The sequence below is a fragment of the Apium graveolens genome, chromosome 11 (genome assembly GCF_009905375.1).
Source record: "Apium graveolens cultivar Ventura chromosome 11, ASM990537v1, whole genome shotgun sequence".
In the NCBI taxonomy this organism is placed as follows: Eukaryota; Viridiplantae; Streptophyta; class Magnoliopsida; order Apiales; family Apiaceae; genus Apium; species Apium graveolens.
Window position 1 is genome coordinate 63,575,719 of NC_133657.1, and position 72,089 is coordinate 63,647,807.

Below are 72,089 nucleotides of genomic sequence, written 5' to 3' on the forward strand. Positions count from 1 at the left end.
GGTGATCAGCCGCGAAGTAATCCCGAACCTCGCTGGGTTCTAAAACATTAACGGGAATCCCTAGGCAACTTTTAAGCCTAATATAAGTGTGGAAAGGACTCGCGTCTCAGTCCAGATCCACTATTCAAGAAAACATTTATCCCCCTTTGGGACTGAAAACCCACATTTTATTTATTTCACAAACTGATGCCGAATTATGACAAAATCTCTTTTTACAGTAAACATCTTTATCAAGGGATTATAGATCAACTCGAAACACGGGGAAATGGTGCTAACTCTCAGAGCCATGAATCATAAAACTAAACTCTATTAGGGTAACTGAATGGTTTTCATGTATCAAAGTTTGGACCAGGGAATTTAGTGAGGCTATTGGATATCATGAAAGGAAGTGCCAAATTGGGCTTAAAGCAATGGTTTCTCATCAAGGTTCAAGTGCTGGATCATCAAGAATGTAAGCTTCATGAATACTAAGGGTGTTAAGGTATGAAGAAATGATTTTTAGCTCAGGATATATCAGAATTGACAAGCTTTAGGATAAGAAAGAGGGGTATCAATCAATTAGAGACAACTTTGATAAATATTTGGCTTTCATGTATCAAGGTAAGGTTCTATAGGGATTCAAGTATCAGGATGAGATATCATTACTTAGGAATCATTAGCATGGTAATCAAGAGGATCAACCGAGTGCTATAACAACTCTTTATTTTATCATGGCATTCAAATTACTTTAATATATTGTCATGATAAGACTTTTGAACTACTTGCAATACGTACTCGAGAGTTCATGGCATCTCTAAGTAACTCAAAGATAAACAAAAGATACGCTTGATTTAAATATGTCAAAATGACTCAGGATAATTGCATCGATATATATGAACTGTTTATAGTAAATACGAAGGTCAAGTTGAATCACTTGCCTTGAGATAGGCTGGTCTGGTCTGACTAGTAGGAGCAACTGGAGCTTCACTCGACTTTTATGGAAAGTTTTCCCTCGTCTCGAGATCCTACATAAATAATAATAATCCTCATTATAATATATTCTTACCATCTTAACCTATTTACAACCCGAAATTAAACACAGATGGCACTTAGGCCTATATGCACTTAATTTATATTCACTTTTAAATTACAATTGCACACACATAGCCACATAATCACATATCATATATTGATACCAAATAACACCATATATACCATAATGCAACACTAGGCTTGGATGATCTCGACTCACAACTTAAGTCACTTGGTCGCTAAACTAGACAAGGTCTTCTAATTTTGGCTCCCTAACTCGACGTGCCTTTCCTAAATTATTCAAAACCTATTGACCCTCACTTGTGCCTTTTGCTCTACTGACCTTATACCATCTTACGACTATGGTGGTCGACCTAATACTCACTTCTAAGTGTTCTAAAACTATGTGATAAGTGATAGTGCTCACTGGTGCAAATTTCAGAATGACAACTATGGTTTCTTGAGTGTATTAGGCACTCTTAAACTACAAGTTTTCCTTCAAAACTTTTACACAGGACTCTCCTGACCTAAGGGCATCTCACAAACTTGATGTGGCTCAAGGGCCTGGCTTGGGCCTTCTTGGGCCTAAGCTAAAAGTCCAAGGTTCCCCTGCTTTTCTGGGCAGAAAACGCCCTGACTTGAATTAACTTGTGACACATGGTTCTAACTCATATCCTATGAACTATGGTTGGAAAAACTTCTCTGACACTCCCTCTAACTAAGGCCCAATTGGGCCTAATGAGGTCCTACCCATGACATGGTCAAATCTCCCTATTTCTAAGTTACAACAAAACTGTCCCCTGCTGGACAAATTTTGTTATTCTACTTGTGCACCTAACCAAAAGACATGCAAACCTCCAACCAACTCCTAAAACCTTTTGTATACTCCCAATACTAACTTCTGGTGGCTTGGGCCTCAAAGTGCACATCAATGTCATGGTCAAAACTCACTCTAAACCTCAGGGTACTAAACTGATTTTCTGCAGAAACTATAACTCTCATTTTCCAAGGTTTTGACTTGACAAACTCAACTAACAACAACTCAATACTTAAACCAAGACTTATACATGGTAATCTACTGAACTAACTCCCTTATTCTCAAAATAACCTTGGGTGAGATCATCCATGCCCAAAAACAACAACATGCAACTAAATATATAACATGCAACTCATGGAAAGCACATAACAAGATTTCGGCTAGGCATAAAGTTTTAAATGCTTGCAAAATCGACTTGCACCTAATACTCATCCTTAATAATCATGAAATATAACTTCTTTTAAGTATTAATAAGAAATTTATCATGGAAACAATCTATTTTAAGCACACCTATTTCGCATTTATAGATTTTTAATCATAACAACATGATTTCGAAAAGAATAGCATGCAAAACATGGTTGATCATCATTTTAATGTCTTAAAACTAGCATGCATGGCTAAACATAAATATATAATGAAATTTCAGTAGCATGCAAAGGATTTTAAAGCATGATATCTCCATAAAACACTTAGTTAGCACATATACATAATATATCTCATAGAGAGCTCTTGAATTCACAAGAATCAAGAGTTTCTCTTTGGAGATCACATAAGAACTACACATGCATCCATGGAACTTCAACTTCCAAGTCTCAAAACACTTGGAAAGGATATAAGATGAATGTAGGTAAAAGATTTACACTTGGGAAGATGAAGAATGAATTGAAAAATGGAAGGGGGTGGGGGATTTGGCCTTCGGTCGAGAGCAAGGTGGGAGGGGGAAAAGAGAGAAAATTTGTGATGTGTTGGAGTGTGGAATGAGTGGAATGATTTCTCCCACTTTGATTTTTTTGTTTTATGCTTTTTGGTTGACAAATAATGAGTGGAAGTGAGAACTTACAAAAATGTCCTTTAGCTAAAGTTAGGCCATTTTGCATACAAGGCTAATATAGTAATTTGGTAATAATCAAATGAGTTAGTGGGGTTGGAAAAGTCTTATTTGCCCTTTTAGAGAATAGAAGGGTGATTTGCATGCATGGTCTCTTATGTAATTTGATAAATATGACAACTAAAATTTATAATGATTTATTTTTATAAAAAAAATATACAAGTTCAAAAATTATAAAATTTATACCATAAAATAACTTGGATTTTTAGAGACTTTATAAAATCATTTTCAAAATTTGTGAACAAAATACCTTTTTAAAAGAAAATTTTTCCAAACCTTAGAATATTCCTTATAAATCAAAAATAAAGAAATTAAATAAACTCTTGCTTTGAAAAATCATATACTACACAAAGCAAATTTATAATGCAGAAATTTTCACTCACACTAGCATACAATCATTGAATATATTTTCATTTGATTTAATATTATACCAAATCCACAAATAATATTACATAAAATGCCGGTCGTAACATCCTCTCCCCCTTAAGGGATTCTGTCCCCAGAATCTAAGAGAAAAGATGAGGATGCCGGGAACGCATATCAGACTCTAACTCCCAAGTCGATTCTTCGACCTTAGGGTTCCTCCAAAGCACTTTTACTAACTTTACCGACTTATTCCTAAGACTCTTTACTTGCCAGTCGAGTATTTTAACCGGTTGCTCCACAAATGACAGGTCTTCCTGAATTTCTACAGGTTCATATTCTATCACATGGCTAGCGTCAGGATTGTACTTCTTAAGCAACGACACATGGAACACATTATGCACATGCCGATACTGAGGTGGTAAGGCCAACTCGTAGGCCACCTTTCCTACTTGACTCAAAATCTCAAAAGGATCTATGTATCTAGGTGCTAACTTCCCTTTCTTGCCAAATCTCATCAACCCTTTTCTAGGTGACATCTTCAGCAACACAGCTTCGCCAATTTGGAATTGAACGTCCTTACATGCTGGATCCGCATACTTCCTCTGTCTATCTTGAGTAGCAAGCAACCTTTTCTGAATTAACTTGACCGCGTCATGCAACTGTTGTACCAAATCCGAGCCGAGAATTCTTCCTTCTCCTACTTCATCCCAACTTGTTGGTGATCTACATTTTTGCCCGTACAAAGCTTCGTATGGTGGCATGCCGATACTGGAATGATAGCTGTTGTTGTAAGAGAATTCAATCAACGGCAAATGGTCATCCCAACTTCCTGCAAAATCGATTGCACAACTGCGCAACATGTCTTCAATTATTTGAATCGTCCTTTCACTCTAGCCATCAGTCTGTGGGTGGTACGCCGTGCTCATATTCAACTTCATGCCAAGACATTCCTTAAATTGCTTCCAGAATCTCGAGTTAAATCGGGGATCTCTATCTGAAACTATTGATACAGGTACTCCATGCCTTAGTACGATTTCGCGCACATACAGATGAACCAACTTGTCCAGTGATGACTTCTCATTTATTGGAAGGAAATGCACCGACTTCGTAAGACGATCAACTATAACCCATATTGCGTCATGTCCGGATTTCGTTCGCGGTAGTCCTACTATAAAGTCCATAGCGATATTTTCCCATTTCCATTCTGAAATCTTCAGGGGCTGAATTAATCCGCTTGGTCGTTGATGTTCTGCCTTTACTTTCTGACAAGTATAGCACTTCGCAACCCATTCTGCCACGTCTCGCTTCATATTTGGCCACCAAAAGTTCTTCTTTAAGTCTTGATACATCTTGGTGCTTCCCGGGTGGATTGAAAATTTCAAATTGTGGGCTTCATGGAGGATCTTATTCTTTAATTCAAGTACATGAGGAATCCATATTCTAGATGAAAACCTTAGTATCCCTTGCTCATCCCTTTGAGTATTAATCTCCTCTCCAGATAACTGATTCTTCTCTTTTTCCATTACTTCCTCTTGACACTTCTTTATCTTTTCCACTAGTGTTGGCTGAAAGGTCATTGCACGACAAACTTCCTCGACTTTTCCATAAGCACAAAGTTCCAATTCCAATTTTTTGATTTCTTCGGATAACTCTTTTGATGTTATCATCATATTCAATCTCTCCTTCCTACTCAGAGCATCGACCACTACGTTCGCCTTTCCAGGATGGTAATTTATCGAGCAGTCATAGTCCTTGATCAATTCCAGCCATCTCCTCTGCCTCATATTGAGCTCTTTCTGAGTAAAAATGTACTTTAAACTCTTATGATCCGTGTAGATTTCAAACTTCTCTCCATAGAGGTAGTGTCTCCAAATCTTGAGTGCGAACACTATGGCGGCTAGTTCCAAGTCATGCGTCGGGTACTTTAACTCATGCGGCTTCAACTGTCTTGATGCATATGCGATCACTTTACTGTGTTGCATCAACACACAACCCAAACCCTTATGTGAAGCATCGCTGAATATTACAAAATTCCCTTGATCATCTGGAAGTACCAACACCAGAGCTGTTACCAACTTTTGCTTTAACTCTTGAAAGCTATCTTCACATTCTGCACTCCATTCAAACTTTTGATTCTTTCTTGTTAACTTGGTCAATGGCGTGGCGATCTTCGAGAAATCCTTGATGAATCTTCTATAATATCCGGCCAATCCTAGAAAACTTCGCACTTCCGTAGGAGTCTTTGGCCTCTCCCAACTCATAACTTCCTCAATCTTTGCCGGATCCACTTTAACTACCTCATTTCCAATAACATGCCCCAAAAATTGGACTTCCTTTAACCAAAACTCACATTTGGTAAACTTGGCATACAACTTCTCTTGTCGGAGTATCTCCAATGCTATCCAGATGTGCTGCTTATGTTCTTCTTCCGACTTAGAATAAAAAGGATGCCATCAATGAATACCATGACAAATTTGTCCAAATACTTCTTAAATACTCGATTCATCAGATCAATAAATGCGGCTGGAGCGTTGGTCAATCCAAACGGCATTACTAGGAATTCATAATGCCCATATCTGGTCCTGAATGTTGTCTTAGGAATATCTTTTTCTTTGATCTTTAATTGATGGTACCTCGATCTCAAATCAATCTTCGAAAAGCATTTTGCTCCCTTCAACTGATCAAAAAGGTCATCTATCCTTGGTAGCGGGTAGCGGTTCTTGATCGTCACCTTATTCAACTCCCGGTAATCTATGCATAGACGCATACTCCCATCTTTCTTCTTTACAAACATAACAGGTGATCCCCATGGCGACGTACTTGGTCGTATCACTCCTTTATCCAATAATTCTTGTAGCTGGCTCGCCAACTCTTTCATTTCTGTTGGTGCCATCCTATACGGGGCCTTTGAAACTGGTTCCGTACCTGGAGCAAGGTTGATCTCGAACTCAATTTGTCGATCTGGTGGTAAGCCTGGTAGTTCGTCGGGAAACACATCGGGGAACTCGTTAACTACAGGAATATCTTCCATGCTGAGGCTGCCTCTCTCTGAATCCACTACATATGCCAGGAACGACTCACAACCTTTTCTAAGTAACTTCTTAGCCTTAACAATTGTAAGAAATAGTTGTTCTTGCCTCTGCCCCTTAAATACTACCTTCTCTCCACTCTTCGTCTTTAAATACACTCTCTTGGTCTTACAATTTATCTGAGCGCTATTCTCTCCTAACCAATCCATTCCTAAAATTATATCAAACTCTCCCAACTTGAAGAGTATCAAGTCGGCTGAGAACTTATACCCCGAAATATCAATCTCACACATTGGACAAAATTGATTCACAGGAATCTTCTCTTGGTTCGCAATTACCACATTTACTACCTCACTCATAACCATTTTATCACATTGGAGCTTATCAACAAAAGATTATAATATGAAAGATCTTGTTGCTCCCGAATCAATCAATACTTTAGCTTTGACATTATTGAGTAAAAGTGTACCTGCTATCACCTCCGAATTTTGTACAGCATCCTTCATCTTCAAATCAAATGTCCTTGCTGTTGCTTGTGGGGTTGGTGTAGGTGGTGGAGGTAATGCCAATACCTCAGCTGGCACGCTTGCACTGGTACTTGCCACGTTCATCAGAGCTTTGACTGGTCCTGTTGCCTTACACTCCCTAGCCATGTGTCCAGTCTTCTCACACTTGTAGCACGTAACTCCTGGCTTCAGCATCTTGCACTCATTTGCCAAATGTCCCTTCTGATTGCACCTATAACATGTCATGCTCATCTTATTGCATACTCCGGGGTGCCTTCTTCCACAGTGCTTGCATTCCGGTCTCTGGAACCTGTTTTCTCCAACTTGCCCTTGGCTTGCCTGGTTGTTCCCTTTTGATTCTTGCCTTTTGCCCAAATTTCCCTTCTTTTGAAAATTTCCGCCCTTCTGGAAACCAATCCTCTTTATATTCCGATCTTGCGAACTTCCGGCTTCAGACTTTTCTCCATAAAATGGAACCTTCCTCTTCTTGTTATCCCTCTCTTTCCTTGACGGCATCCCATTATTCTCAATCAGAGCAGCTTTCTGTACTACTCCTGCATAAGTTTCAAGCTCAAACATAGCCACCCTATCTCTGATCCAAGGCTCCAATCCTTGCTGAAATTTCTTTGCTTTTTCCTCCTCAGTGCTGGTATACTTTATCACAAACCTTGACAACTCATTGAACTTCTTCTCATACTCCAATACAGTCATGTTCCCTTGCTTCAACTCAAGAAATTTTAGCTCCATCTGATTCTGCATGTACTTAGGGTAATACTTGTCTAGAAATAACTTCTTAAATCTCTCCCAAGAAACCTGCTGAGTGACTTCCATAGCCTTTACTGATTCCCACCAATAGATGACTTCTCCCTTCAAGAAGTAAGTAGCATACGGCGTCTTCTGATCGTCTCCTAACTGTACCAACTCAAAAGCCCTTTCCATCTCCTTGATCCATGTGTTAGCTATCACTGGATCAGTGGTATCATGAAATACAGGTGGATTCACATTCTGAAAAGCCTTGAAAGTGACAATTTGTCTAGGTGGTACTGGTGGTTCAGGTGGTTGGTGTGGCTCACGGTTATCTTGGTTTTCAATTCGTTGTTGAAGAGTTAGTTGTTGTTGAGCTATAGCATTGGTTTACTGTTGCAAGGTTTCCAGTAGTCGAAGAATATTTGGGTCTGTGGTGGAGGTGGTTGTTGGGTTCTTCTTTTTGGGAGGCATGATCCTGAAATAAGAATTGTGTCAAAACAGATATGAATGATAAAATGATTCGAGGGTATCGCATGGCATTCTCATTTACATATGGGGTCAAGTTTCCAAATTAAGCAGATATGATGATAAAAACATAAAATAACAGTTGAGAGAAAATGGAACAATAGCACATAATTATTGAAATTTTAAAGGTCACAGTACATAGGATTGGGACATAGTCTGTTTCTAGGAATAACAGGCTTATTTAAAAGAAAAACAGAAACAACTGGGGATTCTATAGAGTCTGATAGTACAACAACATGAAAGGTAAATGGAAAGAACTAAGGTTCCACTCCATCTGAACGGGGCTTGGTAGTCTTTTCCTCTCGAAGCGTCTTCACAATGCTCTGGAGCTCATCCGCCACCATCTGAATGATATACTGGCTGGTACGGTCCCGGTGTGCTGGCATCTCCTTAAGCTTAGTGTTGACGTACTGAACCAAGGTCTCAAGTCTCGCAGTCATCTGCTCCTTGGGCTTCCCTTCGTAGTTTCGGCTGTCCGGATACACGTTCTTCAGTCGGTCTATCAGTCGGTCGTACTTGCCCTGAAGCATGTCGAACTCGCGCCTCAACTCAGCATACACGAAGAAAGCAATAGTGTCGTCCGACCCAGAGGATGACGAGGAATGCGCCCTTTGCTGACAACCAATAAGAGGAGTATTAATAATAATTTACTTAACCTACTCTCTCGCATAATATCTATAACCTACACACAAATCCTATAACCTATTTGGGCTGTCCAGGGACTCTAAACCGTAGCTCTGATACCAAAACCTGTCACACCCCCAACTTAAACAGCAAAATAAATATAGCTATTACATCATTTTAATGAAGAATACACAACCAAATCCAAGATCTTACAGTTTAGGGTTTGGAACAACCCAACACTACCAACTATTACATCTGATTACAAATACCGAGTCCTCACACAACTATTATTACTTATTCTACGTGAGCTCGAACATAAGCATCAACATCACAGGTCTTACGGGCAGTCTGCTTGAATCTAACCATAGCTGCTAGCTGTAATATCAGGGTAAAGCAAGGAGTGAGCCAAATGCTCAACAAGTGCTAACAGTACGACACAAAACATAAATTGAGATATACTTTTAAGAATGACAATGGAAAGACATAACCAAAGGTAACGAGAGATAAAACTATGTGAGATGGCATCATTTTGCTTGTATCAAATCAATTTTAAAATCATGTCTTAATCAAAATCATTTTATGACGCTACGGATTACAGCCGGTGATCAGCCGCGCAGTAATCCCGAACCTCGCTGGGTTCTAAAACATTAACGGGAATCCCTAGGCAACTTTTAAGCCTAATATAAGTGTGGAAAGGACTCGCGTCTCAGTCCAAATCCACTATTCAAGAAAACATTTATCCCCCTTTGGGACTGAAAACCAACATTTTATTAATTTCAAAAACTGATGCCGAATTATGACAAAATCTCTTTTTACAGTAAACATCTTTATCAAGGGATTATAGATCAACTCAAAACATGGGGAAATGGTGCTAACTCTCAGAGCCATGAATCACAAAACTAAACTCTATTAGGGTAACTGAATGGTTTTCATGTATCAAAGTTTGGACCAGGGAATTTAGTGAGGCTATTGGATATCATGAAAGGAAGTGCCAAATTGGGCTTAAAGCAATGGTTTCTCATCAAGGTTCAAGTGCTGGATCATCAAGAATGTAAGCTTCATGAATACTAAGGGTGTTAAGGTATAAAGAAATGATTTTTAGCTCAGGATATATCAGAATTGACAAGCTTTAGGATAAGAAAGAGGGGTATCAATCAATTAGAGACAACTTTGATAAATATTTGGCTTTCATGTATCAAGGTAAGGTTCTATAGGGATCCAAGTATCAGGATGAGATATCATTACTTAGGAATCATTAGCATGGTAATCAAGAGGATCAACCGAGTGCTATAACAACTCTTTATTTTATCATGGCATTCGAATTACTTTAATATATTGTCATGATAAGACTTTTGAACTACTTGCAATACGTACTCGAGGGTTCATGGCATCTCTAAGTAACTCAAAGATAAATAAAAGATACGCTTGATTTAAATATGTCAAAATGACTCACGATAATTGCATCGATATATATGAACTGTTTATAGTAAATACGAAGGTCAAGTTGAATCACTTGCCTTGAGATAGGCTGGTCTGGTCTGACTAGTAGGAGCAACTAGAGCTTCACTCGACTTTTATGGCAAGTTTTCCCTCGTCTCGAGATCCCACATAAATAATAATAATCCTCATTATAATATATTCTTACCATCTTAACATATTTACAACCCGAAATTAAACACGGATGGCACTTAGGCCTATATGCACTTAATTTATATTCACTTTTAAATTACAATTGCACACACATAGCCACATAATCACATATCATATATTAATACCAAATAACACCATATATACCATAATGCAACACTAGGCTTGGATGATCTCGACTCACAACTTAAGTCACTTGGTCGCTAAACTAGACAAGGTCTTCTAATTTTGGCTCCCTAACTCGATGTGCCTTTCCTAAATTATCCAAAACCTATTGACCCTCACTTGTGCCTTTTTCTCTACTGACCTTATACCATCTTACAACTATGGTGGTCGACCTAATACTCACTTCTAAGTGTTCTAAAACTATGTGATAAGTGATAGTGCTCACTGGTGCAAATTTCAGAATGACAACTATGGTTTCTTGAGTGCATTAGGCACTCTTAAACTACAAGTTTTCCTTCAAAACTTTTACACAGGACTTTCCTGACCTAAGGGCATCTCACAAACTTGATGTGGCTCAAGGGCCTGGCTTGGGCCTAAGCTAAAAGTCCAAGGTTCCCCTGCTTTTCTGGGCAGAAAACGCCCTGACTTCAATTAACTTGTGACACATGATTCTAACTCATATCCTATGAACTATGGTTGGAAAAACTTCTCTGACACTCCCTCTAACTAAGGCCCAATTGGGCCTAATGAGGGCCTACCCATGACATGGTCAAATCTCCCTATTTCTAAGTTGCAACAAAACTGTCCCCTGCTGAACATATTTTGTTATTCTACTTGTGCACCTAACCAAAAGACATGCAAACCTCCAACCAACTCCTAAAACCTTTTGTATACTCCCAATACTAACTTCTGGTGGCTTGGGCCTCAAAGTGCACATCAATGACATGGTCAAAACTCACTCTAAACCTCAGGGTACTAAACTGATTTTCTGCAGAAACTATAACTCTCATTTTCCAAGGTTTTGACTTGACAAACTCAACTAACAACAACTCAATACTTAAACCAAGACTTATACATGGTAATCTACTGAACTAACTCCATTATTCTCAAAATAACCTTGGGTGAGATCATCCATGTCCAAAAATAACAACATGTAACTAAATATATAACATGCAACTCATGGAAAGCACATAACAAGATTTCGGCTAGGCATAAAGTTTTAAATGCTTGCAAAATCGACTTGCACCTAATACTCATCCTTAATAATCATAAAATATAACTTCTTTTAAGTATTAATAAGAAATTTATCATGGAAACAATCTATTTTAAGCACACCTATTTCGCATTTATAGATTTTTAAACATAACAACATGATTTCGAAAAGAATAGCATGCAAAACATGGTTGATCATCATTTTAATGTTTTAAAACTAGCATGCATGGCTAAACATAAATATATAATGAAATTTCAGTAGCATGCAAAGGATTTTAAAGCATGATATCTCCATAAAATACTTAGTTAGCACATATACATAATATATCTCATAGAGAGCTCTTGAATTCACAAGAATCAAGAGTTTCTCTTTGGAGATCACATAAGAACTACACATGCATCCATGGAACTTCAACTTCCAAGTCTCAAAACACTTGGAAAGGATATAAGATGAATGTAGGTAAAAGATTTACACTTGGGAAGATGAAGAATGAATTGAAATATGGAAGGGGGTGGGGGATTTGGCCTTCGGCCGAGAGCAAGGTGGGAGGGGGAAAAGAGAGAAAATTTGTGATGTGTTGGAGTGTGGAATGAGTGGAATGATTTCTCCCACTTTGATTTTTTTGTTTTATGCTTTTTGGTTGACAAATAATGAGTGGAAGTGAGAACTTACAAAAATGTCCTTTAGCTAAATTTAGGCCATTTTGCATGCAAGGCTAATGTAGTAATTTGGTAATAATCAAATGAGTTAGTGGGGTTGGAAAAGTCTTATTTGCCCTTTGAGAGAATAGAAGGGTGATTTGTATGCATGGTCTCTTATGTAATTTGATAAATATGACAACTAAAATTTATAATGATTTATTTTTATAAAAAAAATATACAAGTTCAAAAATTATAAAATTTATACCATAAAATAACTTGGATTTTTAGAGACTTTATAAAATCATTTTCAAAATTTGTGAACAAAATACCTTTTTAAAAGAAAATTTTTCCAAAGCTTAGAATATTCCTTATAAATCAAAAATAAAAAAATTAAATAAACTCTTGCTTTGAAAAATCATATACTACACAAAGCAAATTTATAATGCAGAAATTTTCACTCACACTAGCGAACAATCATTGAATATATTTTCATTTGACTTTAATATTATACCAAATCCACAAATAATATTACATAAAATGTCGGTCGTAACATATATATGAACTAACAATAAGTCCTTACCATGTTACTTATAAAATAGAGTTTTATCAATTGTACCTCTTTTAAAATCACTTTCTAATAAAAATTGAGCAAGTGTTTCATACCATACCTTTGGAGCTTACTTTAGTCCATAGAGTGCCTTATCCAGCTTATAAACATGATCTGGATACTTTAGATCAATGAACCCTGGAGGTTGTTCAACATAAACTGACTCATCAAGTTTACCATTTGGAAATGCACTCTTCATATCCATTTGGAACACCTCGAACTTCATGTGAGCAACATAGGCTAGAAAAATTCTGATTGTCTCAAGCCTTACAACTGGAGCAAAAGTCACATCATAGTCAATGCCTTCTTGTTATGAATAACCCTTTGCAACCATCCTTGATTTATTCCTTGTCAAAATGCCCTTATTGTCAGTCTTATTTCCGAATACCCACCTTGTACCAGCTATTGATCTATTATTTGGTCTTGGTACCAATGTCCAGACATTGTTCCTTTCAAATTCATTTAAGTCCTATTGGTTGTGATCCAGGAAGCATCTTGAAGAGATTCTTCTATTTTCTTTGGTTCAGTTTGAGATAAAAAAGAATGGTAGAGACATTCATTTTGAGTGGTTTTTCTGGTCTTGATACTACTATCAGGATTTCCAATGATTAAGTTAGGTGTATGTGACTTAGTCCATTTTCTTGCAGAATGAAGTTAAGTTCTTAAAGTGGAGATTCCCCCTTGATCCATGAAGTCTCTATTTTCACTTTGCCTTGTACCATCATTATTTCCTGAAGCTCCCCGTGAATCAGTATTTCCAGTACTATCAGTATTTGCTTCATCAATATTTGAGGAATCAGAGTTTGATGGTGTATCTACTGATGTTTCTTGATTTAAATCACTTTACTCTTGATGTGAATCATGTTGCTCCCCCTTAACATGTGCTTCGATATTTGTAGAATTTCCACTGATATGTGGCTCATTAGAGTTTAGAGTGATATCAGGATTTGCAGTATCAGGGTTTGTCAGATCATCAGTATTTAACTGTCCAGCATATGGTACTTTATTTTCAAATATCAATTCTTAATGGTCATCTACATCTTCTAAACCTGTAATCTTTTTGTCATCAAATGACACATGAATAAATTCCTTGACCACCCTTGATCTCATATTATAAATCCTGAAATCTTTCCTTGATAATGGATATCCAACAAAAATGCCTTCATCAGCTTTAAGATCAAATATTGTAAGCTGTTCAGGATGAGTTTTGAGAATAAAACATATGCAACCAAATATGTGAAAGTACTTAAAAGTTGGCTTCTTTCCTTTCACCATTTCAAATGGTGTCTTTCCATGCTTATTTATCAGTGTTGCATTTTGTGTAAAGCTTGCAGTTTGCACAGTCTTAGCCCATAAGTCAGTTGGAAATTTTGATTCTTCAAGCATGGTCCTTGTGGCTTCTATGATTCTTGAATTCAGTTCCATTGTCAATTCTAATGATTTTTACCTTGTGAGTTGATCTTTTTTCTAGTTCCATTCAGATTTGACTCACACTAATTAGATTATGCTTGAGTCCTGCAACTAGAGATACATTTTCAATGATGACATTTCCAAGTTTGATTTTGCCATCTCCCAAAATCTTTCCTAATTTGCCATCTCAATAAGAAAAACTTGGATCAGCCTCCTCCTTAAACTCTGATAGCAGAGATTTATTTCCAGTCATGTGTCCGGAACATCCACGGTCCAAGACTAGAGAATTATTCATGTTACCCTCCAATCAAATAAATAAATAATTAATGCTTTAAGGACCCAGACTTGCTTGGATCCTTTGGCATTTTTAAGTTTGTTAACATTTGCAGCAGAAAACTTTGAATTCGAGTTTACGCTAACATTCTTAATATTAGAGTTTACACATGCAGAAACAAATTTTGATTTATTTAAAGAGGGGTTCAGTTCATTATAACTATAGTAGAAACTGTGATACTCTTTATATGTGTAAATTGAATGCCAAAGACTAACACAATGAAAATATGGATTTTGTGGTTTATATCTAACTGTTCTATTCCTAAACTCTGACATAGAAGGAATAATATTTATCCCTTTATTCTTCCTGCAAGCAACAAGAAGACGATTAGCACTACCACAGTTACATCATGCCTTTTGAGGTGCATTAAAATTGGGTTTGTATTTGTTTTCCTTATTGACACCTAATTTTTCCATTTCTGTTCTTTCTAGGCTGTTTTTCCTTGTTTTTCATTTTGACTTCCTTCAGCTTTTTCTTAAGTTATTTATGAGTCATTAAATTAACATTTATTGACTTGGTATGAACTAGTTCACACTTATCACTTTTTAAGTTTAACTTAGATGCTGATGTTGACCCTTTTTCATTAACACACTTAACAGCATCAACACTTATATTAAACTTAATAGGTCTTAACTAAGACTTGTTCAGTTTTACCTTATTATTAGTATTTATTGATTTAATTTTCTCAATTTCTTTTTCATTTAACTTATCAGAATTAGTTTTATCAAACAAACATTTTCTATTAAACCCTGAGTTGTTTTTCCTGAACTAGTCCAAATCTTAATTACTTCTCTTTCTTTAGCTAGTTATTTTTGTCGGTAAGCATGCTTTTTTAACAGTTTTTTTAACAAACAAGGCATCATGTCTTTCCTTTTGAGTTTCCAGCATGAAAATCAACTCAGATTCTAGGTGATCATTCATTTTCTTAAGGTCAGAATTTTGAGTTCTAATCTTAGCATTTTCAAGTATTTGATCCTTATAAATAACATGCAGAGATTTAGGAAATAGCCTTAATTCACAAATATCATCAGTATTAAAAGCAAGTGTAGTTTGAGGTACCTTCAACTCAGTAGTCTCAGCCTCACTATCAGCATTTACCATGAGAGCATAATTGAAACCATCATCTGATTCTGATGTATTATCCCAATTCTTTTTCTTGGTAATCAAGGCTTGTTTCTTCTCAGCCTTTGGCTTCCTGCAGTCAGCTGCAAAGTGTCCTACTCCATCATAATTGTAGCATTTTGCCTTTGACTTGTCATATTTTTCAGATTTTGACTCCTTTTCATCAGAGTTTCTTCTATAATTCCTCCTATTAGTGTTTGAGGAACTAGATCCCTTCCTGGAAAATCTTTTTCTTTTCTTAAAGTCCTTGCAGACCATCCACTTGAAGCTTTTAACCAACAGAACACCCATTTTTTAATTTTTTTTTCTGATCACTTTCAATGTATGATTCATTTTCAGAGTTTGAGTGATCATCAGAGTTTGATGACTCAGTATCAGACTTAGCAATCATAGCCTTGCCTTTGGAGTGGCTTTTTCTACCAGCTTTCTCTCTTAGTTTCTCTTCAACCTTGAGTGCAACCTGTCTTGCTCTAGGCCCTTTCCTCTTACTTCTTTGCTACATCTCTAGTTCATGAATCTTCAACATGCCATAAATCTCATCTAGAGATATTTCATCAAGATCATAATTATCTCTTATTGATGTAACTTTCAAGTCCCACTTTTCAGGGAGTGCAAGAAAAAAACTTCAAGTTATAATCTTCTAGATCATATTCTTTATCAACTAGTGACAAGTCATTCATCAGCTTTTGAAACCTATAATAGATTTCAGTCAAGGACTCATCAGACTTTGAGTCAAAGTGCTCATAATCCTGAGTTAGTATTTTCCTTCTGTTCTTCTTGATAGAAATGGTGCCTTGACACTTGACCTCCAAGTGCCTTGACACTTGACCTCCAAAGTACCCCAAATTTCTTTGGCAGTTTTGTATCCAATAACCTTAATGGACATGACACTGTCAAGACCTATATACAAGATATGTCTATCTTTTGCATCTTTTATAATAGATAAAAGATCCTCAGGAGAATAGTCATTCTTCTCTTTATCAACCATCATTTCCTCTTGACCAGCAAGAACAACAACTAGCTTCATTGGCCTGTGAGGACCATCATAAATTATGTTCAGATATTCAGGATCTGTTGCTTCTAGACACATGACCATCTTCACTTTCTAGATTGGATATTCATGAATCTTCAAAATTGGAACCTTGATAGCCTCATATCTGCTCATGTTGTGGCTGATGGAGATGAGGGATTATGTTGTGATTTTTTGTCTGCAATTAGTGATTTTTCTGTTGATATATAAAGTGTTTGTGTATCAACGGCAAGCTCTGATACCAAATTTTAGGCCTTTAATGAACAGTAGAGGGGGGTGAATACAGTTAAACAATCAAATCGATATAACAGACACAATTGAAACAACAGTTTTTATTATTAATGTATAAAAACTGATTACAATACTCTCTCAAATGATGAACAGATATCATTGAGAGCTTGTAATAACCCCAATTTTTGGTAATATGCAAAACCTTGATGAATAATAATCCTGATGAATAATAATCCTGATGAATAATAACTTGTTGATTGAATAATGTGAGCAAACCACCATATATAGGAGTCCATCTATTGTAATTATGAGTTCGTATTAGTGTTCTATAAAGAATATGACTGTATGTAAAAGTCGTCAGAATTCGAAACCAGACACTTTCATTTTTACCGAGATTCCAGCAGACACTGAAGAAAATTAGGCTGAAAGAATAAGAATTAAGGATTTAAACTCAAGGTTTACAAAAGGGGATTAAAGAAGGAATAAAGGATATTAAGAAGGATTTATAGGGCCCCTGACAATGAAACCATGGATGATTTCCCTTCGAAACAATCAACGAGAACGAATGATAAACGAGTCGTAAAATATTTAAATGACTAAGTAATGCAAGAGGCAAGGAGGAGGGTCAATTAATGCAAGATTAAGGCACTTAGTTAACATCTTAATATAAGGATTAAGCTTAAAAAGATGCTTCCACCATAAGGATGAGACAAGTGGCAAGGATTATGTAAGCTTGATGACATCACCACGCTTATGTCACTTTCCACTAACTTAAACCAAACAACTAGTCAACTAAATATCCTAAAATCATTTCATTTCCACCACAAGTTCAAGTCAACACAAGCTCTCATCTTCCTCTCCCATTTTTCTTCTCCATTTTCGGATTTTCAAGAACACCCAAGGAAAGAAAATTCATATCTCAAGTTCTAGAGATTCTAAATTCATGAAATTTTAAACACGGCCCCTCCATATCATGTTTAAGCTTCGTACCAAATTTCAGCCTCATCCATTGATTTTTCAAATTTATAAAAATGTTTGAAGATGCTGATGAATAGTGATTTCCAAAACTAACTTTCTTATTCTTGATTTCTTGAATGATTCAAGCTAGATTAAGGCCATGCAAGGACTCTACCAAGCTTAGTAGCCACTCTTACACTTCAAGGAAGGTATAATATCGTCTCCCTTTTGTTTTTAAGCCATACCATGAGTTTTAAACTTGATCTTTAAGAGTTCTTTGATGATGGTTTGATTTAGAGTAGTTTATGAACTTTAAATGGATATTTTGAGTTATTACGTAAAGGGATGATTGTGAGGAGCTTGTTTTGGTGTATGATGAAGTTAAAAGACTGTTTGGATGTTATAATGAAGTTTTTTGATTGTTGGTTTGGTTTGGTATGGAGGAGGTCTCGTAATAAAATTGGAAACGTTGAATTCATAGCCGTCGTACTGTCCATTTTCTAAAACCCATTCTTGTGTTAGACAGTATGTCCGAGGCCCTCACTTTTGAAACTTGATCACTTTACATGATTGGATAGGTTGTGTTTTAATCTTCATTTTGATATGTGGTTCGCCTAAATCGGACTTACGGTTTAGGAGAAACGACTGTTTTTGTAAACGGCATTTCGCGACAATACCACTATCAAACGCCGAACTTGTAAAATATTTTCAAAAATCGTAAAATGCTTCGTTGGTTCCGAAACTTTTTGATAACCTGTACGGGAGAGTATATAAGAGCCTCGAGTTGGAGTCACCTTAAAAATGTTATTTTCCATTTTAATAAAAATAGTGGAGCCGAGGGTGTGTAAGCTATGTCATTAGCGAGTAACCTATTAGTCGAGCGTTAGCGCTCCTAAGTGTCAAGAATTGAGTAGTCGTATGGAGACCGATATGTTAACCTTGTACATTGGTGACATTGTAGGTTACTAGAGCGATTTCAGACCCCCGACTACCTCCGCACTTTCAGGCAAGTTTTCAAAACCTATTATTGTTGTTGTGATGATATTATTTACAAAGCTAGTACGATGTATATGCATGTTTCGAAAATGATTACTCATATTCTTTTGAGTATATTGAAATGATAAAGTTATATGTTAAGAATGATTATGGTAAAATAAGCTAGTATTTGCAAACACCCTGAGTATAGGCGAAAACGATTTGAACATAGTACTTTGAACCGGGAGACGATATTCCCGAAAAAGCTATGAATAGTTTTCGAACTTTATATTCGAATAAGAGATATTCGAGAGGTGACTTAGGGAGTGAACCTTATTTCAAATATTCAAATACGATTATATTTGGAAGAAGTATCGTTACTTATTTGGTAAAGTATTATTTTAAACTCTCAAATGAAATACTTTACTTACAAATAAGTATTATTATTATTTAATGAATATTATTTCCAAATATTCATTTCAAAGGGAGAGTATCTCCAATTATTTTATTTAAATAAATAATCTTTATTTAGTCAATGTTTCAAAGGAGATTAAAAGTGAAATATATTATGCAAAGAATATTTTTCAAACCCTAATATGGGAATTTTTATAAGTGATGAAGAGGATCTCCAAAACCTATTTTCAACTTAAATCTTAAGAAGCAGATTTAAGTATTCGCTCAAAATAGGGAGTCCTACTCGGAAAAATTTTATGAACTCGCAACAGGGGTTGCTGAGGGATAAAGAGAAAAGATTTAATACTTACCCAATACTCGGGGAGTAAGTCATGGAACAAGTTTAATCCATTAACAAGCATCGCTTGGGAAATATTGGTTAGTTCCCTCTTCCAAACTGATAAGACTTCTGCGTGGAGTCCTATTAACGAGTTCTTACTCGGGGATTAGGGAGACGAACTTTACGTTTCAGAGTCATGGATTTTATTCAAACTAGGAGAGGGGTGAGAGGACGTAGTCACGCACGGTCCAATAATTTATATATTTGGCTCATGAGTGGCCTGGACATTCAGCGGCCGCTGTTCTATCCTGTTGGAGATTCAGCGATCGGTCGATAAATAAATCTGACTGTTCTCCACTACTAGTAGAAAAATGTTGGTTGTATTGAATACGACTGATCATCGAACGTCGTACAACCGGGCACGTGATTGCTTCAGAATTAGTTCATCATCCGGAATGGATATTTTCTGCGACATTATCGAGAACACCCGACAAGGCTGACTGATAAGGGTTGGCAGGGTCGAACGTTCAAAATAGATGTTTTGAAATGAAGTAACTCGTAATTTCAGTTTTAAAAGAATGTTTTGAGAACTTTGATTATAATGTGATAACAAAGGTTTCTCAGTGGTGTTACGAAAAAGGAAATATTTTAAATTATTATGTAACCATATTTTATATATTACAAAAGAAGAATTTGTACCATATTCTTATCAAAAGATTTCAGAAAAGTGTTAAACAAGGCTAGATATATGATATCACCTTGTGTTATTTATCTTACGAGTTATAAATTTAAACGCAGTTATAGTTATTTAACCGTAGTTTTCTATGATGATGAAAATATTATAATTTGAAGTCACTTGTAACTTCACCGTTTATATGATGTTGATACTTTGATCTATAGCATGCATAACAAAGTTTTTCAGAAATATTATGAAAATTCTTATATATTGATGATCAGTAAAATACATTATTTTGGTGGGCTATTTTGCTCACCCTTGCTTTATTTTTCCATCACACAATAATAGTTAGGCGAGATGGACATGACCAAGCTTCCAGTTTGCAATCGAGGAAGAAACGTTCTGCAGTTTCCCGCTAGGATTATTTCTGCTATTGCAGAGGTAGGAGCACCAATAGTCTAGGCCTTCAATATTTGGTGTAACAAGATTTTGTATAAATGCAATGCTATAGCTTAATGGCAAGGACTAATAAATTTATTTGGCAAACATTGGATTGTAATAATTGATGACTTGTACACCTAATGACTTTTGTTTATTTAAATTTCATCTCTGGGACTATAACTGTTTGTGTTGTGTATATTATTGTGGGGTCATGAGTATGAAATATTTAATTATGAGTTAAGTCAAGTGTTATAATGGGATTAAGGACCGTGACAACTCAGATCTCCGACCCCCGATCTGGGGGTGCTACAGAAATGGTATCAGAGCCTAAAGTTATAAACCCCAGAGATGATACGACGTTAAAATAGTAAATTCACCAAGATAGTAAGAACTCCTGAAAAGTTCATAGTCAGACTACGTAATGTAGTACTAAAAACTAGAACCCTTACAAGAACCCTTATAAATATGATAAGAGTAACATAAGACGTATCGTGAGGATAGCGAGTCACCCGACCTGGAGACTTATGAGTAGTAGAACGAAGATGCTTTACTACACGCTAGTGATCAGATTGTATATCCGATAGAGTGCCCTACCAAGGGACCAGATGATGTTCACGTTGAGGACGTCGTTCCAGAAGAGATGCTTGCTCAGAAGTATTTCGTGATGTTCCCTGACGGGGATGAACAGTTGACACTGAGGAGATGATAGCCGTAGTCGTGGTGACTACCCAAACTAGAATAACCGCAAGGGTGACGTCAAAGGATAGAGAGTTACCAAGGACTCAACCGAGCGTGAGGGCAGATGAAGTAGAGCCTTCCATGGCCCAAGCGGCACCGATACTAGATACTCTTCAGGAGATTCCTGTAGACACCCCTGAGGCTCTACCAGTTCATGCCCCCTCTTTGAACCATAGCCCAACACCTACTGAGGAGATGCTACCCTTACCTCCTTCACCGTTGACATCAAATACCGATCCTGACTATCGATTTGGATTTCCCGAACTAGCATTGCCTGCACCGCATGAATTCCATGGAGCGCTAAGAGCAGCTGTTCGGGCTCTTTTGCCGTTAATTATCATATAACCATGGGCAGGCTGACCGAAGCCCGTAGTATTAGATACGAGTTGATGGATCGACTTACGGCACCGAGGAGTGAGAGTGGAGTATTTCTGGCAAGACGCAGCTTATAGCATGGATAGGAATGAGGCTACCGCTCAACTTACAGCTAGGAGCCACCTCAAGAGTCGGGAATGACCTAGTCCTATTGAGACTGTTTTAGACCTTATCACCTCCTTGATGGAGCAATCTAAGAGTATCGTTCATGCCCGTATCCTTTGTTCCGGCCTAGCGTGCAGAGTCGACAATCATATTATTCGTATCGTCATCTATACTATTTACCGATAAGAACATCATTGGTATGCTGGTATAGTAGTCTATTGTGGTTCGACTTAGTGACAAAGAATATTGGGAATGGATGGCATGACCTTGATGAAGTTGCCTATAATTACAACGAGGAATAAGGTAATCTCAGAATGTACCGGAAGAAAGACAACTGAGTCTGGAAAATTGGATTAGACCGATGCGAAATTTCTTAGGGATTACAAATGTACTAATTAGAAAAACCCCATCTGAGTTGATATATCGATTCGACCATGAGGGTTGTAAACCTAGGATGACTACAGAGGAATTATGGATGTATATGGATGAACCTCCAACCATATAAGTGATTTAAGATGATTACAAGAAATACCCTAGTTGGTACCTTATATTGTGAAAATGAGAAGACATGATGATTCTCGTACCAGTAGTATTAGAACTTTTGATGACCACTGACTTAGTTTGATAACTACTTGCTGGTGCATTACTCAATCTAAAACTATTTTGTCTAAGTTACGTTGAATAATTCATGACAAGTAACCGTTCTAACTTATATATTCATTTTTATCCCTTTCTCCCTCCCTCCATTCCTTTCTTTGTTTCAACTATCCAAGGATGGTTCGATAAAAATTTCTTTAGTTGATAAATATTCTTCAAAGATTTTTTTTTAAAAATATTCGATCCTTTCCTTTATACATGAACTCCTTAGACGAGCTTATAAATGTCTAATCCACTTGTTTAAAAATAGACGATCTTTTGTTCAGAGATACCTCGTAGATCCTTTTTTTCTATTTAAGGCGAGGCTTGTACATCTAGCGTTGAAATCGTAACATGAATATCAATTTGATCTTGGTATTCCAAATTTGCGCTATTAAAGAATTTGATAAAGCATCCATATGGAGACACCTTGGGGTGGACCGTTTCACTGATGATAAATATATAATGAAAGGATATCGATTGTTCCAATATCAAGAACTTTAATTTGAAGTTATAGTCACCTTGTTCGTTCAAAACGTCATTACTGTTTTGTTTCAACTCCTTGATCAAGTAGCCAACGATTTTGGTTTTCTTCTATTCAAGTGGCTATAGTAATAAGATTTTGTACTAGCAGTTTGAAACTAGCTAATTGTATACGTCGTTAAGAGTGACTAGTTAATTGTTCTAACTAGTTAGAATTTTAGCCCCTTGATTAAAATCTAGCAAATTGTCCTAGCTAGATGTTATGTTTCTAACTAGTGGAGATAGCCAGACTTGTTCTGCTAATCACTAATATCTCTTGATTGGACTGATTTTTGCTTCACTATCTTAACTCACTTTCAAATTTATTATAAGTGAATTCACAATGCATTCTATATGCTGTGAAGTATGATGACAAAAGTTCCAAATAATAATGTAAATGAGGCCCAATAAGGTCACCCTCTCATCGAAAATGTAATAAAAAATTTCTAGAATATTCAGTCACTTGACACATTCCTTGTACCATGCAAGCTTTGTCTTTAGCATTGGGAAATAGAAAAAGATTGTATGAGTCTTAGAGTCAGACAAAGGCAAACTAGTAAGTCAAATTATGAATCCAAGATTGTAAAGTTGTCAAGGCTTGTTTCGGAGGACCCAAATTCGAAATGACAAGATGTTTAAAACGAATGGTTGGGCTAAGTTGATGCACGAAAAGATTGTAATAGAAATGGAAACAAATAGCAAAGAGGAAAAGGAATATAAAGGAAATAGAGTTGAAGAACGGTAAGGGAGTTAGGTATACGGAAACTCCAAGGAACCCTAGCGATAAAAGATGAAAAGAATGTAAGTACCAGAGTGATTGCTGACCGTGAGGTAAAGTCGATATTTGAAAGCATGAGTGGTAGATGAATGTAATTCCCTTTGAAGTTGGGGAGAATTTGAGGAAATAGGTGAGATAGGCCGATTGGTTAATAATGAGACGTGTTTGGATTGAGGAGATAAGAAGGCAAAAAAATTTGTATTATTGGATGGAGGAAGTTTGTCCTTCGAGGATGTAGAGTATATCTAGCACCTATGATTTTATTACCATTAGGAGATTCCAGGTATAAAGGATATCTCAATAAAGAGATAACCGTTGAGATAAATAGCTAGACAGAGTATGGATTAAGCGAAAGGAAAGTTATGTTAAACCCGACCAATATCTCTCGGAACATCCTTACTTCCATTACCAAATCAGGTCAGAAAAGCGTTCAGACATATATGGTCTTGTGTAGGCCCTGGAGGTTGACATAAGGTTTAACAAGAAAGTTTGGATGAAACATAGATTAGACTATCAAGGTGAGAATGATTTAAAAGATACCCTTATCAGGGATGGATGATTTGATTTACCTATTTAAGGAGGTAAGTACTTTTTTAAATAAAGTTGAGGAAAGAATATCGATAACCTAAGATAAACCCTGGGGGATGCATAAAGGATGACATTTCACCCCTGATAAGGATATTATGAGTTTGTACGATAAAAAGTGGATTCGTTAAGGTAGCAACAACCTTTAAAGATTAATGAAGGAATTTTTAGAAACTGGATAGACAGGAATTGATGAATGATATATTGATATGCCCTGTACCTAGGAAATACACGAGGAAGGATTAAGGACACCCTTAAAATATTTTACAAGAAGGAAGGTAATATTATTTGAGCTTTCGAATTAGAAATATTGATGCGAGATATATGACATAATAATGGCAATGCCAGGTGGGGCATCTGTTAAACCAAAAGAAAGTATAGACTGAACCAATGGAGATAGAGATGGTTTTTAAGCAAGAAGGACCTTGGATAAGAGAAGTCCTAGGCATGGTTAGGAATTAGACGTGATAATGTTCATATCTGTGGATTGAGGAAATAACTTATAGAAAAATGGTGATATTTTCTGCTTCTAGAAAATATTTTCGCATAGCAGTGATTAGAAATGAGGTAGAAAACTTCGTTGCAATCAGTTCAAAAGGCATCGATTATAAGAAATTATTATTATCAGGAAAGACCAGTGATGTGGCCAACACTTTAAGTAAAAGAGAGCAAGTATAAATGCTCGTACCAGAGGAAAATAGTAATGCTGGGTGAAACTTGGAAAGATATAATATGTGTGAAAGATTTTCTTTCCTTCTAATAATTGGGCGGTATTCAACCCTAGTAACAATTTGGTTAGGATTTAATTCCTTTCATCATTGTAATCAGACTACATACCTTAGGAGAATTATCTTAAGATAATCCAAGACCATGATACAAAAAAAAGACTAAGTGAACCTTTAAGCTTCAAGTCTCCTATCGAGGATATACGATTAATAATGGTGTTAACCTGCTACTGTTGCCTTGGTTGAGACCCTTCTACAATTTTTTCTGCTACATGACACATCTACACCAAGTTCAGGAAATGATCTTCATGGATCAGGAATAGTTATTAGAATGTCGTCTTAGAAGATATTGTTGTGTCGGAGATGGATTCTATATGCTTAACTATTTAAGAGTCAAAGGTAAACAAGTAACTGTAGTAAATTAGCAATGGACCTTATTAATGCAGCAATGCCGTTGTGAGTGATGAGTTGACGACAACCATGTGAGATATATTGTAATGGATGTGGGTTACGATTGCCAATGATCGGGTCATGACGATGAATAAGTTAAGAAGGATAGGCTATCAAGTCGGAAAATTGCTTATTATTTATTTAATCTTTCTTATCGATAAAGAGTTACAAGTATGTATACGAAAGATACTTGAGTACATCGTAGGATTTCAGTAGCGATGGTGCCGAGTAAGAGATTCTATATTCGCTTCTAGATATGGAGGAGTTTTCTAAAACTGATTGATGTTTAGAGTGAACGAGAGCATGAACCCATAGACTGTTGAGCTTGAGACGCTCTTTTGTTGAGTTCGATTCTTAGATACCACTGGATATATTTATGAGGTGGTTGATTCGAATCTGTGATAAGGCAGTACTTGGTACTGGCCTTCATATCCTTGTTTTCTATGATAAGCCTCTATTGTACAGAGGTAAGATTTTAGCATAAAATTTTGCAACCATGAATCTTTACATGAATTCCTTGAAATTATTTTATTTCCTCTCTTATTCATCTTCTTCATAGTTGAGAGGAACAACCCTTCAAGAAGGGGAGGTACTGCCGAACGATTACCTGTCTGTGTGATATAAATCTAGTAGGGTACTGCAAATTGTTAATTGCTTGTCAAGTACTAAAGGCTAGCCCCCTTCTGTACAAACTATGCAATATAACAAGTGTTCATTGATCATAGTGATCTCTCAATAAATTCTTCTACTTCTATATTTTGATCAAACTCGCAAGAGTGAAAGCGATTAGAAGAAAAAGTATGGTATAAGTAAAGTTACCTTCGAAATTGAAGCGTGTTCGTGACGCCAAAATCGAGAGAAGCGATTAGAAGGATGATAAGATATCAATGGGTAAAGGTATAACCAGAATAGCTTCGTATACCAAGAATAGTAGCGATTATTGACTGAGAAGAATGAGAATTGAGAAACAAAGATTATAGTGCTAGTGAGATGTGCTGAAAGAGGATTGGAATGATCAGGAATCGATTTAGGAATTTAAAATGCAATGTTAGAAAAGTATCTCCATTTATTTCTACCTGATTCCGGGACAGAATCCTTTTAAGGAGGGGAGGCTGTAATAACCCCAATTTTTTGTAATATTCGAAACCCTGATGAATAGTAATCCTGATGAATAGTAACTTGTTGATTGAATAATGTGAGCAAACCACCCTATATAGGAGTTCATCTATCGTAATTACGAGTTTGTATTAGTGTTCTATAATGAATATGAGAATATGTAAAAGTCGTCAGAATTCGAAACCGGACACTTTCATTTTTATCGAGATTCCACCAGACACTGAAGGAAATTAGGCTGAAGGAATAAGAATTAAGGATTTAAACTCAAGGTTTATAAAGGGGATTAAAGAAGAAATAAATGATATTAAGAAGGATTTATAGAGCCCCTGGCAATGAAACCACGGATAAGATCCCTTCGAAACGATCAACGAGAACGAACGATAAACGATTCGTAAAATAATTAAACGACTAAGTAATGCAAGAGGTAAGGATGAGGGTCAATTAGTGCAAGATTAAGGCACTTAATGAACATCTTAATATAAGGATTAAGCTTAAAAAGATGCTTTCAACATAAAGATAAGACAAGTGGCAAGGATTATGTAAGCTTGATGACAACACCATGCTTATGTCACTTTCCACTAACTTAACCCAAACAACTAGTCAAGTAAATATCCTAAAATCATTTCATTTCCACCACAAGTTCAAGTCAACACAAGCTCTCATCTTCCTCCCCTATTTTTCTTCTCCATTTTCGGATTTTCGAGAACAGCCAAGGAAATAAAATTCATATCTCGAGTTCTAAAGCTTATAAATTCATGAAATTTTAACCACGGCCCCTCCATATCATTGGTAACCTACGTACCAAATTTTATCCTCATCCATTGATTTTTCAATTTTATAAAATTATTTGAAGATGATGATGAATAGTGATTTCCAAAACTAACTTTCTTGTTCTTGATTTCTTGAATGATTCAAGCTAGATTAAGGCTATGCAAGGACTCTACCAAGCTTAGTAGCCACTCTTAAACTTCAAGGAAGGTATAATATCTTCTCCCTTTTGTGTTTAAGCCATACCATGAGTTTTAAACTTGATCTTTAAGAGTTCTTTGATGATGGTTTGATTTATAGTAGTTTATGAACTTTAAATGGATGTTATGAGTGATTATGTAAAGGGATGATTGTGAGGAGCTTGTTTTGGTGTATGATGAAGTTAAAAGGCTGTTTTGGATGTTATAATTAAGTGAGTTGATTGTTAATTTGTTTTAGTATGGAGGAGGTCTCGTAATAAAATTGAAAACGTTGAATTCATAGTCATCGTAATGTCCGTTTTTCTAAAACCCATGCTTGTGTTAGACAGTATGTCGAAGGCCCTCACTTTTCAAACTTGACCACTGCCATTATTGGATAGTTTGTGTTTTAAGCTTCGTTTTGATATGTGGTTCGCTTAAATCGGACTTACGGTTTAGGAGAAATGACCATTTTCGTAAACGGTGTTTCGCGACGATACCACTATCAAACGCCGAACTTGTAAAATATTTTCAAAAATCGTAAAAGGCTTCATTGGTCCCGAAACTTTTTAATAACCTGTACGGGACAGTAAATAAGAGCCTCGAGTTGGAGTCTCCTTAAAAATATTATTTTCCAATTTAATAAAAATAGTGGAGCCGAGGGTGCGTAAGCGATGTCATTAGCGAGTAACCTAGTAGTCGAGCGTTAGCGCTCCTAAGTGTCAAGAATTAAGTAGTCGCATGGAGACCGAAGCTTAACCTTGTACATTGGTGACATTGTAGGTTATCAGAGTGATTTCAGACCCCCGACTACCTCCGAACTTTCAGGCAAGTTTTCAAAACCTATTACTGCTGATGATATTGTTTACAAAGCTAGTACGATGTATATGCATGTATGTTTTGAAAATTATTACTCATATTGTTTTGAGTATATTGAAATTATAAAGTTATATGTTAAGAATGCTTATGGTAAAATAAGCTAGTTTTTGCAAACACCCTTATTATAGGGGAAAACGATTTGAACATAGTATTTTGAACCGGGAGACGATGTTTCTGAAAAAGCTATGAATAGTTTTCGAACTTTATATTCGAATAAGAGGTATTCGAGAGGTCACGTAGAGAGTGAACCTTATTTAAAATATTCTAATTCGATTATATTAAGAAGAAGTATCGTTACTTATTTAGTAAAGTATTATTTTAAACTCTCAAATGGAATACTTTACTTACAAATAAGTATTATTATTTAATGAATATTATTTCCAAATATTCATTTCAAAGGGAGAGTATCTCCAATTAGTTTATTTAAATAAATAATCTTTATTTAGTCAATGTTTCAAAGGTGATTAAAAGTTAAATATATTATGCAAAGAATATTTTTCAAACCCTAATATGGGAATTTTTATAAGTGAAGGAGAGGATCCCCAAAACCTATTTTCAACTTAAATTTTAAGAAGCAGATTTAAGTATTCGCTCAATATAGCGAGTCCTACTCAGAAAAAGTTTATGAACTTGCAACAAGGGTTGCTGAGGGATAAAGAGAAAAGATTTAATACTTACCCAATACTCGGGGAGTAAGTCATTGAACAAGTTTAATCTATTAACAAGCATCGCTTGGGAAATATTGGTTAGTTCCCTCTTCCAAATTGATACGATTTCTGCGTGGAGTCCTATTAATGAGTTCTTACTCGGGGATTAGGGAGACAAACTTTACGTTTCAGAGTCATGGATTTTATTCGAACTAGGAGAGGCGTGAGAGGCCATAGTCGCGCACGGTCCAACAATTTATATATTTGGCTCATGAGTGGCCTGGACGTTCAGTTGCCGCTGTTCTGTCCTGTTGGAGATTCAGCGATCGGTCGACAAATAAATCCGACTGTTCTCCACTACTAGTAGAAGAATGTTGGTTGTATTGAATACGACTGATCATCGTACGTCGTACAACTGGACGCGTGATTGCTCCAGAATTAGTTCATCATCCGGAATGGGTATTTTCTGTGACATTATCAAGAACACCCGACAAGGGTGACTGATAAGGGTTGGCAGGGTCGAACGTTCAAAATAGATGTTTTGAAATGAAGTAACTCGTAACTTCAGTTTTAAAAGAATGTTTTGAGAACTTTGATTATAATGAGATAACAAAGGTTTCTCAGTGGTGTTACGAAAAATGAAATATTTTGAATTATTATGTAACCATATTTTATTTGTTACAATAGAAGAATGTGTACCATATTCTTATCAAAAGATTTCAGAAAAGTGTTAAACAAGGTTAGATATATGATATCACCTTGTGTTATTTATCTTACGAGTTATAAATTTAAACGCGGTTATAGTTATTTAACCGTAGTTTTCTATGATGATGAAAATATTATAATTTAAAGTCACTTTTAACTTCACCGTTTATATGATGTTGATACTTTGATCTATAGCATGCATAACAAAGATTTTCAGAAATATTATGAAAATTCTTATATACTGATGATCAGTAAAATACATTATTTTGGTGGGCTATTTTGCTCACCTTTGCTTTATTTTTCCATCACACAACAATAGTTAGGCGAGATGGACATGACCAACCTTCCAGTTTGCAATCGAGGAAGAAACGTTCCGCAGTTTCCCGCTAGGATTGTTTTTCCTATTGCAGAGGTAGGAGCGCCAATAGGCTAGGCCTTCAACATTTGGTGTAAAAAGATTTTGTATAAATGCAACGCTGTAGCTTAATGGCAAGGACTAATAAATTCATTTGGCAAACATTGGGTTGTAATAATTGATGACTTGTAAACCTAATGCCTTTTTTTATTTAAATTTCATCTCTAGGACTATAACTGTTTTTGTTGTGTATATTATCGTGGGGTCACGAGTATAAAATATTTAATTATAAGTTAAGTCAAGTGTTATAATGGGATTAAGGACCGTGACAACTCAGATCTTCGACCCCGGATCTGGGGGTGCTACAGAGCTGCTAGGTTATGTGAATAATATAACAATATTTGAACCACATATAATGTAAACCTAATCTGTGCTTATATACTACACAGTTACACACTCAATAAAGAATCCTATTACAATACAATAAGTTATCCTATAACGTATCCATTTATTAATTGCTACAATAAGTAAAGTTCTACACCGATATAACTCTGCAAATATTTTCTCCTTTGATATCACCTAATTTCCAGCTCGACAGATACTGATGTAAGTAAATCCTGATGACAAAAGCTGATCAGCAAATACTGATGGTAAATTCTGATAACGTCACCACTGTCAAATGATGATATCAAATGCTGATAGAAAAACTCTGAAAGTTTAAATACTGATATCATCAATTTCTTCTAACAGAGGATACTTGGACCCTGTTTGAGTCAACTGACCAAAGAAAATCATAGACCTTATCAGAACCCGGCTAGTGGAAGCTCAAGACAAGTAATAGATATATGTGGACCAGACCCGTAAAGACAGAGAGTACGAAGTAAGAGACAGAAAATATGGCAGCCCGAAAATATAACCAAAAGATAACAACTGAGAAATATAAATTATTACAAATGGCTGTCAAGAACATAATCCAAGATCGCAGAGGTTCAGTGTTTGAACATTCCAACACTAAAAACTATTACAACTTTTACATAGCTACTGGTCCTCACATAAAATGCTAGCGATACTACCTGAGCTCTCACAAAAGCCTCATCATATCCACCGGTAGACTTACGAGCAGTCTGCTTGAATCTAACCATATTTGCTAGCTAAAAAACATGAATAAATACCAAGAAGTGAGCCAAATGCTCAACAAGATATATAATAAAACAAAAGTTGACGATATAGCAATTCATAATGTTAGGTAATGAATACAACACAAGGGGGTGAATGTGTTTATGACAATTTTAATGACTTTTTATTTTTCTTAAGCTTGGTGAATAAAGAAGATAAGAAATGTAACTTTTAAAGATAGTATGGTTTGAATGAAGTAATAAGACATGCACGAGAACACACTATCTTTTAAAACTTCACTTAATTTTATATTAAAATCAAGTATGTGTTTTGCTACAAATTTCTGAGTTCTTGTTATGTTAAGAAATCAGCTTCTCGCTTGAGAGTTACAAGAAATTTCAGATTTTTTTTTGTTACAACTAAAAACAAAGCAACCAGTGTTTACTTTATAGAACAGTAAACACTGGTTATTACACAGCATGCAATAGCATGTACTAAACCCTATTTTTGGATATTCAAATCTTTCTATTTATGGATTAGTGAATCTTTGCTAATCTTGCACGCCTGTGACTTTACTTTTCCTGTTAATCTTGGCCTTTGATCTTGTACTCTTCAAGCTGCTTTTTGTAGACATGTCAATCCAACTGATTGGATTGTTTGTTGATTGATAATCTTGGATATTGAATTGGTCTGCACTTTATACTTTGAGTTTTACCTCAAGACTTTCAGTTGGGTATATAGAGAACTTGACATCTCGATAAGTATAATGACTTATCGAGGTCTCTCATTACTCTATAGTTTTTTTTATTTGTAGAGGTCTATGTGTTCTCTATAAGAGAATTTAGCTTGTCAAGATCTATCATCTTCATGTCTTCACTTTGCCTTATCGATATCTCTGAGTAATCTAGTGGCAAATAGACTTATCGATATCTCAAAGATCTCTAGTGATATTTTTACTTATCGATATCTCAGAGATCTCTAGTAATATTTTGACTTGTCAATATCTTAGAGATGTCTAGTGATATTTAGACTTATCAATCTCTCAGAGTTCTCTAGTGATATTTTGACTTATCGATATCTCTAGAGTTCTCTAATGAAGAAATGACTTGTCGATATCTTCAATCTTCATGTCTTCAATTTGGCTTGTCGATATCTCTGAGTTCTCTAGTAGCTTTCCTGACTTCCTTATAAGTCATTTTGGAGTTCTCGAATGACTTATCTATAGCACTAAATCCGTGACTTGTAGAGATCTTGACTTAGAACATTTTTCTCAAAATAGATTTATTCAACTCCAAGTTTCTTCATAATTCTTCTGAGGCATGATCTTCTAGATCTTCTTCCAGATAGAATTCTTAGGCTTGATACTGTTTTACAGAAAAAGACCCCAGTCTGCCCTTAAAATTTTTTACAGACTTTAAATATTACAATACAAGACGAAAACTATGATTACAATACAACTTACTTAGGGTTGTCAATTTGACTTAGTCTTGTTATAGTGCAGGCTTGTCTTGCACAAAAATTCCCCCAATTTGTGAGAAGAATTCTTATCACAAATTCATGCCTGTTAACAAGACTAACCCCAAGCTACAATGGAAAATTAGATTAAACATAAAAATTGACACAAATACATCATTTATACATCATGTGATTTCTTGATTTTAAACAGTTACATACATCTGATAAAGACTGGAACTTTTGATTCTTCTCTAATGAGATCCTTTAGATATACAAGAATTTCAAGTTTCTCTATGATTGGAGCCCCTGTTAGAGCTTCCACAAGTTTGACTATATCTTCCTTTGGATAACCATCTAACATCTCAATCCTGAACTTTGAGAATCAACAGCTTTTATATTTAGAAATCTTCCATCCTTGGAAATTCTGCTCATCCTTTTTGCCATGAGTTCTTCAGGTATTTTAATATATATTTCAATCTCCTCATCATACTTCCTATTCTTCTCCTCATATTCAACTTTATTCCTTGCTTTTCTTTCCTCCCTTGCAATCAACCACGCATCTAAAAGAGATCTTCTCCTTCTCCTTTAGTAAGCTTATCACTCTTTTAATTTCTGTGGGAGAGAGAATGTCCATTAAGTTGCTTCCAAGAAATGTGAAGGACCCATCTTCAAAGTAGATTCTTACTTCTTTTAGAGTTACAACCCAGACTCTAACTATTTCCTCAGCTAGTTGTTGAAAATAATCTTCATCTGAGATGCACCAATTTAGAGGTAGAAATTTACTTTGCTTGAAACAGTTCTAGATGGCCCTTTCAGTAACTTGCACTTTTTTAGTATGCTTGGCTTTCTTAGGCTTCCTCCCAACAGACTTGTAGTTGGCTCTGAGTGATGGCTTTACAAAGGGTAGGTTTATGATTTTCTTGAGAGATGTTTGGCTAGAGGTGATTCGTATTTTTAGAAAGGTGTTAGCAGTTTATTTGTATAGGAATTTAGGCTTAGAGGTTTGAGGAGGTTTGATGTTTAAGTTTGTTGGCACAGAGGGTTGAGCTTGGTTAATTTGGATTTTTAGGGTTTGTTAGTGTGGTCTTGAGCCATCTTGCTTTTTCTTCCTTCTTCTCTCATCCCCTATCTTCTTTTCATCATCCTTCTTCTCTTCTTGCTTCTTATCCTTGCTGCTAGTTGCTTTTGGTGATTGACTTGGATTTGAGCCAGAAGGTTTTTGTATATCATCCTTCTGCTCATCAACATCCTTGTCATTTCTTAAGTTGTATTGAGTATTTGGCAATGTGGTGTCAGTATTTACAGGATATTTGTCTAAGATCTGTATCATCTCCTCATCCTCATGCTTCTTGCTCCTTTTGTACTTTTGATCAGACTTTAAAGTCATGATCAACCTCATATTTGATCTGACACAGTGTTTAGGAACAAGGAGATGTTTGCATTGTTTGGTTGTTGGACAGATATAGACCACCCCTTTGTGTAGATATAGATAGGCTTCAGGAAAAGCTGCTATCTGTGCAATTTTGAGCTCATGAAGAAGTCGGATGTCTTATTGAATAACTGGATTTACTTTGTCAATCATTACATCTAGTTCAAATACTCTTAAGGTTTTAAGATTTGGAAGAGACACCTGAAGACACCTGTTCACACCACCATCATTGATATTCATAACAATTCTCTTTTCCAAGAAGTTATCAATTCTCACAACCACTGCCTTGATGAAGTTGATGTTTTTGGCCAAAGCTTTCTTGTAGGTCATGTAATTGTTTTGAAGAGACATTCTTAGTACTGCAAGAAGTTCACTGAATTCCTGGTCTTGATTGGGTCCTTCTGCAGTATTTAGAAGTCTTTCTTTTCCAATATCAACTTGAGCACTTGAAGAGCTTTGACCAACTTGAATAGGCTCTTTAGACTTAGCTTTAGCATCCCTAGATTATTGAATCATAGCCTCAATCTCCCCCTTAGTCTTGGTGACAGGCATGTATAGGGGAGTTGGAATTTCAGACCGTATTTTTTTCAGGTAGTGAGGGAAGTGGAATGTTGAGTTTCCCTATGATGGCTCCCAAAGCAACATAATTATGCATTTGGAGATACTTGTGAGAGTCCACCAAGGTCTTGATATCTGATTATTGACTCTTGACTAGACAAGTCAAAACCTGGACTTAAGCATTTAAAGAGGCATTTGAGGTCTCTAGAGAAGCAACTTGTGTCTTGAGGTCTTGAATGTCTTAAGTAGATGATCCTAAAGTAGAGATATCAGTAGATGGTCTAAATTAATCTTGCACATGCTTCTGTATTTCATCAATAACCAAAGGGGAATGAGTGTATCTTGTAGTGTGAATTTGATCCAGCTTCCACCTTGTGTCATTGGAGTTTGTGATGTGATCTTGAACTACCTTGTGCAAAGCTACAAATGAGTCCTTTATTTGTGTAACACTCTTGTCAATCCCATTTAGATCATACCTTGACATTTATTCTGAAAAGGTTTTGAATTGCTTCTTGATCTCAGTCTGAGAGGGGATGATTTGATCCATCTTTTCCCTCACCATTTTCAGAATTTTGTCTTTATGTCCATTCAATGTGATTTGAAGTGCTTTTCCATATTTTTTGAAAGCCTTGATTTGAACATTGTAGACATTATTGATGGCATCATACACTTCCTGAGGAGTCAGGATTCGAGCATTGCTTCTTAAAATAGTGATGTACTCCTCCCTGAACTAAGCTAGCACATCATCCATTTCAATAATGAATTCCTTATCCAGCCAAGCATCACAATTTGTATCCTGACCAGCTTCATCAACAATTTTAGCTGGATTTTCTTCAACATCAGCCTGGTAGGTGAGCATAATAGCTTGGTAATCCTGGTTTGACATGTTGGATGTCAGTAGTTGTTGTGATACTTATGAAAGGCCTCCAAGCTGATTAATTCTAAGATCTTCAATGGTTGAAGGTTGATCTGCAGTTTCTTGGAGCCATTGGGAGATTAAGTGAGGTTGTTGAGGTTGAGAGGTTGAGGGTTGAGGGTCAGAACCACTTGTGACAGAAGTCAGAGTTAGACGCATAAATTTCTCTTTGTTTGTAACAGGGTGTTGTTCCTCACCAGTTGTGAGAACCTCTTTGGAATTGGAGGGGATTTGACTGTGCTACTATCATTTGTAATAGACTAAAACCCTTGTGTGTCTTACACCACACTGTCACTTGAATGTGCTATTCTTGCCTCCTCTATGATAGGATCATTGGCAATTATACTCCTAGCATCAACAGCTAATGTAATTTCTGCTAGGGTTTTGAGGGGAGTTGTTCCTGGAACAGGAACCTCTAATTGAATTAGAGAGGATTTAGATAGCTCCCCCTCATGAGTACTACCCTCAAACCTAATAGTCTTTGAAGACTTATTTGCACATGAAGGTGCATTTATGATCTCCATGGGGTCTTTAGTAAAAACTGATGAATCCCCCATGTTTGTGTTGGTGTCATCAAGGTCTACCCCAACATGTAGCCTATAACCAACTAATTGTGGTTTCTGGGTGGTGAGTAAGGTTTCTTGAACCAAGTCACTTGATTGGGAAAATAATTAAGGATTTGATTCAAGTGTTTCAGTATTGGAAGAAGAAATATTAGATATAAGATTCTGAAGCTCAGGATTGAGTGTTGGCAGCTTCCCCTGAATGGATGAGGTAGCTTCAAGGGATGTGCTCTCCTTATGTGTGCCATCGTTATTTCTCCTACCATACACTTGGATTTGTTCAAGTGTTGGCTCTAGAGAATCTTTACAGGGTGCATAATTACAAGCTTAGCTAGCGCCATACCTGTAGTTGGAGAGAATGCTCTTTTCAATAGAAACACCCTGTTGAGAGGATGTCTCTAGAATCTGTTTTGGCCCCATTTATACAACTGTATCCTTTTGGGAGGATACAGAGGTGGTTTGAGTGGTCAACTCAGGTTTCCTACTTTCTCTTCTTTTTGCTCGCTTCACCGTTTTGAGAGGATGAAGTGGTTGGTTTCCTAGCTACTATAGGTATAGAAGAAAGGGTCTCAATATTGGAAGATCCCTGTTGGTGTTCCTGTGTTTGTACTTCCAAAGGTTCATGGACCATTGCTGTACTAGATTGAACATTAGTCCTCATATCAGGCATGGGGTAAGTGTAAGTCCTAAAACTTTCCATCATGAATGGAGTGATGTTGAGACTTACAGGTACCTTGTTCTTTATAGCAAGTGATCCAAATAGAAATTTGGACACTTGCTTACAATTGCCTATTTATGATCTATTTACACCATTTATCAAATGTATGTCATTCACTTTATAGTTCAAAGCAGACATAATGAATCTAGGAAGAAAAATTTCCTTACCTCTTGACTCCAATGACATTGTTAGTCTAGTGCTCAGCTCCTCCAGTATGTAGTATCCTACATTAATTTGTTTGTTATGAGCCATTGAGTAGACCAGCTTTTGGACAACACTAGAGATATTGTCAAACCCTGACTTCTGGCAAGTGAAAGCCCTTATCACTGAATCAAAAAGAAAGGACCATTCTCTCCTCAGGTTCTTCTTGTTCATACTTGACAGGTTAATCTTCTCAGAATAGTTGATAAAGTCCATGAATTCATAAAGTTCATCCTCAGTTGGAGCCTTCACTACCTTGTCAGTAGAAATTCCTAGTGCCATGTTGACATCATCTTCAAAGATTTCCACTTGTTGCCCTTTGATTGTGCAATTTATTACAATTGATACATCCTAGTTCTCATGCACAATTGTCCTTGTTACTGTTGTGTTCCAGAAATCCCCTAACACATATAAGTAAAGCACAAGATTAACAGTAAGAGCCCCTACAAAGTATGTCTCAGAAAAGAACTTGACAAAACTTTTGAAAGTTTTAGGAGCTTGGTTTGCATCTAAAAATGCAAGAAAGTTAGTCTCCTTTGGGATGAAGGGTGCAATATTGTTTGCTGCCATTGTCATGAGTATGCAGTTTAGTGGGTAAGAAAAATTAGTGAAAGAAAGCTTGAAACGAAAGAGAAATCGGTTTTGGATTGAAAAAGCTAGGTCACTTAGAGTTCTCGAAGGCGTAAATATATATGTATCGAGATGTCTGGGTATTTATAGTAAAAGCAGATGACTCGTCGAGAACTCAAAAATAGATGTTTGGAATTAGTCTATCGAGAAGTCACTTTGAAATGTGAAAAACATATCGATAAGTCATTTTATTTATTCTTGTAGAGAAATAAAAATAAGTTTATCGAGATGTCCAATAATACACAGTTTGTCCAAAATGGACTGAATTTTATTCCAATTTTTATTTGAATAAATCAAATTAAAATCAGAATAATTTTGCCAAAAGTATTTTACCAAAATGATTTATTAAATTAAATTATTTTAGTTCTGATTTATTTATAAGTCTAGAAATTACACTTGTAGAGAACTCTGTAAGTTATCACTTGTAGAGAACTCTACAATGACTTATCGATAAGTCATAATAAAGCTTATCGAGAAGTCACTCGAGAAGTCAGTAAATTGACTTATCGAGAACTCACTCGAGAAGTCTTAAAATGACTTATCGATAAGTCAGTTAGACTTATTGAGAACTCAGTTCTCTATATACTTTTGATCACTTTAATTCTGCCTTGTGTTAATTTTACATATTAAAGATGTAAATTAGCATCTAGACAGTTTTCTTAGAATTTGAAAAATTCCAAGCTGAATTTTGAATATTGATAAATAAATATGTAGAGATTTTTCAAATATTTATAATTCATATTTCAGTTAATTTCTAATTAAATTAAATTAATTTTGATTTACTAGAAATTAATCTGCTGCAACACATTAGCCGAGTTCTTGCCTTAGGATGAAGAATTAAGCATTCCAATTTCACCTACAAGTCTAGTGAAAGTTGCTTCATCCAAAGGTTTAGTAAAAATGTCAGCTAATTGTTTTTCTGTTGGAACAAAAATGAGCTCAATGGTACCATTTATAGCATGTTCTCTAATAAAATGGTACCTTACATCAATGTGCTTTGTTCTAGAATGATTAACTAGATTAGCCACTATAGATATAGCACTAGTATTGTTAGGTCACACAACACTGTAGAAGGGGGTTGAATAGAGTGTAGAATACAATCTAATCGATTTCGAACACAAGTAACAGTAAACAGATATATTCGATATAATAAACTCTATTATAATGGAACTGTTCTCTCTCAGTGATGAACAAATATCACGAGAGCTGCTAGGTTACAATGTATGATCTTCTCGATAATGATAACACATATAGTATAAACATATGTCTGTGTTTATATAGTATACAGTTACAAGATAACTTCTAATTGATATGGAATATAATTCTGTCTCCTAAAATATATCAATCAGATATCTTATATAATTCTTTCAGTCCTCTAACTCTTTCCATGCATATCTTCTTTTTGTATTAGTCTCGATCTTCTTTCCTGTGAATCGGCTTCCTTCCTTAACTGTAAGTCCTCTCGTACTTAAGTTCTGATATTCATCTTCTGATATTTATCTTCTAATAATCTAAGTTCTGATATCCTTAAGCTCTGACTTCCAATAAGTACTGATTCCAGTAAGTACTGATATTTCTTGTTTGTTAAGATCTGAAAACTAAACATGAAACATATTAGATATGACATCTCAAATATATCTAACAAGTATTGTCACACATATTGGAATTTTGTGTAAACTAGGCCATAATCCATTAGCTGATATTTTATCCAAAGCACTAGAGCACAACAACTTCCTGCAGCTATATATTCAGCCTCTGCTGTAGAAGTTGACACATATTGTTGTTTCTTGCTATACGAGGATACAATTCTTTGTCCAGGAAATTGACAGCTTCCACTAGTACTCTTTCTGTGAACCCCGCATCCAGCAAAATCTGCATATGTGTAGCCAACAACTTTAAAACTAGTTCCCTTAGGATACCATAATCCCAAGTTTGGAGTCAAATATCTGAAAATCCTCTTCAAAACCATTAAATGTGATTCTTTTGGATTGGATTGAAATCTTGCACACAGATATGTAGCAAACATGATGTCTGGTCTACTTGCAGTTAAGTGAAGCTATGATCCAATCATCCCTCTATAGCTTGAAATATCTACACTTTTGCCCTTTTTATCTTCATCCAACTTTGTTGATGTAGACATAGATGTAGATGCAGGTTAACAATCAACCATGCCAAACTTTTTCAATAAATCTTTGACATACTTAGTTTGGATGATGAAGATTCCATAACTTCTTTGACTGACTTGAAGTCCAAGAAAGTAACTTAATTCCCCCATCATACTCATTTCATATTCACTCTGCATAAGCCTGAAGAATCTTTGGTACAAAGTTTCATTGGTTGAACCAAAGATAATATCATCAACATAAATCTGAACTAGGATCATATTATCACCATGCTTCTTGTAGAAGAGAGTCTTGTCTATGCTACCTCTAGTGAATCCACGTTTAATCAAAAATTCTGATAGTGTGTCATTCCAAGCTCTAGGTGCTTATTTGAGTCCATAGAGAGCCTTAAGTAGCTTGTATACAAAATTTGGAAATTCTGGATCTTCAAAACCAGGTGGCTGTTGCACATAAACCTCTTCTTCCAACTCACCATTAAGGAATGCAGTTTTCACATCCATTTGATATACCTTGAAATTTGAATGTGCAGCAAATGCTTGGAAAATCCTTATTGCTTCGATTGTAACTGGAGCAAAAGTTTTATTATAATCAATTCCTTCCTCATGTGAGTAGTCTTTTACAATCAACCTTGCTTTATTTCTGGTAACAATTCCATTTTCATCCATCTTGTTCCTGAACACCCATTTTGTTCCAATAACACTTATGTTCTTTGGTGCAGGAACCAATTTCCAAACTTTTTTTTAAACTGATTTAGATCTTCTTTCATTGCAAATATCTAATAAGGATCAAGAAGGGCTTCTTCAGTTTTCTTTGGCTCAACTTGTGACAGAAAACATGCATGAAGACATTCATTTGCAGTTGCACTTCTAGTCCTCACTCCAACAGTTGGATCACCAATAATTGCTTCTCTTTTTTTATCATAGGTAACCCGCAGCCGCTACCCTTCGGGTGCGTACTAGGTAAACCCTACGGGTTCACGTAATAGCCTGCAAACCATGTGAACCAAGGTAAACCGTATTTAAGCAACAGGCTATGGCTCAGGATGCCCGTGGGATTCGAACCTGTGACCAAGAGGTTAGTTTTCCTCTCTTTAACCAACTGAGTCAACCCTTGCGGGCCAATAATTGCTTCTCTAGTATGACTTTTATCCCACTTCCTTGTGTGAGTTTGTTGACTTGTGTTTTCTGCTTCTTCTTCATCACTGGCATGACTTCCAGAATTTTCTTCTCTTTCTCCCCCTGAGTTTGTGCTGCCAAATTCAGGTGTTTGAGATGAGCTTCCATTCTCATGATTCACTTGATTATCTAACTCTTCTATAATTCTGTGATTTGTGTTGATTTCAGCTTCATCATCAGAGTCATTATCAATATTGTGATTTTTCAAACTTAAGGGCTTCAGCTTCAGCTTCATCAAGGCATTCCAAGACTGGGCACTTGTCATCATCAAAAGTAACATATGTGTTTTCCATAATTTTGTTCTGTTCAATCACATAGACTTTGTATACAGTTCTCTCCAATGAATATCCCAGAAAAATTGCCTCAAAAACTTAGAGTCAAAATTTCCCACATATTCGGAGTTATCCTTTGGCACATATCACTTGCTTCCAAACACATAAAGATATTTCATATTAGGATTTCTTTTACACAAGATTGAGTAAGGTCACTTTCCAAGATTCTTGTTAATGATATATCTATTTTGAGTATAGCATGCAGTATTCACAGCTTCTTCTAAAAAACTAGTTGGCAAGTTTGCATCTTGTAACATTGTTCTAGCAGTCTCTACTAGTGTTCTATGCTTCCTCTCAACTAACCCATTTTACTGAGGTGTTCAAGCAGCTGAGAACTATTGAACAATGCCCTCGTCTTTGTAGAATTCAGTTAAGATTGCATTCCTGAATTCTGTTCCATTGTCACTCCTTAACCTTTTCACACAGTTCTGATCTTCAGCCTGCTTCTCAATCTTCTTTATGTGCTCAATTATGATGTGCGGAGTCTCATCTTTAAAATGCATAAATTCTACCCATGTATATCTTGACTAGTCATCCACCATCACAAGTGCATACCTTTTTGTTGAAATTGACTGGACAGTAACTGGTCCAAATAAGTCCACGTGAATAAGCTGCCAAGGTGCACTTATAGAATTCATAGTTTTACTCTTATGACTTGATCTTATCATTTTTCCTTTTTGACAAGCATCAAAGACTTCATCTTGAGAAAATCCAGATTATGCATGTCTTTTACTAACTCCTTTTTGACCAAAGTGTTAATTACCTTGAAATTCAAGCGAGACAGCTCTTTATGCCATAACTTGCTTTGTTCTATATATGCCTTGGTCTAGAAACAACAAACTCCATCCTTATTTACTGAGTCCAAGTCTGCAACAAATAAGCTTCCTTTCATTGCTCCTTTTAGAGCAACTTCACCCGTTTTCTTGCTCATAAAAGTGCATTCTTTTTTGTTGAATAAAACTTTAAATCCTTTGTCAGCAAATTGGCTAACACTGAGAAGATTTACTTCAAGACCAGCTACTATTGCTACATCATCAATGCCAACATTTTCAGAGATCAATTTGCCATATCCCATTATGAAGCCTTTGTTGTTGTATCCAAATGTCACTAATGGGCCATCATTCTCCTTAAACTGTGATAGCAGGGCCATGTCACCTGTCATATGTCTTGAGCATCCACTATCTATGATCCATATGACTTTCTTCTTCTTGCCCTGCACACAATAAGTTTAAGTGTGTTTAGCAACCCAGGCAGTGTTGGGCACTTTCTTCTTGTTAACAGAGTGAGCAGAATCAGAACGAGTTGTTTCATATAAAATAGAATTCATTGACTGTTGTGCAATTTCCCTTTTTGTTATAGACCCAATTTTTGTTTCTTTAAGGTCTACTCTCAGCTTGTGGAAACTTTTCATCACTTTCAAGTTGCAAGGGATGCAATCAAACTTGTCACATAATGAGTAGGGATCATTTGCATCAGCTTCATTGTATTTGCATGCTCCTTCTACTGGATTTCTAACAACCTTTTTGCAAAGGCGAGTTAGATGATTCACAGAGGCACATCTTTGACATTGCTTTCTTGGAGCATCTACAACATGAGAAAAAATGTTGATTTTGTTTATCCCAATCTTCCCATTTCTATTTTTCTTCTTCCTTTGCATCTTCAGTTTTTGTTTCCTTGACAGGTGTCTTAGAAACTTGGTTGACCATGGGCTTATTCTCAGTTTTGGAAATTGGAGTTGTTTCTGCATTTTTCTTCTCATTGTCTTAATCAGTAATAAATTGCTTTATAATCAACTCTTCTTCACTGAAATTAACTTCACATGCCTTGAACATAGGTGAAACAACCTTTTTCAGCATAGCTGGAATATCTTCATTTTATGTTGCTTTTCCTTTATCACATATATCTTTATTCTTGTTGTCCAAGGAATCATAATCAAGACCAATAGCTATGTTAGCACATGGCTTGTTCTTCTCATGGTATTGTCCAACCAACTCAGATGCATTTCTGAAAGATTTTAACTTGACTTCATTCTTTTCCAGCTTTACCCTCAACATGGCTTCAATTCCAGCAGCACACTTTAGCTTGTTTTTCATATATTCATTTTCTTACTTGACTGACTCAAGCTCCACAAGCAGTAGATCCATCTTTTTTCAGATAGTGAATATGTTGAAGTTCTCTGACAGACTTCTTTAGCACATCAGTATTAGCTAGTCTGTAAGTTAACCCATCATTGAGAAATAAAATCAATTTCTCCTTTAAATTATCCTTATCATGAGCATCTATCATAATTTGAGCAGACAACACTTTGTCAAGGTGCTTTTGTTTAATTTGCTCATAAGGTTTGTCTGTCAACATAAAAGGATCTCTTAGAGTAACTTCTACTCCTGTTTGTATCTTCTCTTCATCAGAACTCAATCCCGTTCCATCTCTAGGTTGCTTGGATCTCAACCCAAATGTTGCGAGTTGATTCATCATAAGATTGGATTTTGGTTCAACTGGAGTAGCTTTTTTCCATAACAGCTTCTTCTTATCAGCAATTGTCATCTTTTCCAAATTAACTTGATCAAAATTTGTTGTTTCTTCTGTAACTTGCTGTTCTTCATTCTGAACAACTTGAGCAGCGTTAGAGGTTGTTTTAGATTCTTCAATTAACTTTCTTCTCTTCAGAATTTGAACAGTTTCATCTTCTATCAAATCATCATCATGCATTGTAGTTTGATAGATTGGAACGGAAGAACTTATCTTTTTCTCAATCTTTAAAGGTTCACCAACCTTTTCTTTTTCTTTTGACTTAGGATCAATTTCAGTTTGTGATCTAGTCTTGGACTTTGAAGTCTCAGAATTTGACTTTTCCCTGATCACAATGCCTTTTTCCTTAGGCCTTGGAGGTTTCTTTGTATCAGAAGCTTTAGACTTAAGATTTGTCTTCTCAGCTGCAAATCTAGCTTCTTCCTCCTTGAGAGTTTCCAAATCCATTCCTGGATTTTGTTTCAGAAATAATCTTCTAGCTATCTCCTCATCAAGTGTCTGGAGTTTAGGATTTTTGCAATAAACAGTAGTCTGCTTCCCTTTTAGCTTCAGAGTTTGTAAAAACTTCTGAGAGTCTTTAGATCCTGACTGAATCAGAATATCAGAACTTGACATCAGACTTTGTTTATCAGAACTTGACTTCAGACTTTTAGCATTCACATCATCAGAACTTGACTTGTTCTATGTAGAAGATTTTCCTTAAAATTTTCCTTGACCTATATCTTACTAGAGTTTCCCTGGTCATCACCTTTATCATCCTTTTTCTTCAGTATTTGAGTAGGTGAGCATTTGGACTTAACTACCTTCTCCCCCTTTTTGGCATCATCAGGAAGTAAGAGAGAAAGAAGAAGTTCAACTGAAGATTGGATTTCATCCGATTAAGCTTTCGGAGAAACTTGGTTAGCCAGAACCTCATCAATTTGGGCCTGTTGCTTCTCTTGAATCTTCTCAATGGCTTCAATTTTCTCAAGAGTAGGTCTAATATATCTGTTCTTGTCAAGCTTGATCTATAGATCTAGCTTATCAGCATGTTCCTTTAGTGTATCAACCTTTTCATGAGTAGAAGAATGTAGACCTTGAAGATGTTTGGTAGATAGAGCAGTGATCTTGAGTTGTGTCATTAAATCAGCATTTGTGAGCAACTCATCAGCTTTAGCAATATGCTCTGTCAGAACGTTAGGGCTTGGAATGAAATCAGTGTCATTCCACTTCTTGATCCACTCCACACCTCTGTGAGTATCCTCCCAAGGAATAGGTGCTTCCTGTTCAACAAATTTCTTCACCAATTCTTCCTTTCCCAGAATGGGAACTGGAGTCTCAACAGAAACATTGTCTTCAAAACTTAAGGAAGACTCATTATGTTCTGACAGCACAATAGTGTGTGAAGCAACTGGAGATTCAGGAACAACTTCATTTAAATTCTGAACATCAGAATTTATCTCCAGTGCTGGTGTGGTTGGTGTAGATGGTATCTCAGCATTTAAAATTGGACAATGAGTTGAAGATTGCTGAGCTTCTTTAGATAGAGCTTCCAGATAAAGAACATTTGGTATATTCAAATTATGAATATCTATTTCAAAAGTTGTAGCTTGTTTTTTAGCATCACCTGTAGCTTTAATAGGAGAAACAGAAGATGTTGACACAGTATTCTGAGCTTGAGTAGGGAATGGCAGAGCTTCAATTACCACAGGTTCTGATGAGATCAGAGATTCCTGATCCCCTTCCCCAGCTTCAGTTGAATCCTCAGATATAGGCGTGGCCTTGTACCTTTATGCCCTTATTTTTCTTTAGTCTCATTTCTAGTGAAGAAGTTGCTTTAGCAGCTTCAAAACTTACAGATTTCCTTTTCAAAGTATCAGAACTTCGAGCTGCAGTTTCTTTCTGAGAAGTAATATTCTCAGCTCCAAATGTCACAGGTTCTGATTCATGAACCCGTGCTTTAACTGTTTCTCAAATCATCACAATTTATTATTGACCATAATTTTAATCAAAACATTCATCAAATGATAAAGTTCAAATGGATGAAGTAAAGATTAACAAATTACAATTAGAACATTCACAGTCACATAATATGAGAGAAACAGATACTAAATCTTGTAATTAAGGGAAGTTCCATTAATATATCAAACGAGTACATTTCATGAAATTTATAGATTACATGCAAAAATTACAAGATAGTCCTAGTCTAAGAAGCTTAACATCAACAGCCTTAGTCCTAGTTTAAGAAAACCTATCGACTAGTTCCTCCTGCTACTGACAAAGAGCACTGCAAGACGGATTATCCATTCTTGCTGAAGGAGAGCCTCTCTCCTTTCTTCTTCCAATCGATCAAGATGGAGCTGATAGTCCCTCGAAAAGAACAAGAGGTATGTGTGAACCTCTTGTGGAACAGAGTTCCAGATCTCTTCAGGAATGGCGGTGACATGCCACTCCTGTTGCTAGTCATCACAACTCAACTCTATATTGAAAATTTCATAGTTCATGAAAAAATTGAAAAGAACCATTTTTGATTATGAAGAAGAAAAATGATGAGAATTAAAAGAGAGAGTAAGTTTGTGAGAAAATGGAAGATGATTTTGCTAACATAAATTGTCGGTTTAAATAGCCATCGAAATACCAAGGGACTCGGGATTATTAATGATTAAGAGTAGAAATAATGATGCCTCGTCTCCTTAGACCGATGTGTAATAATAACAGTCAGTAAAAAGTTATAACATGAGTTAATGAGCACGAGAAATAAACAATAATTACTGTGCACATGCAGTTTTTCAAGACATAAACGTTTACCACTAACCAATAATGATTATGACTATTTTTATCTTACCCAAATATATTCTGATTTAAATATGACTGTTTCAGTTTTTATCACAAATAAGTCAAGTAAAGAATAATGCCACGTAAGCATCACAGATTGTATCAGGATTTAATATCAGAACTTGAACTTATATCAGATTTTAACAGTCATCAGAATATGGCTTTTGTACTCAAAAAGTGAATATCTTTTTCTGTGATTCTTCATACAAATACTGAATTGTTTTCTTCTCAGAACTTCCATCAGAACTTGTCCTCAAAATTTATGCAAATGACATTTAAATTTTTATCAAAAACAACTTAATCACCACAGTAATTTTCATCATTCATATGGAGTGAAAGTGTGTGCATTCAGCAGAATATCAGATAAAGATTAAAGTCTGATAAACTTCAGTACATCTTAGATGTTGTGGATATGTTGTGAACTTGATGATTTCATTAACAAAACACCTTAGTAGATTTTACTTAGTGAAAAATGTAGCACTCGGCGGATAAGGAATATAGTCCTGATGGATGACTCAATATAGTCCCGACGGATGATGATTTATTATCCATCGAGTGAGTAGCTTGTGTAATAATGAGTCTGTAGCACATTTCTGCATACACCTTGTTTAGATTCGGTAGTAGCACTCAAGTCATGTTGACTTTAATTAGATATGCAGAATAGGTTGATTAATTATACATAGATGATATCTTGTAATTCTGCATAAATGAAATGAAGTCAAGTGCCAGATAGCTACCCAACGGATAAACAACAATGCCACTCGACGGATGATCAACAAGGCAACCCGGCGGATGATCATGTACCCAACGGATAATCAATTGAAACATCTGTTGACAGTAACAACACAGTCACATGCATCGAGTGTATGCAAAAGGAATGTGGAAGCCTATTAAACTGGGTTTTAGAGAACAAAGAAGCATTGCCATTTCCATGCTATTATGAAGATATTCAAAGATGCTGGAATAGAGTAATGATGTAGCATAGTATTAGACTTGATAGGTTTTGTTTTATTATCTTGTCTTATTACTTTGTAATCTTGGTGATATATATAAACCAAGAAGTAGCAAATAGAACAACAAGAACAAGACTAAGAACATTATCTCAGAGAAACAATTGTAAGCTGCATCCTTAACATTTCTCTATAAACTTAGTTGTTCATATTTGTAAGCAGCTGTGAGCTAATCTTGCTACACGGAGTTCTCTTGATATAATATATATCTCTGGTGGATACATTTAAATCCACCAGAAAGTTTTTAAAGACTCGTGTTTTTAATTACTTATGTTTTGATTTTACTTTCTTATTCCGCACTTTGCAAATCAAACACTTATATATTATTAAGATTAAACATTTTATATTTTTGAAAAAGGTTCAAGAATTCCATTCAACCCCCCTTCTGTAATTTTTATTGCATTGTTAGGGACTAACAATTGGTATCAGAGCAAGCTCTTGAAGAACAAAGAGTTTGAAGATCACAACAAACAACAAGATGAACAAGAAGGATGTTGGAGTCAAGATTCCTTTTCTGGACAAAGATAATTACCATCACTGGAAGGTAAAACTGCATCTTCACTTACTTTCTCAAGATGAGGCTTATGTAGATTGCATAGAGAGAGGCCCACATGTACCAATGAGAGCTGTAACTGGAAATGAGTCATCAGTTCCCAAGCCAAGGCATGAATGGTCAGATCCTGATATTGAACAAATCAGGAAGGATAAGAAGGCCATGAATATTCTGTTCAATGGAGTTGATGGTGACATGTTTGACAACATCATCAATTACAAAACTACCAAGGAAGTTTGGGATACAATACAGATTATTTATGATGACACTGAACAAGTCAGGGAAAATAAGATGCAGCTGCTAATTCAGCAATATGAGCACTTTCATAGTGAAGATAGTGAGTCTCCCACTGACATTTTTAGTAGATTTCAAAAACTACTAAATGCTCTGAAGTTGCATGGAAGGGTCTATCAGACAAAAGACTCCAATCTTAAGTTCCTCAGATCTCTTCCAAAGGAATGGAAACCTATGACAGTCTCATTGAGGAACTCTCAAGATTACAAGGAGTTTACTTTGGAGAGACTATATGGCATCCTGAAAACTTATGAGCTTGAAATAGAGCAAGATGAAAGGATGGAGAGAGGAAAGAAGAAAGGAGGATCCATTGCACTAGTTGTTGAGTTAGAGAAAGAGAAGGAGATGCAGATGGAAGCTGTTGAATCAACTTCAAAGGTCTGTGAAAACAAGGGCAAGGGGCTGGTAGCAGAAAATGAAGATTCTTTGAGCCAAGATGATATGGAGGATATTGATAAACATCTTGCATTTATTTCCAGAAGATTTTCCAAGCTCAAGTTCAAGAAGAACTTTGGAGCAGCTAAGCCAAATAGAAACATGGTGGATAAATCAAAATTCAAATGTTTCAAATGTGGCTTAGCAGGGCACTTTGCCAGTGACTGTAGGAAGTCAGATTCCAACAAAAAGAAGTTTGATCCTGTGGATTATAAATAGAAATACTTTAAGTTGCTCAAACAAAAGGAAAGGGATTTTATTACACAAGAAAATGACTGGGCAGCAGATGGTCTGGATGAGGATGAGGATGTCAGCTATGTCAATCCAGCCCTAATGGCCAAGTCTAATGAAACAGAGACAAGTTCTTCAAGTAATCAGGTAATCACCACTAACCTTGAACATTTATCTAAAGCTGAGTGTAATGATGCAATAAATGACATGTCTACAGAATTATATCATTTGCGTGTTACAATTAAGTCTCTTACTAAGGAAAATGCTAAAATCAAAGAAAACAATTTGTTTTTAAGTGAGAGGAATAATGTGCTAGAGTCTCATTTCATTGAATTTGAAAAATTGAGAATTGAGTGTAAAATTGCTAAGGATGAATTAACTGAGTCCTTGAAGAAGGAAGAGATCTTGAAGAAGCAGCTTGAACGAGAACAGGAGGTGATTAAGGTATGGAAAACATCTAGAGATGTTCATGCTCAAATCACCAAAGTTCAAGGTATTGAGTCCTTTTGTGATGCAGCCTGGAAGAAGAATAAGAAAAAGCTGGAATCCAATTTGGTTGAAGGATTGCTAACAGATTTAGACTCGACGGATGATGAGGGTCATCCGTCGGATAACAAAAAGGGTTATCCGTCGAGTGATATAAATCCTCATCCGTCGACTGTGAGCAAACCTGTGAGTACAGCCAAACTTGCCAAGTTAAATGAGAAATATGGATCAATTTCCAAGAATTTTGTTCCAGGAGAATCCAGTCAAGTGAAGAAGGAGAAAAAGGCTAATGTTGGTCATATGACTGTCAAGCAATTGAGTGACAGACTGGAAAAGATTGAGGTTAAAACAGAGGCTAAAAAGAAAAATAATAGAAATGGTAAAGTAGGAATTAACAAGCATAACAACTACACACCTGATAAATATGCTCCTAGAAAAATCTGTGTCAAGTGTGGTAGTGTAAATCATTTGTTTGTTAATTGCAAAACTTCCATGCCTACTTCCATATATGTGCCACCTCATTTTCCCAACATAAATGGCATGCCTTCTATGCCTATAAATGCTATGTCTATACAGAATATGAATGCACAGTTTGCTAATATGCCATTTACACCTAATTCTTATTATGCTGCATTTAGTATGCCACAAATACCATTTAGCATGCCTTACTGGAATAATATGTTTACTAGTAGCATGCCATTTCCTGTTAATCAAAATATGCATGATAATTTTGATGTAATAAATGGTTTCAAAGGTCCAACTCAAATGACTAAGGATGAATCTGATATCCTCAAGTCAAATAAAATCAAACCTAAGAAACAGAAAAGAAAGCTGACAAGGCAGGACCCAAGGAAACTTGGGTACCAAAATCAACTTGATTTGATTTTAATGTGTGCAGGGAAACAGAAAGAATCTATGGTACTTGGATAGTGGCTATTCAAGACACATGACTGGTGATTCTACCCTGCTCACAGAGTTCAAGGAGAGAGCTGGCCCAAGTATTACTTTTGGAGATGACAGCAAGGATTATACTGTGGGATATGGCTTGATTTCAAAAGACAATGTCATCATTGAGGAGGTTGCGTTAGTGGATGGTCTCAAGCATAATTTGTTGAGTATCAGCCAACTATGTGATAAAGGTAATTCAGTAAACTTCAACTCTGAAGCCTGTGTTGTGACAAACAAAAGGAGCAACAAAGTGGTTCTCACTGGAGTGAGTAAAGGAAATGTGTACCTAGCTAACTTCAACTCATCAAATGCAGAATCTGTTACTTGTCTTCTCAGCAAAGCAAGTCAGGATGAAAGTTGGTTATGGCACAAGAAGCTATCCCATTTAAACGTCAAGACCATGAATGAACTTGTAAAGAAAGAACTGGTTAGAGGTATTCCTCAAGTGGAGTTTTCTAAGGATGGATTGTGTGATGTCTGTTAAAAAGGAAAGCATATCAAAGCATCATTCAGAAAGAAGCTTGATTTAACAATCGAAGAACCTTTGCAACTGCTACACATGGATTTGTTTGGACCAGTCAATGTGTTGTCCATCTCAAGGAAAAGATTTTGCCTAGTAATTGTAAATGATTTCTCAAAGTTCTCTTGGACATATTTCCTAAAGTCTAAAGATGAGGCTAGTGAAATCATCATCAATCACATAAGGCAAGTCAATAATCATCCAGATTTCAAAGTTAAAAGAATAAGGAGTGATAATGGAACTGAGTTCAAGAATTCTGTCATAAGAGTATTTTATGAAGAAAATGGGATTTTACATGATTTTTCAGCAGTAAGAACTCCACAACAAAATAGAGTAGTAGAAAGGAAGAACATATCACTTATTGAAGCTGCAATGACAATGCTTAAAGAGTCTAAGTTACCAATATATTTCTGGGCTGAAGTTGTAAATACTGCATGCTACACTCAGAATATTTCTCTGGTTAATTAAGAAAAATGCATGACTCCCTATCAATTGTTCAAGAACAAGAAGCCAACTCTAAATTTTCTTCATGTCTTTGGCTGCAAATGTTATATCTTGAGAAATCAAATTGATCAGAATGGGAAGTTTGATGCTAAAGCAGATGAAGGATTTTTTGTTGGATATGCTGTTGGTAAAGCATATAGAGTTTACAATCTAAGAACCAATATTGTTGTGGAATCAATACATGTTATGTTTGATGATAAAAAGATTGAAGGACTGCAAGATGGAGATTACCATGAGAGCCTCAAATTTGACAATGTGGAGATGGTTAGTGATGACAGTGATGATGAAAGTGATCAAGAAACAGTATCAAAGGATAATGCAGAAAAATCCACTACCAATGAAGCACAAAATTCAACATCTATCGAGTTGCATAATGCTTCATCTGTCGGGAGACAATCTGCTTTATCCATCGGAAGAGAACCAGCTTCATCCGTCGGTACTCAAAATTCACCATCCATCGGGTCATCAAAAGAAGCTGGAGGTCAGAATTGATCTCTTAGAGAAAGTTTCCCTTTCTCAAATCAAAGATCCATTAACTCAGGGGGAGTTTCTAATAATCTAAACTCAATCACACATCAAGACAACAATGAGGCCTCTTCATCTAAAGCTAATCTACCTCAACAAAGGAAATGGACAAAGGATCATCCATTTGAGCTCATCATTGGTGATGTATCTTCTAGAGTTCAAACAAGGAGAGCAACTCAAGAAGAATGTCTATACAATAACTTATTTTCTAAGGAAGAACCAAAGAAGGTAGAAGAAGCATTGTTGGATCCTGATTTGATTTTAGCTATGCAGGAAGAGCTAAACCAATTTGAGAGATATAAGGTATGGAAGCTGGTGCCCAAGCCTAAAGGAAAGAATCCAATAGACACCAAATAGGTATTTAGAAACAAGATGGATGAAAATGGCATAGTAGTAAGGAACAAAGCTAGATTGGTTGCTAAGGGTTGTTGTCAACAAGAAGGAATATATTTTGATGAAATATTTGCTCCTGTTGCAAGACTTGAAGCCATCAGAATCTTCTTAGCCTATGCAGCCCATGTTAATTTCAAAGTCTATCAAATGGATGTCAAAAGTGCCTTTCTGAATGGAGATTTGGAGGAGGAAGTCTATGTCAGTCAGCCTCCTGGTTTTGAAGATCCAAATTTTCCAGAATATGTTTACTATCTTTTGAAATCACTTTATGGACTGAAGCAAGCACCTAGAGCCTGGTATGACACTTTGTCAAAGTTTCTTTTAGAGAATCACTTCACTAGAGGTACTGTAGACAAAACTCTTTTCTTTTGAAATGTTAATGGCTCTAGTATACTTGTTCAAATTTATGTAGATGACATTATTTTTGGCTCTACAGATGAAAAACTTTGCAAAAAGTTTGCCAAATTGATGCAAAGTAAGTATGAAATGAGTATGATGGGAGAACTAACTTACTTTCTTGGTTTGCAAGATAAGCAAGTTAGTGATGGAATATTCATTAGTCAAACTAAATGCATTTATGATCTTTTAAAGAAGTTTGATCTAATGGATTGCACATCTGTAAAAACACCCATGGCCACTGCAACTAAGCTTGAATTAAACATTACTGAAAAGTCTGTGGATATTTCAAGTTATAGGGGCATGGTTGGCTTACTTCTGTACTTAACAGCTAGTAGGCCAGATATAATGTTTGCTACATGTCTTTGTGCTAGATTTCAGGTTGTTCCTAGAGAATCTCACTTAGTAGCTATTAAGAGAATTTTCAGATATCTCAAGGGAACACCAAAACTTGGCATTTGTTACCCTAGAGATTCTGGTTTTGATCTAACAGGTTATTCAGATGCAGATTATGCAGGTTGTAGAATTGATAGAAAAAGTACAACATGAACCTGTCAATTTCTAGGAATCAAGCTTGTGTCCTGGTTCAGTAAAAAGCAAAATTCAGTTTCTACTTCTACAGCTGAAGCTGAATATATTGCTGCTGGTAGTTGCTGTGCACAGATTTTGTGGATGAAAAACCAATTGCTAGACTATAGTTTGCAAGTTGAAAGGATTCCCATTTTTTATGATAACAAAAGTGAAATTGCCATCACTGAAAATCCAGTACAGCATTCAAGGACAAAGCATATAGACATCCAGTACTACTTCATAAGGAAACATGTAATGAATGGTACTGTGGAACTACATTTTGTTCCAAGTGAAAAGCAGCTTGCAGATATATTTACCAAGCCACTGGATGAATCCATCTTTTCAAGGTTGGTAAGTGAGTTAGGTATGCTAAATTAATCTTGAATCTTTATAGATTGTTTGCAAGTTGTAATGCAGCCAGAAATTTAATTGATTTTTCAGTCATGGATGAAATTTTGGCTAAGTCAAAATTTACATCTCGACGAATGATCACTATACATCGAGTTTGATCATCCGTCGGTATACTATTTGTTAATAAAATCAATTACTTTTCTGGAATATTTTATGACTCGACGGATCACTGATTTATCCTCATCTGTCGAATTATCTTATTCTTAGCCGTTGATTCTCTGAACATTATCCATCGAGTGTACTTACAGTTTGTAAGCATAACACGACGAATAATTGATGGAATTTTTACAGTTTATTTTTTTAAACGCCTACTTTGGGCAATTCTTATTGGTTACTTTATTTTACTTTATTTTTTTTGACAGTTATTTTTGAGATAGTATAAAAGCTTAATTCATTTTCATTACTTTTCTTTTATCATTCTCAAATCATCTGCTCTAATTTCTTTCTTTCTCAAAAGCACTTACTCTCTCTCTGCAAGTTTTTACTATCTAACAATGGCACATGTCGTCAAGATAATGTCTCAAACTGGATTTATTTATGAGAAGAACAACTTCACTGCTCTTGTGAATAAGGGGATTCAACAGTTTGGTGACTACCATAAGATGATGGATTTTGTGAAGAACTGCAAACTTAACTATGCCATGCTGGAATCACCCACCATCTACTGTGAGGTTGTTGAAGAGATGTGGACAACTGCTACATACAACTCAGCTGATAAGACTATCACTTTCACTATTAAAGGTAAGGAATTATGTGTTAATAGTGACATTGTTAAAGCATGTTTCAAGATTCCTGATAATACTGTAACTTTACCAGACACAGACACGGACACTATTAACATGCTTAACTCCATGAACTATGCACTCTCTACTTCTAAATTAAGTGAAATTAGGAGGTTGGGTCATAGAAAGGAATGGAGTTATCTGTGTTATGTAGTTACCAAGGTCTTTTCTGGTAAAATCGGTAATTTTGATTATGTCAATGTCTCTATGCTTAACATGCTTTACATGCTTGTTACTGATAAATTTTTCAACTTTAGTGATCTTATCATAATTGAGTTGGGGTTTAAGTTAGGGGATTTAAATAAGAGGGGTAAAAATGTTTATTATGCTAGATTTTTAATGATGATTGCTAACCACCTCTCTGAGGATATTGTGCTTGAGAACCCAACCAACAAATTAGATTGTTGGGTTCAAGAGAGAAGGATTATTGCAGATTTGAACAGGGCAAACCATCACAAAGAGGTGCCACTCTTCTATTTTCCTATTATGGAGGCACCTCAGGTAAGTGAGGTAAGTTCAGCTATCCCTACTCTTCCAGCCTCACAAATTTCTTTGCCTTATAGTGTAGCTCTGGCAACTGTGTCAATGACCCAACAGTTGCCTACCCAAGCTACCAAACCATCAAAATTTTATAAATCCAAGTCAAAGAAAGCCCCCTCTGGTATCTCTCAAAAGATGCCAGTTGCAAAATCCACCAAACCAAAAGAGGGGAGTGTGAAGGTGGGTAAGAAAGGTGAGGGACAGGGCGAACATCAAAGAAACCCTAAGGATAAGGTTGGAGAGGTGAGTGTTTCCCAGCCTAGCCACACTGCAGTTTCCCAATAAACTGCAGTTTCCCAACAAACGGCAGTGCTTAATAAGGACATAAGCTCTTTTCTAGTTGCATCCTCCCAAAAGGATGTGACTATTGAACAAAGCTCACAGCCAAGAGCACAGGCCAAAAGGGTAAGGGACACAAGGTCACCAGAAACCTATACTAGAAAGAAGAAACCAAAATCCCTTGGGGATGCACAGGGTTCACATACTATACAAACTGGTGTTGAAGACATAGTCACTACACCTTTTCAAAGTCAGTTTGATGTGGCTCCAATAAATATAGAGTCACAGCCAAAATCTTTAGTTATAGAAGCACCTCAAACACCAAATTCTCCCACAAACTCTCTGGATGTGGATATGATCAACACATCAATTCCTGATTCCCCTTCTTTAACTCTGTTGGGGAAGCCAAAATCTAGTGCAAGTGAGCATCATCTTTTGGATGATTTGTTGGCTCACTTGCCAATTCTTTCAGGAACTGTTGAGATATCTGTGCCAAAATTCTCATCAATCTGCACAGAGTCCACAATAGTTTCCACTCCAAACACATTCATTTCTACTCACTCGATGGATACTGCTCATCCGTCGAGTAGTGATTGTATCCCGACGGATAAGCTTAACAGCAGTTATCCGTCGGATAGTCAAACTGCTAACCCGACGGATATCCCTTATCTGTCGAGTATCTCTGTACAGCGTCAAATTTCATCAATTATCTCCAGTGCAGAAGACTTAGTGGTAGTACAATCACTCCTAGGATTGAGGGAGGGGAGTGAACTGAGTGAGAGTCTGGGTTGCTCCCAGAAAAAAGGAGAGGAAAAGAGTGAAAATATGCAATCCAGTTCTTCAGGATTGGCAAAAGAGAGTGTGAGGAGTCCCACCTTAGATGGTGAAGGTGAGGGTGTGAGGGTGGTGAGCCAAGGTGAGACCTTGATGCAGGAAAAGAGAGAAAATGAGAGAAAAACAGGCACTGAAGATATAAGGGTGGATGTTATTGTAAGTGAGTTAATGAATGTCCAAGATGCTGACAGGGAGGGACTATCTCAGCAAACTCAAGCTGTTACAGATTCCACCTCCTTAGATGCTGAGACATTTACTCACCCTGTTTCATCCTACTTCTAGCTGGACAGGGCAATGACAATGCAAAAAGGATGCTAAACTTGGTGCACACCACACAGTCCATGCAAAGAGCTAAGGATGTCATCACATCTTTGCCTTCTACAGCTGGTGATGTTGATTATGAGACTAGTGGTTCTGAAGAATTCTTTGGAGGTGAAGGTGGAGATAGTGAAGAAGAGCCATTGGACATATAGGGGAGAAGTAGGCTCTAGTTCAAGATCAGGCATGCCATCTTGGGCATTTTCAAAGCAATGTGATGAACACTACTTCAAGACAACCCTGATTCAACTCATAAATCAGACAAATTCTGCTCTTCAAACCACCACAAATGCCAGCACCAAAAAGCTCCTTCAAGCACATCTTGCTTCTCTGCAACTTCAACATGTTCAAGATGTCAACACTATCAAAGGTGATATTGATGAGATGAAAAAGGCCATTTCTGACAAGATGGACTCTAAACTTCCAAAAGCGACAATGCTTGACATTAAGAGACAACTCACGCAAAATTCTGATTTTGCCACAAAGATAGATTCCTTGGATACAAGAATGACAGCAATGGAAGCATCTCTTACAGCAATTCATCTACACCAAGCTCAACAAACAGACTTGCTTCAGAAACTGGTGGTTGCACAAACCTCCTCCTCTACTCAACTTGATGATAACAAAAAGGGGGAGAAAGAGAGTTCTAGGAGTGATGGGGAGTAAAAAGTGCTCAACATTCAAGTTAGCAAAGTAATTATGCCTACAATTACTATCTCAAAGCCACCAGCTAAGGACAGTATTGATCTGATAAAGGAAGCAACAACTACTTTGAAAGCAGCTAAAAAGGAGCAGTTGAATCCAATCAACTAGGAGAAAATTGATGAGGATATTCAAAAGAAGTTTGGGCTAGCAAAGAAGCCAGAAACGTCAGCCATTCATCACTCTCAAGTCAAGAAAATCTCTGTGAATGAAATGAGCATGAACTATCTAGAAAGAGGACAACCATCCTGTATCAAATCTCCAAAGGCTGAAGTACTTTTGGAGCCAAGGGTGAACTATCCAAAATCATCACTAAAGAACCCTTTGGATACAGTGTATGAGACATTAAAGCCTGATGAGAAGAAATTGTTGTTAAGATCCATTGCCTTCTACAAGGATCTAGCTGATTCAGCTTTGAAAAGAAGAATTGCTAAAGTTTTCAGGAATGGTAAAGAAATTTGTGTGGTGGTTGGACATCCTCAATTTGTTGAAGCAAAGAGAGAATAAAAGGCAAGATTGAAGCAAGAAAAGAAGCAAGCTGCTCTAGATGCTAAAAAGGTTAAACAAAAGAAAGAACAAGTTGCTATCTTGGCCAAGCTACAAGCTGTGAAACCAACACAACAAATTCCTACTCAGCCATCTGGAATCACTGAATCTCAAGATCCAAAGAAGCAAGTTGAACCACAACAGAAGGAATCTCACAGATACAAGGAATTGGCCAAAAGAACCAAAAGGAAATTAAACTTTGTTGGTAAGAAATTGGAGGATCAGTTTCCCAAGAAAACCATTCCAACTACAACTCAAGCATCAAAACCCTCAGTGGTATTTGAAGACATTAAGGTGGTGGATCCTTACAGGAACATTCATGGTGAACCTATTGTGCCTAAGGATGAACCAATAGACTGGGAAAGTCTACCAATTCCTGACTTCAATTTGCCAATCCTTAACAAGCCAAAGAGAAGAAAGTCAAGAGCAGTCAAGAAAGTGAAGCTATCACCTCTCAAATCCAAATCTCTAACCAAAGCTCAATCCAAAGTCAACAAGGGAGATTACATGTACTTATGTGACATCAAGGAATTCTCTGATCTAAACCTCTATCTAGATGAACTGGAAGAAGTTAGAGGGATTGATGCCTACGGGAATTTACCTGAAAGGTTAGTTTTCAAGTACAAGGGAGGAAAGGAGATTCAATGGCCACTTCACAGGATCCTTCAAGAAAGCCAATCCGTGCTGATAAAGGTTTATTCATCATTCAAGAAGAACTTTGGATTGAATGTAACTGCAAGAAGACTTGTTCTAAAGAAGATTGAAGAACTGAGGAGTATTAGAGCTAAAGATGCACTCCCAAAGACTCTAACTATTCCTTACACAGGGAGTAGAGTGCATCTAAGGCCCTACTGGCTAATAGAGTTCATGGATGACAAATGAGTTAGAAGATTTTTCAAATTAGAAGACCAATTGAGCATCTCTAGCAATGAGACTCTTTTGGAAATGCAAGAAAAGCTAAATCTCTCAGAATTTGATGAACTGGAATTCCACGGACAACTCCAAAATTAGATAAAAGAAAACAACAGAAAGCTTGGAAAGAGATCCAGATCTTCAAGGAATTAGATTGATATGCTCAGGCTAGAGGAGCACCTTGAAAATGACTGTGAGCTAATCTTTCTGCATTTTGTTATTTGAAGCACTTTATAGTTTTATCTACTGACTTTTAAAGTTGTATTTTTAGGGTGTTTTGTTATCATCAAGTTTCTCTTAATTTATGGCTACAATTCCAGTAGACATAAATTGGGGGAGATTGTTGTGGATATGTTGTGAACTTGATGATTTCATTAACAAAACACCTTAGTAGATTTTACTTAGTGAAAAATGTAGCACTCAACGGATAATGAATATAATCCCGACGGATGACTCAATATAGTTCCGACGGATGATAATTTATTATCCATCGAGTGAGTAGCTTGTGTAATAATGAGTCTGTAGCACATTTCTGTATACACCTTGTTTAGATCCTGTAGTAGCACTCAAGTCATGTTGACTTTAATTAGATATGCAGAATATGTTGATTAATTGTACATAGATGACGTCTTGTAATTCTGCATAAATGAAATGAAGTCAAGTGCCAGATAGCTACCCGGCGGATAAACAACAATGCCACTCGACGGATGATCAACAAGGCAACCCGACGGATGATCATGTACCCGACAGATAATCAATTCAAACATCTGTTGACAGTGAAAACACAGTCACATGCGTCGAGTGTATGCAAAAGCAATGTGGTAGCCTATTCAACTGGGTTTTAGAGAACTAAAAAGCATTGCCATTTCCATGCTATTGTGAAGATATTCAAAGATGCTGGAATAGAGTAATGAAGAAGCATAGTATTAGACTTGATAGGTTTTGTTTTATTATCTTGTATTATTACTTTGTAATCTTGGTGATATATATAAACCAAGAAGTAGCAAATAGAACAACAAGAACAAGACTAAGAATATTATCTCAGAGAAACAATTGTAAGCTGCATCCATAGCATTTCTCTGTAAACTTAGTTGTTCATATTTGTAAGCAGCAGTGAGCTAATTTTGCTACACAGAGTTCTCTTGAAATAATATATATATCTGGTGGATACATTCAAATCCACCAGAAAGTTTTTAAAGACTTGTGTTTTTAATTACTTATGTTTTGATTTTACTAACTTCTTATTCCGCACTTTGCAAATCAAACACTTATATATTATTAAGATAGAACATTTTATATTTTTGAAAAAGGTTCAAGTATTCCATTCAACCCCCCTTCTGTAATTCTTGTTGTATTGTTAGGGACTAACATTAGAAATAAGACATAACTAAGAAAAGTGCTTAAAATATGTCATCAATCATGAAGTCTATTATAGAACAAATTTATGCAAGAGTCCACCTCAACTGTTTGTGCTCATTTTATGCATCTTTTGAAATTCCTTTTTACAGTGGTTTCTCAGTATAAGTGGGTCACGACTGCTTATTAGAATTTATGTTGTTGTCATAGTATTTCTCCAGTAATCAGAGAATGTGAAAAGACACCAAGAAAATTTATTTTCTTTTCTAATTCACTTGGGTCTTCCCTTTCACATATTTACTCTAGATCTCAAAGGAGTACCTGACTTTTATTTTCTTTTCTTTTCTTTTCTTTTGATAAGTGAGGCTTATCAGCATTTAGTTCATCTTTAAGATTTATTGACATCAGAATTTAACAGATAAGAAGCAAGAATCTAGTTTGTGACTTAGTAATAAGATACATAAAGTAAACTTGACTAAGCTCAAAATCAGAATTTGCTTGTGTTAATGAGTTTCCACATAAATAACTAATTCAAACATGGGATTTCTAGTATGTTAAAGACTACTAGGTCAACATCTAGCACAGTTATCCTCATTGGATTGAATAGTCACAGAACATTCAAAACACTATCAGAGTTTAAAAATCCATATCAGATAACAATCAGTATTTAAAGAATTTCAATTAAAGAACCGATTTCATGAAGATAAGACAATCTGTAAACACTGATCATAAAGTTTGATGCATGAGAACAAAAACTAAGCAGATTTAGAGAAAGAACCTGAAACCATTCCAAGTTCATTTACTAGTCTTTTAAAAGTAGCTTCACATAGTGGTTTTGTGAAGATATCTGCTAGTTGTTGATCTGTTGGAACAAAATGCAATTCCACTGTACCTTTATCACATGTTCCCTTATGAAATGGTACCTAATGCTGATGTGCTTTGTCATTGAGTGTTGAACTGGATTACCTGTCATAGCAATAGCACTTTAATTATCAAAGTAAATAGGGATTTTAGAAAATTCTAACCCATAATCCAATTACTGATTCTTCATCCAAAGAATCTGTGCACAACAGCTTCCTGCAATAATATATTCTGCTTCTGCAGTTGATGTGGAAATTGACTTCTGTTTCTTGCTAAACCAAGAAACCAGTCTCCCTCCAAGAAATTGGCAGCTTCCACTAGTGCTTTTCCTGTCTATTTTACATCCTGGAACATCTGTATCTGAGTAACCTATTAGCTTAAAATCTGATTCTCTAGGATATCACAATCCTAGTTCAGCTGTACCCTTAAGGTACTTGAAAATTCTTTTCACAGCTATTAAGTGAGGTTCTCTTGGATCAGCTTGAAATCTTGCACAAAGACAGGTAGCATATATGATATCAAGTCTACTTGCAGTTAAATAGAGTAATGAACCAATCATACCTCTATAGTTAGTAATATCTACTGGTGAGCCAGTATCTTTATCTAACTTGGTTGCAGTGGCCATGGGAGTGGCTGCAGTTGAACAATCTTGTATTCCAAATTTCTTCAGTAAATTTCTGGTGTACTTGGATTGGCAGATAAAAGTACCTTCTTCATTTTGCTTGACTTGAAGGCCCAGAAAATAACTAAGTTCTCCCATCATACTCATTTGATATCTTGAATATATTAGCTTTGCAAACCTCTCATAGAGTTTGGCATTTATAGAACCAAATATGATATCATCAACATATATCTGTACCAAAAGTAAGTCCTTTCAATGGTTGAGGTAGAACAATGTTTTATAAATTGTACCTCTGTGAAATCCACTTTCTAGAAGGAATTGAGCTAAAGTCTCATTCCATGCTTTAGGAGCTTGCTTAAGGACATAAAGTGCTTTGCCAAGCCCGTAGACATGATTTAGAAATTTTGAATCTACAAAGCCTGGAGGTTGTTCAACATAGACCTCTTCTTCCAATTCTCCATTAAGAAAAGCACTTTTCACATCCATTTGAAAGACTTTAAACTTTTTGTGAGCATCATAACCCAAAAAGATTCTTATGGCTTCTAATCTAGCAACTGGTGCAAATGTTTCATCATAATCAATACCCTCTTGTTGAGAGTAGCCTTTAGCAACCAGCCTTGATTTATTCCTTGTAATTATGCCATCACTGTCAGTTTTGCTTCTAAACACCCATTTTGTGCCAACTACTGATCTGTTCTTTGGTCTTGGCACTAGGGTCCAGACATTTTTTCTTTCGAATTCATTTAACTCTTCCTGCATTGCTTGCACCCAGTAAGCATCTTGAAGAGATTCTTCCACTTTCTTTGATTCAGTCTGAGATAGAAAAGAGTGATAAATACATTCATTTAATGTTGCAGTTTTAGTTCTGACACCTGCTTCAGGATCTCCAATAATTAAGTCGGGTGTATGTGATTTGGTCCACTTCCTTGTAGATTGAAGTTGACTTCTAGAACTGGATCCTCCCCCATGATCCATGCTATCTCCATCAGCATTTTCTGATGCTCCCCCTATAGTTATGCTCTTTAAGACTTCAGAATTTGACTTGGATCCTTCAGGAATTGAAGTATCAGAGCTTCCAGAATTACCAGAATTTGGCTCATCAGAGCTAGATGAATCATAACTTGAAGAACTAGTGACAGGTTCTGATGCTTCTTGAGAGTCTTGAGATGTGGTAGGATTTCCAGCTTGCTCCCCCTAGACAGGTGCATTTTCCTTTGGAGTTGTTACCACCGATTCAATGACATCAGTACTTACAGGATCAGAGTTTAAGTCATCAGAATTTACAGAATCAGAATTTAAGTCTTCATTTTCAAATCTCAGCTGATCGTGATCATTGAAATCTTCAAGTCCAGTAATCTTCTTATCATCAAAAGATACATTGATAGATTACATGACAGCCCTTGTTCTTAAATTGTAGACTCTGAAGGCTTTTGTTGAAAGTGGACATCCAACAAAAATTCCTTCATCAGCTTTTAGATGAAATTTTGACAACTGTTCAGGATGAGTCTTAAGAACAAAACACTTGCAACCGAATACATGAAAGTATTTCAGATTTGGCTTCTTTTTCTTCACCATCTCATATGGTGTTTTTCTTTGCTTGTTTATGAGTGTTGCATTCTGTGTAAAACAAGCAGTCTGCACAGCTTCAACCCAAAAGTAGGTTGGCAGCTTTGCTTCATCAAGCATAGTTCGTGCGGCTTCAATGAGAGTTCTGTTCTTTCTTTCTACAACTCCATTTTGCTGTGGAGTTCCAGGTGCAGAAAATTCCTGTTTAATTCCATGCTCTTTGCAGAACTCTTCCATGATTAAATTCTTGAACTCAGTGCCATTATCACTTTTTATAATTTAACAGAATCTTTGACTAACTTATCCAGCTATCTGACATGATCAGTTAGAGTAAATACAGTTCATTCTTCTTCTGCAAGAAGTATACCCAAGTGTACCTTGTGAACTCATCCACTATAACCATAGCATATTTCTTCTTTGCAATAGATATGACATTGACTGGAACAAATAGATCAACATGCAGTAGGTGATAAGGCTCAAGAATTGATGACTCAGTTTTGCTTTTGAAAGAAGATTTTCTTTGTTTTTCCTTTTGACATGAATCATAAAGGCCATTAGGAACAAATACTGATTTTGGAAGTCCTCTCATAAGATCTTTCTTTACAAGCTCATTTATGTTGTTGAAGTTTAAATAAGAGACTCTTTTGTGCCAATTCCAGCTTTCTTCAATTGATGCTCTACTCAACAGACAGATTGCAGAACCATCAGTACTTGTTGAAAGTCTGGCTTCATAAATGTTACCATGCCTGTAACCTTTCAGAACCACTTTTCCTGTAGAATTGCTTACAACTTCACAGTGTTCTTCAAAGAAATCCACATGATAACCTCTATCACAGATTTGACTCACACTCAGCAGATTGTGTTTAAGTCTTGAGACAAGAGCTACTGTTTCAATGATGACATTCCCAAGATTAATATTGTCATATCCCAGATTTTTTCCCATGTTGCCCTCTGCATATGAAACTCCTGGGCCAGCTTTCTCCACAAAGTCTGAGAGCAGGGCTTTATTTTCAGTCATATGTCCTGAACATCCACTATCCAGTACTAGGATGTTATTCCTGTTGCCCTGCAATCACAAAGACCACTAATGGTTATTTTAAGGACCCAGACTTGCTTGGATCCTTTGGCCTTTTTAAGTTTGTTAGCATTTGCAGCGGATTTAATATCAGAGTTTATGCTAACATGCTATTTATCAGAACTTATATCAGACTTTGCATCAGACTTTACACTAGAAGAAAATAAAGCAACTTTCTTCAAAGAAAGTTTTATTTGATAATAATCATAGTACAAACTATGATATTTCTTATAAGTATAAATGGAATGCCATAAACTACCACAATGAAAACAAGGATTTTGTGTCTTAAACCTAACAGACTGACTCTTAAATCCTAACTTAGGAGGTAAAAATTTTATATTCTTATTCTTCCTGCAAAAAGAAGCAAGATTGTTAGAGTTTCCACAGTTATAATATTTCTTTCTAGGAGCATTAGGAACAGACATATAATTATTGTTTTTATTCACACCTTCCTTTTCATTCCTATTTTTCCTAGTTGCCTTAACCTTGTTGACATTCCTTATTTCTTTCAGCTTATGCTTAAGCTGCTTCTTTGTCATTAAGCCTATGTTAACTTTAGCTGGTTTATCCTGTTCTAATTTGTCAGAAGTTGACTTTTCCTTAACTTCTGTCACAGACCCTTTCATCTTTTCAGAATCAAACTTTACAGTTTTAGCAATAGACATGACATTGACTGGAACAAATAGATCAACATGCAGTAGGTGATAAGGCTCAATAATTGATGACTCAGTTTTGCTCTTGAAAGAAGATTTTCTTTATTTTGCCTTTTGACATGAATCACAAAGGCCATTAGGAACAAATAATGATTTTGGAAGTCCTCTCACAAGATCTTTCTTTACAAGCTCATTTATGTTGTTGAAGTTTAAATAAGAGAGTCTTTTGTGCCAATTCCAGCTTTTTTCAATTGATGCTCTACTCAACAGATAGATTGCCGAACCATCAGTACTTGTTGAAAGTCTGGCTTCATAAATGTTACCATGCCTGTAACCTTTCAGAACCACTTTTCCTGTAGAATTGCTTACAACTTCACAGTGTTCTTCAAAGAAATCCACATGATAACCTCTATCACATATTTGACTCACACTCAGCAGATTGTGTTTAAGTCTTGAGACAAGATCTACTGTTTTAATGATGACATTCCCAAGCTTAATATTGTCATATCCCAGATTTTTTCCCATGTTGCCATCTGCATATGAAACTCCTGGGCCAGCTTTCTCCACAAAGTCTGAGAGCAGGGCTTTATTTCCAGTCATATGTCCTGAACATCCACTATCCAGTACTAGGATGTTATTCCTGTTGCCCTGCAATCACAAAGACCACTAATGGTTAGTTTTAAGGACCCAGACTTGCTTGGATCCTTTTGCTTTTTTAAGTTTGTTAGCATTTGCAGCGGATTTAATATCAGAGTTTATGCTAACATGCTATTAATCAGAACTTATATCAGACTTTGCATCAGACTTTACACTAGAAGGAAATAAAGCAACTTTCTTCAAAGAAAGTTTTATTTGATAATAATCATAGTACAAACTATGATATTCCTTACAAGTATAAATGGAATGCCATAAACTACCACAATGAAAACAAGGATTTTGTGGCTTAAACCTAACAGACTGACTCTTAAATCCTAACTTAGGAGGTAAAAAGTTTATATTCTTATTCTTCCTGCAACAAGAAGCAAGATGGTTAGAGTTTCCACAGTTATAATATTTCTTTCTAGGAGCATTAGGAACAGGCATATAATTATTGCTTTTATTCACACCTTCCTTTTTATTCCTATTTTTCCTAGTTGCCTTAACCTTGTTGACATTCCTTATTTCTTTCAGCTTATGCTTAAGCTGCTTCTTTGTCATTAAGCCTATGTTAACTTTAGCTGGTTTATCCTGTTCTAATTTGTCAGAAGTTGACTTTTCCTTAACTTCTGTCACAGACTCTTTCATCTTTTCAGAATCAAACTTTACAGTTTTAGCTATAAACTTAACAGGATTTACCTTTGGCTTAGCAGTTTGTTTAACAACAATTGGCTCAATTTGTTCAATTCCTTTTTCACTTCTATCATCTCCATAACCTAAGCCCTCTTTCCAGTTTCCACTACTTAATAAGTTCTGAGTTGTTCTGCCAGAGTTAGTCCAAGTCCTGATAATCTCTTTTTCTTTTTCTAACTCAGTTTTTAGAGATTTATTCAATTTTAGCAATTCATCTCTAACATAAAAAGCATCATCTCTTTCTTTCTGAGTTTGATGGAACATAACTAACTCTTTTTCTAAATAATCATTCCTTTTCTTAAAAGCAAGATTTTTAGAAGTTAATCTTTCACATGTTAAAGTTTGATCTCTGTAGCTAATAAACATGGTTTTAAGATATAATCTCAACTCAGTAATTCCTTTGCCTTTCTTTGAGACATCCACTTTGGGGAATTCCTCATCAGCCTTAAGAGCAACTGTCCTTGACTTTTTCCCATATCTCTTGCTTCTTTGATCCATCTCAAGTTCATAAGTCTTGAGCATACCATAAATTTCATCAAGAGTAGTTTCATCAAGAGCATAGTTGTCTCTTATAGTAGTAGACTTCAAATCCCAACTTTCAGGAAGAGCTAAAAGGAATTTTAGATTTGAATCTTCAAGATCATATTCCTTGTCCACCAGTGACAAATCATTCAAGAGTTTGACAAACCTGTCATATAAGTCAGTTAATGACTCATCAGCTTTTGAGTCAAAGTGCTCATACTCTTGAGTGAGTATAGTCCTCCTGTTTTTCTTGATTGCATCAGTTCCCTGGCATCTTGTCTCCAAAGCATCCCATATCTCCTTTGCAGTCTTGCAATGAATTACCCTGTTTGACATGACATTATCTACCACTATGTAGCAAATGCCTTACCTTTGCATCCTTGGCAATGGATGAGATATCTTCAGCTGTATACTCACTTTTCTCCTTTCTTATGGTCTTTGCTGGGTTATCTGCTACTACAACAGAGAGCTTAGTTGGCTTATGCGGTCCTTCATTAATTCTGTCAAGGTATTCTGGATCTGTAGCTTCCAGAAACATAGCCATCTTCACTTTCCATATGGGATGCTCAGAAGGTCTCAGTATGGGAACCCTAATAGTCTCATATCGACTGTGGATTTGAGTGTTTTTAGTTTCTTCGGTTTTGGTGGGCTTGGTTTGATTTTCTGCTTCTTCAGACATGATTGTTTGGATCTTTACCTGTATGTGTGTTACAAGATAAGCTCTGATACCAATTGTTAGGTCACACAACACTGTAGAAGGGGGTTGAATACAGTGTAGAATACAATCAAATCGATTTCAAACACAAGTAACAGTAAACAAACATATTCGATATAAAAAACTCTGTTATAATGGAACTGTTCTCTCTCAGTGATGAACAAATATCACGAGAGCTACTAGGTTATAATGTATGATATTCTCGATAATGATAACACATATAGTGTAAACCTATGTCTGTGTTTATATTGTACACAGTTACAAAATAACTTCTAATTGATATGGAATATAATTCTGTCTCCTAAAATATATCAATCAGATATCTATACAATTATTTCAGTCCTCTAACTCTTTTCATGCATATCTTCTTTATGTATTGGTCTCGATCTTCTTTCCTGTGAATCAGCTTCCTTCCTTAACTGTAAGTCCTCTCATACTTAAGTTCTGATATCCGTCTTCTGATATTTTTCTTCTGATAATCTAAGTTCTGATATCATTAAGCTCTAACTTCCAGTAAGTACTGATTCCAGTAAGTACTGATATTTCTTGTTTGTTAAGATCTGAAAAATAAACATGAAACATATTAGACATGACATCTCAAATATATCTAACAAGTATTGTCACACATAATTGGAATTTTGTGTAACACTAGGCCATAATCCATTAGCTGATTTCTTATCCAAAGCACTTGAGCACAACAACTTCCTGCAGCTATGTATTCAGCCTCTGCTGTAGAAGTTGACACAGATTGTTGTTTCTTGCTATACCAGGATACAAGTTTTTGTCCAAGAAATTGACAGCTTCCACTAGTACTCTTTCTGTCAACCCTGCATCTAGCAAAATCTGCATCTGTGTAGCCAACAACTTTAAAACTAGTTCCGTTAGGATACCATAATCCCAAGTTTGGAGTCAAATATCTGAAAATCCTCTTCAAAACCATTAAATGTGATTCTTTTGGATTGGCTTGAAATCTTGCACACAGATATGTAGCAAACATGATGTCTGGTCTACTTGCAGTTAAGTAAAGCAATGATCCAATCATCCCTCTATAGCTTGAAATATCTATATTTTTTCCCTTTTTATCTTCATCCAACTTTGTTGTTGTAGACATAGGTGTAGATGCAGGTTAACAATCAACCATGCCAAACTTTTTCAATAAATCTTTGACATACTTAGTTTGGATGATGAAGATTCCATCACTTCTTTGACTGACTTGAAGTCGAAGAAAGTAAATTCCCCCATCATACTCATTTCATATTCACTTTGCATAAGCCTGAAGAATCTTTGGTCATCTTTTCATTGTTAGAACCAAAGATAATATCATCAACATAAATCTAAACTAGGATCATATTATCACCATGCTTCTTGTAGAAGAGAGTCTTGTCTATGGTACCTCTAGTGAATCCATGTTTAATCAAAAATTCTGATAGTGTGTCATTCCAAGCTCTAGGTGCTTATTTGAGTCCATATAGAGCCTTAAGTAGCTTGTATACAAAATTTTGAAATTCTGGATCTTCAAAACCAGGTGGCTATTGCACATAAACCTTCTTCCAACTTACCATTAAGGAATGCACTTTTCACATCCATTTGATATACCTTGAAATTTGAATGTGTAGCAAATGCTTGGAAAATCGTTATTGCTTCAAGTCTTGCAACTAGAGCAAAAGTTTCATCATAATCAATTCCTTCCTCGTGTGAGTAGTCTTTTACAACCAACCTTGTTTTGTTTCTGGTAACAATTCCATTTTCCTTTATCTTGTTCCTGAACACCCATTTTGTTCCAATAATAATTATGTTCTTTGGTGCGGGAACCAATTTCCAAACTTTCTTTTTTTCTCAAGCTGATTTAGCTCTTCTTTCATTGCAAATATCCAATAAGGATCAAGAAGGGCTTCTTCAGTTTTCTTTGGCTCAACTTGTGACAGAAAACATGCATGAAGACATTCATTTGTAGTTGCACTTCTAGTCCTCACTCCAACAGTTGGATCACCAATAATTGCTTCTCTAGTATGACTTTTATCCCACTTCCTTGTGTGAGTTTGTTCACTTGTGTTTTCTGCTTCTTCTTCATCACTGGCATGACTTCCAGAATTTTCTTCTCTTTCTCCCCCTGAGTTTGTGCTGCCAAATTCAGGTGTTTGAGATGAGCTTCCATTCTCATGATTCACTTGATTATCTGACTCTTCTACAATTTTGTGATTTGTGTTGAATTCAACTTCATCATCAGAGTCACTATCAATATTGAGATTTTCAAACTTAAGGACTTCAGCTTCATCTTCATCAAGGCATTCCAAGCCTGGGCACTTGTCATCATCAAAAGTAACATATGTGCTTTCCATAATTTTCTTCTGTTCAATCACATAGACTTTGTATGCAGTTCTCTCCAATGAATATCCCAGAAAAATTGCCTCAAAAACTTTAGAGTCAAAATTTCCCACATATTCAGAGTTGTCTTTTAGCACATAGCACTTGCTTCCAAACACATGAAGATGTTTCACAGTAGGCCTTCTTTTACACAAGATTGAGTAAGGTGACTTTCCAAGATTCTTGTTAATGAGATATCTATTTTGAGTATAGCATGCAGCGTTCACAACTTCTTCTCAAAAACTAATTGGCAATTTTACATCTTGTAACCTTTTTCTAGCAGTCTCTACTAGTGTTCTATTCTTCCTCTCAACTACCCCATTTTGCTAAGGTGTTCTAGCAGCTGAGAACTCTTGAACAATGCCCTTGTCTTTGTAGAATTCAGTTAAGATTGCATTCCTGAATTCTGTTCCATTGTCACTCCTTAACCTTTTCACACAATTCTGATCTTCAGCCTGCTTCTCAATCTTCTTTATGTGCTCAATTATGATGTGTGGAGTCTCATCTTTAAAATGCATAAATTCTACCCATGTATATCTTGAGTAGTCATCCACCATCACAAGTGCATACCTTTTTCTTGAAATTGACTGGATAGTAACTGGTCCAAATAAGTCCATGTGAATAAGCTGCCAAGGTGCACTTATAGAATTCATAGTTTTACTCTTGTGACTTGATCTTATCATTTTTCCTTTTTGACAAGCATCACGGACTTCATCTTGAGAAAAATCCAGATTAGGCATGTCTCTTACTAACTCCATTTTGACCAAAGTGTTAATTACCTTGAAATTCAAGCGAGACAACTTTTTATGCCATAGCTTGCTTTATTCTATAGATGCCTTGGTCTAGAAGCAACAAACTCCATCCTTATTTACTGGGTCCAAGTCTGCAACAAATAAGCTTCCTTTCCTTGCTCCTTTTAGAGCAACTTCACAAGTTTTCTTGCTGATAAAAGTGCATTCTTTTTTGTTGAATAAAACTTTAAATCCTTTGTCAGTAAATTGGCTAACACTGAGAAGATTTACTTGAAGACCAGCTACTAGTGCTACATCATCAATGCCAACATTTAAAGAGATCAATTTGCCATATCCCATTGTGAAGCCTTTGTTGTTGTATCCAAAGGTCACTAATGGGCCATCCTTCTCCTCAAACCGTGATAGCAGGCCCATATCACCTGTCATATGTCTTGAGCATCCACTATCTATGATCCATATGACTTTTTTCTTCTTGCCCTGCACAAAATAAGTTTAAGTGTGTTTAGCAACCCAAGCAGTGTTGGGCACTTTCTTCTTGTTAACAGAGTGAGCAGAATCAGAACGAGTTGTTTTATATAATATAGAATTCATTGGCTGTTGTGCAATTTCCCTTTTTGTTGTAGACCCAATTTTTGTTTCTTTAAGGTCTACTCTCAGCTTGTGGCAACTTTTCATCACTTTCAAGTTGCAAGGGATGCAATCAAACTTGTCACATAATGAGTAGGAATCATTTGCATCTGCTTCATTGTATTTGCATGCTCCTTCTACTGGATTGCTAACAACCTTTTCGCAAAGGTGAGTTGGATGATTCACAGAGCCACATCTTTGACATTGCTTCCTTGGAGCATCTACAACATGAGCAACATTGTTGCTTTTGTTTATCCCAATCTTCCCATTTCTATTTTTCTTCTTCTTTTTTTCATTTTCAGTTTTTATTTCCTTGACAGGTGTCTTGAAAACTTGGTTGACCATGGGCTTCTTCTCAATTTTGGAAATTGGAGTTGTTTCTGCATTTTTCTTCTCATTGTCTTCATCAACAATAACTTGCTTTATAATCAACTATTTTTCACTGAAATTAACTTCACATGCCTTGAACATAGGTAAAACAACCTTTTTCAGCATAGCTGGAATATCTTAATTTTATGTTGCTTTTCCTTTGTCACATATATCTTTATTCTTACTGTCCAAGGAATCATAATCAAGACCAATAGCTATGTTATCACATGGCTTGTTCTTCTCATGGTATTGTCCAACTAACTCAGATGCA